Consider the following 72089-nt stretch of genomic DNA (forward strand, 5'->3'; position numbering starts at 1 on the left):
CCCCACTTGCCTCTTCTACAGCCCCTATTATTCCATACCCCCACTAAAGCACCCTGCACCCACTACAACTCCTACCCTCAGACGCCCTATAGATGCTCTATACCCCCTGCACCCACTACAGCCCCTGTACTTATTACATCCCCTTCACCCATTACAGCCCCTACCCCCTGCATCCATTACAGCCCCTACCCCCAAGCACCATCTAGATCCCTATACCCCCTGCACCTGTTACCCCTACCACCCTGCACATACTACAACCAATGCCCCCCTTTCCTCCTCTACAGCCCCTATTATCCCATGCTCCCACTACAGCCCCCTATACCTACTACTGCCCCTAACTCCAGGCACCCTCTTAATTCTTATACCCCTTGCACCCGCTACAGCCCCTACCAACCTGCACATATTACAGCCAATACCTCCTTGCTCCCTGTAAAGCCCCTATTTTCCCATTCCTATACTACATTCCCCTATACCCTCTGCACCCACTACAGCCTCTACCCTCTGCAGCCCATACCCCCCTTACCCGTTAAAGTCATTATTAAACCCTTTCCCCCTCTACAGCCCTTCCCTAGCATCCACTACATCACCTACTGCTCTGCACCCACTACAGCTCCTACCCCCAGGCACCCTCTAGATCCCCTATACCCACTACAGCCAGTGGCGTACACACAACCCATGGGGCCCCGGTGCGAAAACTGATCTGTGGGCCCCCCCCCCCCCCGCTTACTCTGCGCGGGCTGGGGCCGCAACACATGGCGGGCGGGCACCTGGTCGCAGGGCTGCGACCCGTGCGACCGTGGTATGTACGCCAGTGCATGCATAAACACATACACTTAACCCCTTAAGGACACATGACGTGTGTGACATGTCATGATTCCCTTTTATTCCAGAAGTTTGGTCCTTAAGGGGTTAAAGGACCACTACAGACACCCAGATCAAATCAGCTCAATGAAGTGGTCTGGGTGCCAGGTCTCTCTAGTTTTAACCCTGCAGCTGAAAACAGCAGTTTCAGAGAAACTGCTATGTTTCACTGAGGGTTAATCCATCTCTAGTGGCTGTCTCATTGACAGCCGCTAGAGGATTTTCTGCGATTCTCACTGTGAAAATCACAGTGAGAAGACGCTGAACGTCCATAGGAAAGCATTGAGTAATGCTTTCCTATATGGGCGGTTTGAATGCGCGCGTGGCTCTTGCCACGCATGTGCATTCGGAGCTGAGAGGCGGGTCGGGACGGAGAGATCCCCAGCGCCAAGGGAGCCCGGCGCTGGAGAAAGGTAAGTGCTTTAGACACACACACTCTCATGAACAGACGCACACATTTACTGACAGACACACACTCAGTGACAGACGCACACAAACATACTCAGTAACAGACACACACACTAACACTAACACACTCTAAAACTAACACACTCACTAACACTAACACACTCACTAACACACACTCACTAACACACACTCACTAACACACACTCACTCACACTCACTCACTCACACTCACTCACTAACACACTCACTCACTAACACACACACAAACTAACACAAACTAACACTAACACACTCACTAACACTCACTAACACACTCACTAACACTAACACACTCACTAACACACTCACTAACACACTCACTAACACTAACACACTCACTAACACACTCACTAACACACTCACTCACACTAACACACTCACTAACACACTCACTCACACTCTCACTAACACACTCACTAACACACTCACTAACACTAACACACTCACTAACACTAACACACTCCCATTAACACACTCACTAACACTCACTAACACTCTCACTAACACACTCACTAACACACACACACACTCACTAACACACTCACTAACACACACTCACACACACTCACTAAACACACACACACGTTTTTTCTGTTTTTTTTTTTTAATTTAATCCCCCCAGCCTCCTTACCTGTGTGAGAGCTGGGGGGATTCCCTGGGGTCCAGTGGTGTTGCTGGTCACCCGGCTGGCGGGCGCGCGAGGGAGCACTGTCCCCTGGGTGCTCCCTCTTCAGCTCCCTCGCGCGCCGCGTACTGATTTCGGAGCCGGAAGATGACGTCATCTTCCGGCTCCGGTTTCAGTGCGGTGCACGAGGGAGCTGAAGAGGGAGCACCCAGGGGACAGTGCTCCCTTGCGTGCCCGCCAGCCGGGTGACAGCAGGGCCAGCCTCGGGGGGCCCGGAGGTGGCCGGCTCCTGGGCCCCCCAGCAGAAGAGGCTGGCCCTGTGGGTACATACCGGGTCGCAGGGGCGGCCGGGCCCCCTGGTGGGCCGGGCCCGGTCGCAGCCGCGACCACTGCGACCCTGGTATGTACGCCACTGACTACAGCCCCTACCCCAGTTCACCCTTTACAGACCCTACCCCCACACACCCTCTAGATCCCCTATACCCCCTTGCACCCACTACAGCCCCTATTAACCCCTGAACCCACTACAGGTCCTTCCACCAGGCACCCTCTAGATCCCCTATACTCCCTGCACCCACTACAGCCCATACCCACTCTACAGTCCATATTAACCCCAGCCCCCTATACCCACTACAGCCTTAGTGGTGGTTATTATTATTGTATTAATTCACAATAACCCCTGCATTCAAGCACATTCACTCTCCATACAAATACACCACTGCATTTACAGACTGTGCACACACATGACCCAGCATTCATAAACATATATCCATATGTTCACGTACTCTGACCCTGCACACATACAAATTATTGATTCAATGCATCTCTATGAGGAGATGCCGATTGGCGCAGCATGGCATTTTACTTCTCATGTGCAATTTCCTTCCAATGCTTTCCTATGGGTTGTCTGAGATCTAATTCGATGATCTCAGCCAAGGAGAACACCCAGGCTGCACCTTTTTAACGGGGGAGAGAGGAGGGGCTGGGACCTAAACGTCTATTTTTAAACCTATAGTTTCAGGAATACACGTTTCTGTTTTTTGACACTATAGTGTTCCTCGTAACAGTTAACACCTGATTTGTAATTTAAGACGCAAAATTTTGAGGCCTGCATACCCTTTTATACATATTGCCATGCTACGTAAACACACATAAAAGATACTACCCTACTTAACAAAAAAAAGGAAATTTAACTATACTCTGAAGACTTACACCAGAGCTCACAATGAATATGCACACATAAACATTCATTCACTTTACATGCACATACAATCAAATACACGGTACATCTACACCAACATTTATATTGGTCTACAGGGGGCCCAGGTCCTAATTTTGCCCAGGGGCCCTGACCACTGTCAGCATAGGCGTGCGCAGCCTATTGCATTAGGGTATGCACCCTAAAGCACAAACACACGCCGAATGTGTATGTGTGTGTATATATATATATATATATATATACACACACACACACACACTGCTGTGTGTGCTGTTAGTGTGCTGTGTGTAAGGGTGCTGCTGTGTGTGTGTATGTGTGAGGGTGCTGTTAGTGAGATATGTGTGTGAGGGTGCTGGTAGTGTGCTATGTGGGTGAGGGTGTTTGTGTGTGTGTGTTTGTGAGGGTGCTGTTTGGGTGTGAGGGTGTGCTGTGTGTGTGAGGGTGCTGTTTGTGTGATGTGTCTGTGATGGTGCTGTTTGTTTGATGTGTGTGGGTGTCGTGTATTTGTGAGGGTGCTGTTAGTGTGCTGTGTGTGAGGGTGTTGTGTGTTTGTGAGAGTGTGGTTAGTGTACTGTGTGTGTGAGTGTGCTGTGTGTGGGTGCTGTATGTGTACTATATGTGTGTGGGTGCTGTGTGTGTGCTGTTTGTGTGAGGGTGCTGTATTTCTGTAGGTGCTGTTTGTGTGGGGGTGCTGTATGTGTGTGTGTTCTGTATGTTTGGAGGGATTGGGAGGTGGGGGAAGATTAGTAAATATCCCCCCTCCCTTCGTACCTTATGTAGGGAGGGGGGATCCTTGCTGCCATGTGCCATCCCTGGTGGTCCAGTGGAGAGTTAACTCTAGCCTGCGGGGCTAGAGTTAACTCTCGCGAGATCTGAGCGTTGCCACGATATCGCGAGAGGAACCTGGCGGAGCTGCTGTCTGGAGTTCCCCGGGTCCTCTCCTGCCTCCCTCCATGCTGCTGTGGGCCGGTGAGGTAGATCTTTTATCTCCCCGCCGGCCCATGGAGGCTTAGAGCAGAGCCGGCACTCAGATAGCGCCGGTTCTGTGAGAGCCGACAGGGGAGAATAAAGTGTGGGAACTCTCCCAAGATTCCCCCCCCCAAAAAAATAACATACACTCCAGTATGTGTGTGTGTGTGTGTGTGTGTGTGTGTGTGTATATATATATATATATATATATATATATATATATATATATACACGCACACACACACAATGTGTGTGTATGAGTGTGTGTGTCTGAATGTGTGTGTTTCTGAGTATGCATGCCAGTGTGTGTGTGTGCATTCACATTCACAGACACACATTCACATACACTGACACACACTCATACATTCACAGACACCCATACATACATTCACAGACACACATATACACACACATTCAGACACACACATACACACACATACACTGACACATATACACACACATACACATTCACAGACATACACACACACATTCACAGACACACAAATTAATTTTTTTTAATTAAAAAATGTCCACCCAGCCTCCCTACCTGGAGTGCTGGCGTGGACTTGTCCCTGGGGTCCAGTGGGTCGGGCGCTTGTCTTTATTTCAGCCGCGGCGAGGGAGCTGTGTGCTCTCTGCTCCCTCTCACCGCGCGGGCTGTCTGCTGTAGCTGGGAGCCGGAATATGACGTAATATTCCGGCTCCGGCATCAGCAAACGGCGCGCGGCGAGAGGAAGCAGACAGCACACAGCTCCCTCGCCGCGGCTGAGATGAAGACAGGCGCCCGACCGGGGGGGGTTTGGGGTCCATCACCTCTTGCCCCCCCATGACAGGGGGAGGAAGGGGGGCATTTGGGGGCGCTGAGTGCCTGCAGGAACGGTGTTCCTGCTCATAAAAAGTTCCTGCAGGACTTAATCCATAGGCGTGACGCGGGGATTAGGGTGTGCCCAGGCACACCCGGCACACCCCGTGCGCACGCCTATGACTGTCAGTCCGTCCCTGTGCACTTCAGATAACATTTGCTCGTTTTATTTAATTTCAGTAAAGTAATTGTGAAACTTTGTAATAGAAATTCCATACTGCTTTTTCAACATCCACTGCTAATTTCAGTTGTCACTTTATTAAGTGCATAATTCATGATCCATAAAAAAAAAAAAAAATCAATCACACTTGAGGGACCAAGTCGCTGCGTGCAATCATTTTAGACCCATATTACCATCCAAATTATATTAGTAACAGTAAAGGTTTTGTTATACATAATTCACAATTTCCCAACTACAACACATCCTTTCCAAAAAGTTTAAATAAATATTGTATGCAATAATGCTATATAGAAGAGGAAAATAATGAACATGTTATGCAGGCCACGAAAACATTTAGCACATTTCTTTTTTCTTTTTTTTTAATATAAATTCATTTGCACATTTCTGGAAATCTGAATTTAATATAAAGACACCTTTAAAGTTTGCACTACTGTGCAAATATTTAGGTAGAAATGCTGGAAAGTAAAAAATGCAAATATGGAAATGTTATTAGTTTATTTTTATAAACTAACAAAATGCGAAGTGAATAAACAGATGAAAAAATTAGGAATGGTCCCGCTGAAGTTGCTGAAGATAGTTAAATGTAAAGACATACACCACATAGTGATGTCGCGAACATAAAATTTTCTGTTTGTGAACGCCGAACGCGAACTTCCGCAAATGTTCGCGAACGGTCGAACCCGGCGAACTGCCTTAGACTTCAAAAGGCAGGCAAATTTAAAAGCCCACAGGGACTCTTTCTGGCCACAATAGTGATGGAAAAGTTGTTTCAAGGGGACTATCACCTGGACTGTGGCATGCCGGAGGGGGATCCATGGCAAAACTCCCATGGAAAATTACATAGTTGATGCAGAGTCTGGTTTTAATCGATAAAGGGCATAAATCACCTAACATTCCTAAATTGTTTGGAATAACGTGCTTTAAAACATCAGGTATGATGTTGTATCGATCAGGTAGTGTAAGGGTTACGCCCGCTTCACAGTGACAGACCAAACTCCCCGTTTAACGCACCGCAAACAACCGCAAACAGTCCATTTGCACAACCGCAAACTCCCCATTTGCACAAGGTTGGATACCAAGCTAGTCATGTCCCGTTCCTTGTCCTCACTGATGTCATTGAAGGTCTCTTCCTCCACCCAGCCACGTACAACACCAAGGGTCCCCGAAAGGTGACAACAAGCCCCCTGTATTTTTTTTTAAATGTACACTACTGTTACACCAGATATGAGTTGCACTGGTGTGACACTGTGCCCTGGCAGGCCCTGAAACGCACACGTGTGAAGGAAACTGACTGCTATTATTTCACAGTCAAATTTCTAGTTTTTTTTTTTTATGTACACTACTGTTACACCAGATATGAGTTGCACTGGTGTGACACTGTGCCCTGGCAGGCCCTGAAATGCACACGTGTGAAGGAAACTGACTGCTATTATATTACAGTCAAAAAAGTTTTTTTTTTTTAAATGCAAGCTATTGTGACACCAGATATGAGTGGTGGCACTGGGACCACCTTAAAAATATTGGATATCGCTAAAAATCATGATCACTATATACTTTCTCTACAAACCTCTAAAACGAACCAAACTACTCATCCATCCGCTATACCACTTTATCCCACCTAGAACTAGTGCCCAGTTAAAATACTTGACTCTTACCTACCCACACTCAGTCATGCCACACACATTTCACCACTACTCTCACTGAATCCCTCTGACAAAGGCTAAATTCATCTTCTACATCAGAACACTACTCCTAAGATTGGGTTGTATCCATGTCTCGGGTCTTTCATTTAGAATAGGGGCAGCTTCGGTCTCCTTCAACACTGACACTCCAGTTCATATTATTAAAAGATTGGGCAGATGGAAATCCTCAGTCTACAACCGATGGGAGGGATAATGTATAATAAACACAGGTTACTGGCTATTGGGGGATAATGTATAATAAACACAGGTTACTGGCTATGGGAGGATAATGTATAATAAACACAGGTTACTGGCTATGGGAGGATAATGTATAATAAACACAGGTTACTGGCTATGGGGGGATAATGTATAATAAACACAGGTTACTGGCTATGGGGGGATAATGTATAATAAACACAGGTTACTGGCTATGGGAGGATAATGTATAATAAACACAGGTTACTGGCTATGGGAGGATAATGTATAATATTATACATTATCCCCCCATAGCCAGTAACCAGCCAGTATGTCTGGTCACCTCTGACCTCGGAGAGACGTTCTTCAAAGAGATATCACATGCCTCCCACCTGTCCCAATTTAGATGGGACAGTCCCAATTTTCATGCTCTATCCCCCTGTGTTAGCTGTCTGTCCTGCTTTGAACTGCCTCAAAACATCAGTCTGTGTTCAGGGCCGGCGCTACCATAAGGCGGCCCAGGCGGCCGCACCAGCCCTGGGGGCGCAATATCAGGCTGACCGGAAGGAGGGAAGCGCACTGCGCTCCCCTCCAGATGGTTACAATTTGTAGCGTGGCCGAGCGCAGAGATTCCCGCCCGCGGAGCCCAGCCTCTTACCGCCCGCCCACTACCTACCCTGGTGTCTGCCGACTGCCGCAGGCTGTCTGGAGGGGCGGGGATATGAATGACATCATATCCCTGCTCCCTGTGTACCGCACAGCGCGGCTGGCGCCCAGTGATGAGCCGGACTCCATGCACCCCAGGAAATTATGCATGTATGTATGTATGTCTCTGTCTGTATGTATGTCTCTGTCTGTATGTATGTATGTATGTCTCTGTATTCATGCATGTATGTATCTGTATGCATGTGTGTAACTCTGTGCCTTTATGTCTCTGTATGTACGGATGTATATATGTGTCTGTGTGTCTCTGTATGTCTTTGTATGCATGTTTCTGTATGTATGTGTCTGTATGACGGTTTGCCTCTGTATGTATGTATGTTTGTATGTGTCTGTATGTCTTGTATGTATGTTTATGTATGCCTGTATGTATGTTTATGTATGCTTGTATGTCTCTGTATGTGTATGTATGCCTGTATGTCTTTGTATGTATGTTTCTGTATGCCTGTATGTCTCTGTATGCCTGTATATATGTATGTGTCTGTAAGGCGGTATGTCTCTGTATGCATGCATGTCTTTGTATACCTGTATGTATGTATACCTGTATGTTTCTGTATGCCTGTATGTCTCTGTATGTATGTATGTCTATATCTGTATGTATGTGTGTAACTCTGTGCCTTTATGTCTCTGTATGTACAAATGTATGTATGTGTCTGTGTGTCTCTGTATGTCTTTGTATGCATGTTTCTGTATGTATGTGTCTGTATGACGGTTTGCCTATGTATGTATGTATGTTTGTATGTGTCTGTATGTCTTGTATGTATGTTTATGTATGCCTGTATGTATGTTTATGTATGCCTGTATGTCTCTGTATGTGTATGTATGCCTGTATGTCTTTGTATGTATGTTTCTGTATGCCTGTATGTGTCTGTATGATTGTATGCCTCTGTATGTATGCATGTCTTTATATACCTTCATGTCTCTGTATGCATGTATGTCTTTGCCTGTATGTCTCTGACTGTATGTGTCTGTGTCTGTATGTCTCTGTATGATTATTTCTGTGTTTGTATGACAGTGTCTGTCATGATTGAAAAATGATGTCTGTGGCCTGGGAGGAAATACACACAGGTGAAGATGCATTTTTTTTTTTAAAGGAGGGTGAGGGGCGCCAAAATGCATCTTCGTCTGTGTAACTAAAAATCCTAGCACATGTTAAAAAGCAAGTTCGCCTGGAGCCATGTTCAGTGCTGCTATCAGGTTACAGCTTGTGCACTTCCTCTCTCTCTGCTTTGGACACTGCACATGGGAGGGAGGGGGATGAGTGATGACATCACTGCTCTGTGTGAGTACGGAGTGCAGCAGGGCTCAACGAGGAAGAAGCCTGGACGCAGTCTGCTCAGGAGACAGTGGGGGATGTAGCAGCCTGGGTTTAAGGTACATCACTACAGTTATCTTCTATTCTGTGTACAAGAGTTTTTCAGTTATGTGCACCTGGGAAAACTATTATTTTGTGGCTTAGGATCCTGTATTTGCTGTTTGTGGGCTGCAAAGGAAGGTTAAAGGGACACTCCAGGCACCCAGACCACTTCTACTCATTGGAGTGGTCTGGGTGCCAACTCCCACTACCCTTAACCCTGCAAGTGTAATTATTGCAGTTTTTCATAAACTGCAATATTTACATTGCAGGGTTAACTCCACCTCTAGTGGCTGTCTATTAGACAGCCACTAGAGGTCACTTCCTTGTTTCTAGCACAGGTTTCCTGTGCTAGAGCGTCGCTGGACGTCCTCACGCTGTGTGAGGACCTCCAGCGTCGCTCAAAACCCCATAGGAAAGCATTGAAATGATTTTTCAATGCTTTCCTATGGGGAGACGTAATGCGCATGCGCGGCATTTCCGCGCATGCGCATTAGGTCTCCTCGGCCGGTGAGCGAGATTAGTCTCGCCCACCGGCCGACGTAATCACTAGGAGGAGTGTCGCGGAGGCGGAGACAGCGGCGAGGGACATCGCCGCTGTCCCAGGTAAGTGACTGAAGGGGTTTTTACCCCTTCAGTAACCGGGGATTGGTGGGTGGGAGGGAGAGGGACCCTCCAGTGCCAGAAAAACTGATCGTTTTTCTGGCACTGGAGTTTCCCTTTAAGCACAGAGTAGCCCAAATTGTAATGCTCAGTAACAAATATATTATTTCTTTCACACACTATGTTTCCCTCGCACAAACAGTATCCCTCTTTCACACACTGTCATCACATAGGGGCAGAATGGCTACAATTAAAAGTCATCTTATCTGCAGGTAACAGGATAGTTAAGGGGACTCACCACTGCACAAATACAAAATAAATAAAATCACTGTTACATTTAATTAAGCATTTTTTTTTTCATTGGAGTTATATCTAAAACCACATCTCTTGTCTGCTGCCTTTACAAGCCCTCCTCCTCTAACCCCGCCAAGACTTTCTGTGTTTGTCCAATCACAGACTTCCCCTCAATGCCACTCAATGAGAAGTCTCTGCAAGGCAGGTGCTCTAGACAATTGCTGCCTCTTGAGTTCAGTGCAAATTTTATGGCAAGACAGGAGGTGAATATTTGCTTTTCTCCCAGCATCAAAGAAATAGTTAACAGATTGGTTGTTTCTTTTTTCAATCAGTACACATCTAGTGATATGTGGCCGTGAGACTCCTCCCAATTCCTCTTTCTTTGCTGCTTGCTTCCCAGGTGAGTCAATTCTGATTACACAGGCCTTTTTACTGAGTGTTTTATATATATATAAATATATATATATATATTTATACACATTTTATTCATTACTTTTTCATAGACTGTATAAGTCTCCTTTTATTATATTCAGATTTTGCCTTTGGTAATATTTAATTAACTTCTCTTTGCCTTTTCTACTCCTGGGGCCGACCTTTGTCGGCCCACTGGATCTCTGCCCCTCATTTGGGGCACTCAGTATCTCACCGAGGGTTTATTTTCCCCTCCTCTGCCGACCGCGATCTACTGCGGCTTTGTTTACCTTTTTTTCTCCATTGGTATTACAGCCGCGACCTGTCAGCGGCTCTCTTGCGTTTTTCCCGTGCTTTTCTCTGACGCGCGCGGTCTCTGCCTCCAAATTAGCCGGCGGACATTTTAGTGTGCGGCAGTTTAACTTGACGGTTAAAGGGAAACTCCAGTGCCAGGAAAACAATCCGTTTTCCTGGCACTGGAGGGTCCCTCTCCCTCCCACCCCCCAATCCCCAGTTGCTGAAGGGGTGAAAACCCCTTCAGTCACTTACCTCAGGCAGCGACATGTCCCACGTCGCTGCCTGCTCCTCCCCCGCCGCTCCACCTTCTTTCTCCATCGGCCGGTGGGCGAGACTGAACCCGCCCACCGGCCGAGGAGACCTAATGCGCATGCGCGGCAATGCCGCGCATGCGCATTTGCGCACCCCATGGGAAAGCATTGAAAATGAATTTCAATGCTTCCCTATGGGGAATAGAGCGACGCTGGAGGTCCTCACACAGCGTGAGGACGTCCAGCGACGCTCTAGCACAGATAATCTGTGCTATGATGCAGTAAGTGACCTCTAGTGGCTGTCTAGTAGACAGCCACTAGGGGAGGACTTAACCCTGCAAGGTAATTATTGCAGTTTATAAAAAACTGCAATAATTACACTTGCAGGGTTAAGGGTAGTGGGAGTTGGCACCCAGACCACTCCAATGAGCAGAAGTGGTCTGGGTGTCTGGAGTGTCCCTTTAACTCCTGTCACAGTTTCCCTTACTGCTGCCCAGTTTGACAGTTACATTCATTTCTTCTATCACTGTTTTTTTGCAAACCAGCTCAAAGCTAAGTCGTTTTTCTATGTCCAGTCTATACATTATTATTTCCCTTTATGCTCTAAAAGATTACTCAAAACCCACTCTGTTTTACCTCATGACAGGTTCACTCAACTGGCATACTAAGTGCCTTTCCTGCAATCAGCCAGCCTTATTTAAACCAAACATTATATCTGCCACATGGGTGAACCCCTTGATTATAACAGGTGACCCCTGTTTTTTGCTACAGCGGTACTTTGGTCTCCGTTGTTTAGCTCATAGCTTTCCAATAACTAAGGGTGACCACCTTTTGTACCTAATTATCCAAGTTGGTGACCCCCACCTTTCTCTGCATTTTGGGTAACGCTTATTTGCCTGTTTGGGTGACCCCCCAAATTTAAATATAAGGGTGACTCTCTTTATATTCATGGGTGACCCCCTCTCGTTATCAGGGTGACCCACTTCCACGTCATCACAGGGTGACTCCCTATTTTTCTAATAAATTGAATTTATTATTTTTGTCAAACTTGTTCATTTTGCAACACAGCACAATGTCTGAGGAACCAGACTTTGCTGTTTTAGCTGAACTGAAATCCTGGCTGTTTTCAGCAATAGCAGAATCCATGCCTAAAGCTATTGCAGCTTATCATGAACAGGCCTCAACCTGTTTCCAAGCCAAATGTTGCCTTAAATATTTCCGACACGGATGAGTCTCACAATGATTCCGACCACGACGGGGCTCCGCGCAACCGTCCCTGGAAGGGAAACAGTGCCTCCGCCGGTAAAGGTAAGTCACCTGCCAAAAACTCTAGACTGTCTCTTTCCCCCTCGACGGCCAACGGCCTATTGTTTGGGGATCAGTTCATGCGGGATCTCAACAGACAAGTATCGGTGTTCACCTCGTTGAACAAGGCTCAGACTTACCTTCGCAGGGTGTTTCGCTCTAACCGTTTTTCTGGCAGAGCCGGTCGCCATAGAGGCCAAGCTACCGGCAGGTCTGCCTTCAGCGGCTACAGGCCTCGACCAAGTGAACCTATCCCTATCACAGACAACTGTTTACCAACAGAGGATCGATCTGAGGACGTGACTCTGCTCAAAGTAATACCTACCTTATTCTCTAGTACATATTGCAGGCCATTTAATTGTTGACAGTTGTCTCTTCTCACTCAGGATCCTTGGATCCTTCAGACTTTCTCAGGGATTTCACCACCGACCCTATACAAGAATTCCTTCCCCCCCTCTACGTATGTCCCAGCCAGACACCGCTACTCTACATGCAGAACTCTGCAAACTCAGAGACAAGGGCGCAATCAAACCCTCCTCATCCCCCTTCAGATTTGTCAGCAACATCTTTCTGGTTCGGAAAAAGTCAAATGACTTTCGCCCCATCATCAATCTGAGAGGTTTAAATCAATTAATTGTGTACCGGCACATAAAAATGGAGGGCATATGTAGCGAAAGCCACTTCGCCACTGTGTTTTGGAGGGGGCTGCTTGCCCGTCTCTTACCCTGTGACTACGGTCCCTGGGCGATTTGGCCCTTTATGCACGGTATTTGGGCATACTGTAGGTTATTGGGCTGCCCCAGGATTATGGGCCCTCTCATCAGCCCATACGAAACTTAAACCCCATGGCGTTTGAACTGTGTTTGTGGCATCTGAGCGCTGTTTGGATATGTTGAGTGCTCAGATCCAAGCCATCTGGGGATGGGTTGAATGTGAGGGTTCTGTTTAGTATAACAGGAGTTATGTATTTTTATGTCTTTTGGTGGTTGCTGGTAACATGTGCTTAATGGAGGCTGTGTTTGTCCCTGGATATAATTAAATCAGCTTCTCCATTGTCTCCAGGATAGAGGATTCTGGGGAACTAGTTTGAGCTGGAAAAACTATGCTTCCAGAAGGTCAAATGCACATTTGTACTAACTTTTGAACCCCTGGTCCAATTCGTATGATTTTTGAGTATGTTGTTCCCCCGAATGGATTGATTGTGTATATGTATTTTTATGCGAATGTGATGTATATTTTGGGAGTTATGAATGTTGTGTAAAAACTGTATTTTCCCTACCTATGATAATTGTATTTTCCTGTGTGTACAGATAATTAGTTTACAGGTAGAGGGGAGGGCTATGTGTGGGATGTAACTATTGTGTGATTGGTTAATGTACGTTACTGTGTGTGTCCCTCCCCTTCATGGGAGCACCTAATAAAAAGGGCTGCAAGCTAGCAGCCAGAGAGTTCTATTTTTACCCTCAACTTGAGTCCTGTCTCTTATTGGGGGAATCTGCTACAAGGGATTGCTATGCTAGGCATATTCCCTTGCTATAATCACTGAGCTCTTGTAAGAGCTTGTTCCTGCTTCGTTCTGAAGGGAGATAGCTGCAGCCTGCGGTGCTTATGGTGTCTGGTGGAGTGCTTGGAGTCCTCTGGAAGCGCTAGGAGCATCTTTCAACGGAGGTACTCAGTCGGGGTGCCAGTGGATCCGTTACAGCATACACCTACTACCAGGATCTGCTTTGCGAGGGAGATTGGTTCTTCCGTTTCGATCTCAGGGATGCCTACCTTATGGTACTGGTTGCACCCTGTCACCACCCTTTCCTTCAATTCATATGGCTTCAAGAGCTTTGGCAGTTTACTTGCCTCCCTTTTGGTCTCTCATCCGCCCCTTGGTGCTTCACCAAGTTAAGGAAGCCAGTTATGGCCCTTCTCCAGTCCCAATTTATCCGGTCCATCGTCTATCTAGACGACATATTAATCATGGCACAGGACCCCCATACCCCTCGGAAACATACGACTATGACCAAATGTCTCCTACAAAACCTCGGCTTTGTGATTAATTTCGAAAAATCTTCTCTAATAGACTCACAGTCCATAATTTTCCTGGGTTTCCAGATCGACTCCGTTCGGTCGATCCTTCAACTCCCGATGGCAAAGACAAAGGCCATCAAGAAGGACATTCAAAAGCTACTGTCCTCTCATCATGTAACTCTTTGCGACTTCGCGCGGATAATAGGGCTCCTGTCCGCTTCCATTCAGGCTATTTTCCCCGGCCCCTTACATTACAGAGCGATGTAACGTCTCAAGACGAGGTATCTGTGCAGATTCCATTCCTACGACCAACCGGTCTTCCTTACAGAAGAGGTCCGTCTGGAGTTAGATTGGTGGCTCCAAAATATGGAAGCCTGGAATGGGAAAGCTATTTTCGGACGCCAACCAGATTTTGTCCTAGAGTCCGATGCCAGCCTCCTAGGTTGGGGAGCCACCTGCTCCGGCCTTTCTACGAGGGGTCTCTGGACCCAGTCAGAACGCTCAATGCACATCAATTGCTTGGAGCTGATGGTGGGCACCTTTGTGATTCGCAGTTTCGCCAAGGACGTTTATGACTGTTCGTTGATTCTCGGAATGGACAATGTTTCCGCTGTCCGTTATGTCAATCGTCTTGGAGGCTCCCACTCCAAGCTCCTATCAGACCTTACCAAGGAACTCTACCAGTTCTGTCTAGGGGGGAATATCTCCCTTTGAGCGGAATACCTTCCCGGGTCGGACAACTTTGTGGCGGACTGGTTCTCCTGTCACTGGAGGGACGCCAGTGATTGGCAGCTGGACCCGAGTGTCTTCTTCCAAATACACCACCTTTGCAGGCCCATCATGTTGGACCTCTTTGCGTCCAGTCTAAACCGTCAGACAGACGCTTTCTTCAGTTGGTTACCGGACCCGTTGGCACAAGCCGTCGACGCCTTTCTACAACCTTGGCCGTCGACCGGAGCATATGGATTTCTATCTTTCTCCATGACTCCTCGCGCTCTCCATCGCCTCAAGCTTCTGGGAGTCAGGATCCTGTTAATAACTCCTCTCTGGAGAGTCCAACCTTCGTACCCCAACCTCTTAGAGATGTCCGCAGACTATCCCCTGCTTCTGCCTCTCCGGACCTCGTCCGAGACCCTTCCGGAGCGTGCCATCCCCTCGCCATCCCCTCGCCATCCAGGGACATCTCCAACTGGTGGTCTGGACCATTTCAGGGGATCCTGGATCGTCTCGGGCCTTTCAGGCTCGGCTCGAAACCTCCTCTGGGATTCATGGGCCCCAGGAACCCGCAGATCCTACCTTTCAGCATGGAAATCCTGTGTTCGCTGGTGTTTGGAAAGGGATATTGATATTGATCCCTTTTCAGCGACTCTGGTGAATATCATGAATTTCCTGTCCTCTCTCTTTGACAGTTGCAAATCTTATTGTACAATAAACCTTTTTCGCTCTGCCATTTCGGCAGCTCATTGTCAAATTGATACAGTCCCTGTCAGACAACATCCATCCGTGTGGAGGCTCCTACACCAGGAATAGGCAACCTTCGGCTCTCCAGATGTTGTGGACTACATCCCCCATAATGATCTTACACACATAATGCTGGCAAAGCATCATGGGAGATGTAGTCCAAAAAATCTGCAGAGCTGAAGGTTGCCTATCCCTGTCCTACACCCATTTTTGGGATGTGGCACAAGTCCTATCCTCTCTGGAAGCTTGGCCTCTGAACTATCTCTGCTGCAACTCTCTGCCAAATTAGCCCTACTACTTTTGCTTGGTCTCTCTTTGGCTGTTTCCAACATCAAAGAGTTCGACCTTCATGCTTTTGCCTTTACTCCTGACGGAGTAAGTTTTTCCATTGTCCGACGCACTAAGGTCCCATCATCCTCAGTTTTTTACCCATACTTCCCTGATAGACCATCACTGTGTGTTACCTATTGTTTACAACGGTATGTCACCTTTACCACGCCCCATCGGGGCCGCTTTTTGTGTCCTATGTCCGTCCCCACCATCCGCTGTCTTGCCCCACGGTTGCTTAGTTGATCAGGTGGCTTCTCCGCCTCCCGGGCCTGGAGCCCCCCTTTGGTGCCCATTCGGAACAGGGCGCGGACGCGTCCTCCGCCTCCGTCACTGGGAGTTCCCTTTCGGACATTTTGACCTCGGCGAATTAGTCAAGGGAATCCACCTTCCGTACCTTTTTATTTCCGGCCCCAGTCTCATCTGGGCTTCCACTTGCTCTCTGGGCGTTAAAACAGCAAATATGAAGCCTCCTGTCTTGCCATAAAATTAGAGATTATTCTAGCATCAGTGACCTAATAATCTAAATGTTATTAAAGACAGGAAGCAAATTTTCCCACCCTACGTCCGCTCGGATACTTCGCACGTCGCCCTCCCTTATTTCTCCCACGATGGGATATCCAGGTAAGGTGTTCGTGCTAATGTTGGTTTGTTCATAGGTTCCATAACATTCGTATAAATATGTGTATCACACTACAAGTGATTATGTATATGTGTTTTACACCACAAGTTATTGTCATCAGTTTAGTTAATACTAGGCATTTGTATGTGGGCAAACAGCCAATAACACCATACTTTCACAAATTTCTATTGAAATCTGCACTTTTTGCAAAATGAAAAAAGAAGACACTCTTCATACATAAACCTTTTCACCAAGCTAATGTGCTTTAGAGGTCTGGACTATTCATTAGATATACTCCTCCAAAACCATGCATTTTCTTCTGCATGCTTCTTTTCGGAGTAAATGAATAAATAGCTTTTCCAGGCAGCTCAGCCCTTTTCCAAACAAGACCACCAATTATGTTCGTTCATTTACATGGTTGATCACGTTTATTTGAAGATTGTTCGTTCCAGTGTACATGGTTGATATCACTCTGGCTGCATCAAGAAAGAGGAATTGGTAGGAGTCTCACAGCCACATATCACTGACTAAATGTGTTCTGATTGTTTTTTTTTCTTTTTTCAATCTGTTAACTATTTCTTTGCTGCTGGGAGGAACAGTAAAGGAAGTAAAGCAAATATTCACCTCCTGTCTGTAATAAAATTTAGATTATTAGGTCACTGACACTAGAATAATCTCTAATTAGATCACAAACCAGGAAGTAACATTACCTGTTGTCTGCTTGAAAGTCAGAGGGTGTAACCAGTGTAATTTATAAGGGTGTCAATTTCTATTGAAATCTGCACTTTTTGCAAAATGAAAAAAGAAGAATCTCTTCATACATAACCTTTTCACCAAGCTAATGTGCTTTAGAGGTCTGGATTATTCATTAGATATACTCCTCCAAAAACATGCATTTTCTTCTGCATGCTTCTTTTAGGAGTATATGCATAAAAAGCTTTTCCAGGCAGCTCAGCCCTTTTCTTTAAAACATAAGACAAAGTAGGAAACTATTTGTCTTATGGAGGTTTCCTACCCCTGACCATCTCTGACCAGCGGAGGAGCAAAGTGTGCTTCATTTCCGGTGTTCAGAGAAATTTTACCCACAATTCTCAATTTCCTCCGTGTTCTCGCGAAACCTCCTTTCACTTTTCCCAAACGTCATGTCATTTAGACAGAACGCCAGCAAAACTACTGAATTGAGTCCTAACAGAATGAGAACAGTTTCTCCATTTGTGTTAGGACACAATTCGGGACTTTGTTCGGATCGGAATTTCATTCTAATGAATGAAACTCCGATCCTATTCGTGCCGCGTGCCATCTTGCAGCTGCTTAATAGATAACTCCCTAATTCCCACGGTATTAGGGAGCTATTTTAGCCAAATTTACTAATACCAAGTAAAGATGACTCGGTATTAGTAAATTCTGCCCCTACTTGCTATACCGCGAGTAGGGGCATGGCTATTAAACAGTGAGCAGCCTGTGAAAAACAAAAGATTATAGGTAGCACCACAATAAAATTATATAGTGTAATAAAACCAATAGTATACTCACATACAAAAAAAGTCATAAATAAGAAATAGAATAGTCATGGTTATAAGGCATATGGGTAAAACAGTCCAAATTGATTGAAGAATTTAAGTGAGATATGTTGGTCGAAGAGGTTCTGAGGTATTTTATTAACACAGCATGTACCACTTCACTACATAAACCATACAGTATATTGTTCAAGAGTCCTGGGGTGGTCTGTAGGGGGGTGATGTTCTTGTAAAAATTGGATCCACCTTCTTTTGATGCAATGCTTGCAAAAGTATCCACAGTACCTTCAAAAAGATACAAGAAGATCCAAATAGTGTAACACTATTATTATGAATAAAAAAAAAAAACCTCTCCCCTAAAAGGAACCCTTACATTAAAATGTTGTGGTACTCGTTTCAAAGAAACCACACAATAAGCATCGGTGTACAGTAGTTTTGAAACTTTGCCCCTTGGTCATGGGCCGAGGCCGGCAGGGGAGGTTACAGGATCTCCCTGGCCGGTCCATGCAGGGCCTGCGCTATCCAAGCGCCGGCCCTGCAGTAGTCCATGACAGGCCAGTGGGGAGATCAAAGATCTCCCTCACCGGCCTACTTGCACAGACATGTGGCTGGGGAGGGAGGGAGAGAGGACTCGGCGCAGCCTATCTTGCAGCTCCTCCGGGTTCCTTTCGCGAGATCTGGAGCATTGCCATGGCAACTCCCCCGATCTTGCGAGAGTGAACTCTAGCCCCACAGGCTAGTGTTCACTCACCTCAAGGACCACCAGAGATGGCAGCAGCATGGTCCTCCCACCCAGGCTAAAGGTAAGAAGGGAGGGGGGATACAATGCCATACATAACCCTCACATGCACCACCCTCACACACACAGCACCCTCTCACACATTTCACCCCTCACACTCAATGCACCCCTCTCACACACACATACTGCACCCCTCACACATCCACTGCAACCTTCACTCACACACACTGCACCCCTTACACATACACACAGAACCCCCCAACACAGTGCACCACTCACACACACAATACTTTCAAACATATATAATATAGAATATATATATATATATATATATACACACTACAGCACCCCTCACACAAACACTGCACCCCTCACACACATACTGCATCCCCTATACACACACTTTCTACAGCCCCTAGCCACACATGCATTACATTACACCACAAACACAACACGACTAAATCCGACCTTATTACACAATACCACACCACAATCAGCTTACTCTACACACACGCAATCCCACAAGCAGGCTCCAAACACATGCACAATACTCTTTCCTGGCCCTTTTGTCTCCTGGTATCCCATTTATAGAGTCACCAGAGACAAGTTGCAAGGAAATACAGCGCAAGCATGTTATTAAATTTGCTTGCACTGTGCAGAACAAATACAGGACCTTTTTCTCATGCTAGAGCTCTTCAGCAGAGCTCTGAGCATGGTCTGCCCTGGAAGAGCATTGAACCAACATGCTCACTTTGAGAGGGGGCGTGTTTGTCATTCGTGATGACAAAACACAACCTCTCTGCCCTGCCCCCTTCTTAGTGGGTCGCTGTGATTAAAAAATGCCTGGGCCGAATTTTTTTGCCAGTCCCGCCCTGCACCCCTAAATACCACCTTAGGCTTATCTGGGAAAAAATGAGGCTAAAAGGGGCCCTAAAAGATGTTTTCAAACACTTTTCTTTAAAAACTGTGGCTGCTATAATTAAAAATAAGAGTCTGTAATAGCTTTATCCTTCACTCTTTTGCATGGACTAAGAAGTCCTTTCCTATCCAAAATATTTACCTTTTTAACTGAATTCTCAAGAAGGTTTAACTCGTACTTCTTTTCAACAAACAGTTTTTTTTTTTTTTACTTTTTCCAGTTGTTGTTCACATATTTGAGGGTCAGTACAGTTCTTTTTGATCCTTTGGAATTGTCCATACAGTACATTAGTGAGCCACGGAGGATAGTGGCAACTGGATCTGAAAATAAAGCTTTTTAAGTTTACATCTTTTTTTTTTTTTACGTTTTGGATTTTAACCCCTTAAGGGGACACTCCAGGCACCCAGACCACTTCTGCCCATTGGAGTGGTCTGGGTGCCAACTCCCACTACTCCTAACCCTGCAACTGTAATGATTGCAGTTTTTTATAAACTGCAATAATTTACATTGCAGGGTTAACTCCACCTCTAGTGGCTGTCTACTAGACAGCCACTAGAGGTCACTTCCTGATTTCTAGCAAGGATTTTCCTTGCTAGAGCGTTGCTGGACGTCCTCACGCTGTGTGAGGACCTCCAGCGTCGCTCATTTCCCCATAGGAAAGCATTGACATTTTTCAATGCTTTCCTATGGGGAGACCTAATGCGCATGCGCATTAGGTCTCCTAGGCCGGTGGGCGGGATCAGTCTCAGAAGGAGGAGCGGCGCGGAGAAGGAGACAGCGACGAGGGACATCGTCGCTGCCTCAGGTAAGTGACTGAAGGGGTTTTCACCCCTTCAGTAACCGGGGATTGGGAGGTGGGAGGGAGAGGGTACCTCCAGTGCCAGGAAAACTGATTGGTTTCCTGGCACTGGAGTTTCCCTTTAAGGACCACGGACGTGCTAAGTACGTCCAACAAAAATGGTCCTTAAGGACCGCCAACATACCTAGTACATCCGCGGTATTCTAAGTACTTACCCAATCAGTGTTCCTCTTGGTCTGGGGGGGACTGTCTGACAGCCACTGCATTCACACACTGCATTCACACACACACACTGCACTCATACACACACTGCACACACTGCACTCATACACACACACTGCACTCATACACACACTGCATTCACACACACACACTGCACTCACACTGCATTCATATACACACTGCATTCATATACACACACTGCATTCACAAACACACACACACACTGCACTCATATACACACTGCATTCACACACACACACTGCACTCACACTGCATTCATATACACACACTGCATTCACACACACACACTGCACTCATATACACACTGCATTCACACACACACACTGCACTCATATACACACTGCATTCACACACACACACTGCACTCACACTGCATTCATATACACACTGCATTCATATACATACACTGCACTCATACATACACTGCACACACTGCACTCATACACACACTGCACTCATACACACACTCTGCACTCATACACACACTGCACTCATACACACACTCTGCACTCATACACACACACTGCACCCATACACACTGCACTCATACGCACACACTGCATTCTCATACGCACACACTGCATTCATACACACACACACTGCATTCATTATATACACACACTGTAAATAACAATTAAATTAATATAATTTTTTTAGGATCTAATTTTATTTAGAAATTTACCAGTAGCTGCTGCATTTCCCACCCTAGTCTTATACTCGAGTCAATAAGTTTTCCCAGTTTTTGGGGGTAAAATTAGGGGCCTCGGCTTATATTCGGGTCGGTTTATACTCGAATATATACGGTATATATATATATATATATATATATATATATACACACAATAACTATAAATTGTGTGTATATATATTATTGTAAAAAAAAATTAAAAATGTAAATAATATTTTTTTTTAAATGATATATATGTAATTTTATTTTAAAGCGGCACTGTCATGCCGTAATCTCCTTTTTTTTTTTTTAACCCGACTCCACTACATCTAATTAACCCCCTAGCCACCCCCAAATGCCCTTAAGTTCCCCACATTACCTATTTTTTCATCTTTATTTTGTGCCCGGACCTAGGTTCTGGGCGCCGCCATCTTTGTGTGGGTAGATGAAGTCCCTGTGGGACACGTCATCTGCCCACATTAGATAGTGCTGTGAAATTCCTGCACATGCCCAGTTAAACACCTGGGCATGCGAACGGGAATTTCATCTATTTATTCATTCGTCAGAAAGATGAATGAATAGAAATGTCAGATGAACAAACAAACACTGAATATCAGTGTTCGTTTGTTCGTTGAGTTTATTACAAGGAGGAAGCTACCGGCGTGCAGCTCCCTCCTTGTAAAATTTAAAGATAGAAGCGGCAGGGAGCAGTGCTCCCCGCCACTTTTAAAGCCCCCCAGGTCCTCCCTCACTCTATGGGGGTCAATATGAGCCGAATTGCAGGGCGGGGCTTTATCAGCCTTTCCCCGCCCTGCGGAGCTCAGTCTGCGCCGTGCCCTCGCCGGGTGAAGATGGATTAATTTTTAGCGTTGGGTTTTCGTCTGATTTTTTTTTTTTTTTTCGCTCAGATTTTTTATTTTATTTTTTACAAGTGAGATGGGTATTACGGTTTCTATTTGGCCTTTTTGGGGGCTGAAAAATTAAGATTTTAGAAAAAATACATTAATGGTAAGTTTTATATTTTTTTTACAGGTAGTTCGTTCTTTTATTCCCCGTCACTCTTTTCAGGGTAAGGGGAGTAGGTAGGGGATTATTTTCTATTTGGGTGGGGGGGGTGACTAGGGGCTTGGGGACCCCTAGTCACCTTGGAAGGGGGGGCATTTTCATTTAGGGCCCCCACCCGCCGCTCAGGGATGGGGGCCGGATAATAGGTCCCCCCCATTTTCCTTTATGGCCCCACCCACCGCTCAGGGGTGGGGGCCAGGGGAAGGACAATAGGCCTCCCCCCATTATCCTTTATGGCCCCCACCCACCGCTCAGGGGTGGGGGCCAGGGGGAGGACAATAGGTCCCCTCCTTCATTTTGTTATTTATGGCCCCCACCCACTGCTCAGGGGTGGGGGCGAGGACAATAGGTCCCCTCCCTCATTTTCCTTTTTGGCCCCCACCCACCGTTTAGGGGTGGGGGCGAGGACAATAGGTCCCCCCCTCATAATCCCTTGGGGCCACACCCGCTGCTCACAAGGTTTTTTTTTTATTTACTACTCACTGTTTAGTAGACATGCCCCTACTTGCGGTATAGCGAGTAGAGGCAGCATTTACTAATACTAAGTAATCTTTACTTAGTATTAGTAAATGTGGCTGAAAGACCAGTTTTGGTGTTTCAGCCTTTTGGTAGATAGTGTCACGTATTCATCAGCACATAAAAATGTGATTAATGGAATTTACTGTTCTGACAGGAAAAGTTGCGCCGAGCAGCAATCAATCCACAGGAGGGTTTGTGCTGAGCAACAATCATGCAAATAGGAACTTGGTAACTGCCTTTGGGGTCAAAGGCCAGTTACAACCAATCTGATCCACAGGCGGGGTATTTAGGCCCAGTTCTCCTTTTGCTCAGTGCCATGTCGTGGTTTCCCTTGTGGTTGTCCGAGAGCGCGTTATTGATTCTGGTTATTCTGGTTATTTGACTTTGGCATTGATTTTGATTTCCCTGTTTTCTGGCATCCTTGACCCCTGGCTTTTCCTTATCATTGTGTCTCTTTCTGTGTCCCTTGACCTCGGCTATTCCTGACTATTCTTTGGTACGTTAGTCCGGCCATTCTGAGGTCCGGTATACGTTACCTATCAGTCCTCTGTGTTACACAATTCTACGTGCTGGATCATACTGTAATCCTGACAGCTCCCTAATACCGTGGGAAGTAGGGAGTTATCTACCAAGCTGCGGCAAGATGCAGCCGCTACACGAATAGGATCGGAGTTTCATTCATTAGAATGAAATTCCGATACGAACAAAGTCCCAAATTGTGTCCTAACACCAATGAACAAACTGTTCTCATTCTGTTAGGACGCAATTCGGTAGTTTTGCCGGTGTTCTGTCTAAGTGACAGGACATTTGGGAATACTGACAGGAAGCATCGTGGGAACAGGGAGGAAAGCTTAGAATTGTGGAAAAATTTCTCTGCCCACTGGAAATTAAGCACACTTTGCTCCTCCGCTGGTCAGAGATGGTCAGGCGTAGGAAACCTCCATAAGACAAAGAATCCCTACTTTGTCATATGTTTTAAAGAAAACTAGAGCAGACAGGAAGAAATGAAGAACAGATCCTGACAGAGGGAGAGAAGAGGAATTGATTAAAGAAAGGTAGGTTCAGCATGACAATGCCGTTTTAACTGTATTTTTAATACTTTATTTTTGTTCGTGTATGAGAAAAGAACATTCAGGTCTACTACGCCACAACAGCTGTGGGAGACCCGGCAACAACAATTATGAACATGGCGTTTAGATTACATTACACAGTTTTTAAGTATAATATATGTTAAGACCAAGCTTGTCCTATAGTGGGAATCACATGTGGAGAGTTGATGGCTTGCTTAAGCTCAAAAAACGGTCTATTATATCGTATTAGGTTACATGCATTAAGCATGTGAGTAGCGGTCTGACCATCGAAACTACGCATGTGAAGGATAACCATGTAAATATTATGCCTATTAAGCTGCGTTAATTGGTGTGCTTGGCTCTAGGGATTCAAGTAGAGGCACCGTATATGATGAGAGATCCGTGTAGTGTGCACAGGCTTGAGCTAGGCTATACAGGGATCTGTTTAGCTACTGGGCTTGTAATCTCAGGTGGTGCTATAGAGGCTGTGATAACTTATAATAGCCTGCAGGGGGGGCTTGTAAGGTCGCTTGCATGCATATAGTCATCGTTCGGCAGTATAACGTGAAAATTAAACAAATTCAGGTAAAAAGCATAAAATACAGTAAGCAATATGGTACCACTAGGGGGACAGAGGTTACTTTGTGTCCTAACGTTAGGCAGGGTGGTATTAAGGCATGAATGGTGGGGTCCGATAGTCCAACATCAGGATGGCTGTCAGTAAGGTCGGCATTGTACACAGCATCATGTTCCAACTTTTAACGAGTTAAGTGTTTGAAAAGATAAGAAAAAAAAAGTATAACGAAGGCTGTGACGTTCCCTGGGTCCCAGTTATGCTGTGTGGTCGACGTTTGGTGCCTGACTTCGGGGATGGAGTCGGGTGGCAGGCCCAGGTTCTCTAGAAGTGCAGCCGCGTCCTCCATTTTGTGGACCGGGTATGAGTTCCCCTCGTGGGTGACCATTAAAGTTTGAGCTGCTCGCCACCGGTAAGTGATGTTGCGTGAGCGGAGTAGCATTGTAAGGGGTTGCAAAGTCTTACGCCACTTTAATGTTTCCCCGGTTAAGTCCGCGTAAAAAGTGAGAGCAGAAGCTTCAAATGTGTAAGGAGAGTGTCCCCGTACGGCAGCCATTACCGCCGCTTTGTCCTGTTTAGTCTGGAAGCAGATTATCAGATCCCTGGGAGCTTCTTTAGGAGCTTTCTGGGGTTTGGGTATTCGGAATATGCTCTCCAGAGTTATTAGTTTTGCTTGTTTCGGGGGTAATAGAGAGCACAGGAGGCGTCTCACGGAATGCGGTAATTCCGCGTCCGGCACTGTCTCCACCACTCCTCTGATCTTGAGGTTCTTGGATCTCTTTGCGTCCTCCATGGATGTGACTTTCCGTTCCAGGGCGGTATGTTGATCCCGCAAGGACTTTAACTCAGATTGCAAGTGAGTTGTCTGTTGTTTGACGTTACGGGAGTCTGTTTCCAGAACTCCCATGCGGCCTGTCAAGCCTTGAAGGTCGGCACGGAGTGCGGCCACGTCCGCATGTATGTCTCGCCGAAGGCCCGCCAGCAGTTCTTGCATGTCGGCCTTGGTTACCGGCGATGAGTCGTTTCTAATCAGGGATGACGCTGGGGTCACTGTTGGTCGTGGAGGGTCTCGTAGGAGGTAGTCTCCGGACTCCGGGGTGTGTTCTTCCGAGAAGTCGGAGCTATCGTCGGGGTAAGACGCCATCTTGGCTGATGCGGCTCCATGTGCCTGCCGCCATAAATCCCCAATGTTCATACCAAAGTTAGGTTTTTCGGCTTTTTGTGTCTTTGTTTTGCGCCCCATGATGTCGTGTGTGATCAGGGGTCCCGCAGGGCTGTTTTCACAAATTTCTGCCGGGTTTATTGCTTGATTTAGGCCGAGTTTGTCGGAGCTCATGGAAGATGCGACCGCTCAGGTTGGATGCTAGGCTCCGCCTCGTATTTTGATATTAATATATATATATATATATATATATATATATATATTTACATCAAAATAAACTTAAAATGAAATGATACATTTATCTATGTAAATATAAATAAAAATAATATGAAATATATATATACATAATTACATAAATAATTTCATAAATAGACACGTAGACTTCAAATATATAAATATGTATATATATTTAAATTCTATGTGCATATTTATGTAATATTTTTACATAATTAAGTAATTTTATTGATTGCAATTTGATGGACCTACCTGACAACCCAGGCCAAAAGTCCAGATAATTTAATTTGCTAGCACTGTATTTAACCCTGTAACTTTCCATGACACCCTAAAACCTGTACATGAGGGGTACTGTTTTACTCGGGTGACTTCGCTGAACACAAATATTAGTGTTTCAAAACAGTAAAACATATCACAGCAATGATGTTGTCAGTGAAAGTGAAGTTTTTTGCATTTTTCACAAACAAATGGCACTTTCACTGATGATATCATTGTTGTGATACATTTTACCCCCCATGTACAGGTTTTTCTAGTGTTTTTTAAAGTTACAGGGTCAAATATAAGGCTTGATTTTCCGTTTGAAATTTGCCAGATTGGCTATGTTGCCTTTGAGAGCATATGGAAGAGAATCACCGCCATGATAGCATACCATTTGCAAAAGAAGACAACCCAAGGTATTGAAAAAGGGGTATGTTCAGTCTTTTTTAGTAGCCACAAACACTGGCCAAAGTTAGCGTTCATAATAGTTTTTTCATTTCTAACACACAAACAAATATAAATACTATCTTTGCCCAGTGTTTGTGACTAAGTGGCTACTAAAAAAGACTGGACATACCCCATATTGAATACCCTGGGTTGTCTACTTTAAAAAAAAAAAAATATGTACATATGTGTGGTGTGATTCAGAGATTTCTGACAGATAACAGTGTTACAATATTTTGAAACAGCAATGTCCTACTTCTACTTATAGCCCTATAACTTGCAAAAAAAAAAGCTAACAACATGTTAACATTGGGTATTTATAAACTCAGGACAAAATTTAGAAACTATTTAGCATGGGCGTTTTATGGGGGTTGTAGATGCGTAACAGATTTTGGGGGTCAAAGTTAGAAAAAGTGTGTTTTAAAAAAATATTTTCTTCATATTTTATAATTTTTTTATAGTAAATTATATTATTTGATGAAAATAATGGTATCTTTAGAAAGCCATTTAATAGCGAGAAAAACTGTTTATAATATGTGTGGGTACAGTAAATGAGTAAGCGGAAAAGTACAGCTAAACACAAACATCGCAGAAATTTAAAAACAGCCCTGGTCCTTAACGGTAAGAAGATTGAAAAACGGTCTGGTCACTAAGGGGTTAAAATATTCTCCTCCACATATAAAAACAGATCTAAAAGCTTAATGCTAGTTTCACTATGTTGTGATGCAAAGGATAAATTAAAACGTTTATCATTCATATATTGTAGAAATTTGGACAATTCATTTTCCTCCCCCTCCCAGATAAAAAAACAATCCTCAATATAAATATAACGTCTATAGAGAAATAGTTTCGCCACCCATGGATGTCCCTTCCATATGAAGGAATTTTCCCAGTGGGACATGAAGATGTTCTCATAGCTGGGTGCGAACCTAGTCACCATAGCTGTACCAGTAATCTGTAAAAAGACTTACTCCTTATACCAGAAAAAAAATTAGTAAGAATAAAATAAATACATTCTGTCAGAAATTCAACTTCTTCCATATGTTTATCAGGATCTGTATACAGAATTTGTCTGATTGTTCTTAATCCCAAATCATGTTGGATTACTGTATATAGTGACTTAACGTCACAAGTCACCAGCCAGTAATTGTCTTTCCAAGTCATCCCTTCTACTAATCTTAGTAGGTCACTACAATCTCTCAGATAATATTTCGAACATTTTACAAACGGTTGCAATAATGCATCTATATATTGAGATAGATTTGAGGTTAAAGATCCAATCCCTGAGATAATAGGTCTACCTGGGGGTTCTGTTAGATTCTTATGGATTTTAGGGAGAAAATAAAATACTGGGATACATGGTCAATACAAAACCATATTCTTTTTTGTTAAAACTCCTAATATTCTTCCTTTATCCAAAAAGGTAGTTAAAATCGTGTTATCTCAGGTAGGATCTTTATTAAGTGAAACATAAGTGCTCTTATCCTGTTGGATTCTGAGGCATTCTTTTTCATAATACTCTATACCAGGCTTCCCCAAACTTCAGCCCTCCAGATGTTGCTGAATTACAACTCTCATGATTCTAAGCCTGTCTATTTTATTCATAGAATCATGGGAGTTGTAGTTCAGCAACATCTGGAGGGCCGGAGTTTGGGGAAGCCTGCTCTATACTCATAATAACAGTTCCCCCGCCCTTATCGGCGGGTTTGATAACTATATTTTTTATTATTGCTGAATTCACATAATGCCTTCTTTTCCTGTATAGTTAGGTTCTGACATCTATTTGAAATTTTAGTAGGAATCTTTTCCAGATCATTTAAAACCGCTAAATTAAAAGCATTCATGTTGGCGCTCATTTGATTAGGAGGTTAGAAATTGGACTTCTTTTTCAATGATGTATGTTTAAAAGGATCATCATGATTACTATTCTTAAGTTCAAATGGGTTATTCATAAAAAAAAAAAAATTCAATTTAGTGTTCTCATGAATTTCTGAACGTCTAAAAAATTTAAAAAAAGGGATCAGTCTTAACAGCAGGGGCATATTTTAAACCTTTATTGAGGACTCTTAAATTGTTCAGGAGTTAAAGTAATGTCTGTTAAGTTAAAAATCCCCACTGGTTTTATCATTTGATTCTTTTTTTTCTTTACTGGATTCCTCTACCTTCTCTACATCCCCTCTGAATGATCTCTTGTGTTGCCCTTTGAATATTGTAATTGGTAAATAGTGAATTTAAAAAGGTCCTAAAAAAATGGTCCTTAAAAAATCATTCTCAACTTCTAAATTAACCCAAACTTTTGATTGTTTAGGTGTTAAATCCTCACTTGGATTTAATACAGCAAACTTGATACCGGAGAAACTGACGGAAGCCAAGCACAGAGAGATGGACACAGGTTTCTTCAGGAAGGAAGAGATTCTTTATTGGATCACCGATCGGGACTCAGAGGGACTAGCGTCACCAAAATACAGCAAAGTCTGAGTACTGAATACATAGAGTACATTCCTTATATAGCACTGTAGCTCCTCCCACAATTAACTACACCCACACATACCCTTAACCTATTTAATGAATAGAGTCTAAACTCATCCATCCGGTCTAACCACGTGGCTCATCTGATACAAAGGAGAGGGACGCGTAATTCCAGTTCTTACATTCCTGCACCTGGTCAGTACAGTGATGACAGTATCTTAGCTACGTGTAATTAACTAGATACTACAAACACATATACATACATATGCCTTGTGGCAATCTTAGCCTGCTAAACTTGTATTTTACTGGAATTACATCACATTCCCCCCTTTGATGCCTCTGATATTTCACAATTACTTGAGGCATCACTTAACCTTGGTTTGCATATACCTCAGGTTACCATGAACCAGACCAGACTTATCTTATGATGTGAATCTTCAACACTCATCTTCCTGCATTGGTTCTCCCTGATCTAGAGCCTTATACTTATATATCGCCATTATCTGTGCAGCAGCCTTCCTCTCTGCTATACTTCCTATCAGGCTTTGCACAGACCTAACTACTAAGGGTATAAGACACGGTAGGAGTAGACACAACAGTAAAATCAGTAGGACTCCACCTACCACTGCCTTAAGCCCTCCAAACCACTCATACCAGCTACCAAACCAACTACTTGGATTGTACCCTTTCCATACCTGAGTAGGCACATGCACTAGTTTAACCATATGGCTAGTAAGCTCAGCTATTGCTTGCCCTTCGTCATCTATTTGAAGACAGCAATTGCTCAGGTTAAACTTCCCACATACACCTCCCTCTACTGCCAAAAGGTAATCCAAGGCTAATCTATTTTGGTAGACTGCTGTCCTCATCCTGGTGTTATGCTTCGCTAGAAGATTGAGCGCTTGTGATGTCTCATTTGTGATAATCTCAACCACCGCCTGTAATCTTATAATACGGTTGAGCATATAAATAGGGGTTCTATAACCAAAGGTACCATCTTCCGCCCACGTGGCTGGCCCATAATAATCTATGATACGCTGGGGAGGCCATTCATTATCTTCCCAGGTGCCTATCTCTAAGGGTCCCCTTTTCTTCCTATGATTCACATCATACACTTTAACACCTAAAGTCTCACCTGTTTCAATCGGTAACAAGAAGAAGGATGGTTTGAGCATACCCAACACACATGCCCCTTCCCAGTCCTGTGGCAACTCCGAATAGGCTTTCTTACCACAGATCCAGTACAAATTTGCTGGGGCTCTCCAGGTAGATGTGATGGATAAATCAAACCACACATCCTTTAAACTGGCATATCTAGCAAACGGGTTAGATGGTTCTGAGACATTTGAAGCCGACCACCAAGTTGTATTTTTAGTATCATCATCATAAGCTTTTTGCCCTAGACAAGTTAATTCTCCTACAGAAGTATTATACATTATTCCTTTCCTTGCTATGCAAACATAACCTATGATGGAGGTCTTTAATCTCCACTCAGATTTACCTCTAACACTCATATGATAATCGGCTTGTGTAGATATTAATTGGTCAACTGCCTCAGAACCGGACATTACCTCCTTTGCTTCCCAAGGCCATTGGTCTCCCATGTTAGTACCTCCACACACATAGCAGTTGGTAACATTAAGACTACCGGCAATACTTTCAGCTAAATCGATGAACAGGTTTTTAGCATTATGGGGGATCTTATTATCTATACTCATCTCTTCGTAAAAGGAATGGTATACTTGATGAGTCTGGGAGGATACCGTATCAGTCTCTATTCCTATAAACAATAATGTCCCAGGATCTAAACCCGTCCCGTATATCTGAAACCCAAATAAATTTCCATACTTATCTAGGAACTTGTCGGGGTTATTAATAAGTATATGGACTGGGTTGCATTCCATAGACTTACAATAAGGGCCAGTCGGCAACTTAGTCACTATCATGTCTTTATCTACTGTCTGTCCCCAAGTCGCCCACCCCACACAAGACCAATATGGACAAAAGTTATAGTCTTTATTTGGGCATCTAGGACTCACATATTTATTTTTACTACTGGGACAAATATATTTATCATTAGACCCATACGTCCTCTCCCATCTAAGATCCCCACATACATTCCACGGTTTTCTACCACTTGATATCGCCTTACATGCATCAAATAGCAGAACACCCGAAGAATGTACGGATTCTAACACCGTCTTATTAATTAGGGTCCCCTGAGGATCTCCATTCCTGAGAGTCAACCAAATTGTACGAGGTTGATACTCTGGACTGAAGCACTTAGGTTCTCCTACTCCTAAATGGCACACACTATAGTCTATATTTAGGTATCTACATCTTGATACCTCTCCTTTACATTCGTATTGTGAATGCCAAATTAGGGTTTGGGAAATATGGTTACCTGTTCTCGTAGTCTTAATGCATACCTCACAGCTAGGAGTGTCGGTACCTCTACCTTCCTGAATATAAAAACACATATAAATAAACACAATCAAAAGCACATCTTTCGCCGTCATCCTCAGTCTTCGTCCGTGCGATGGAACCTCAGCTTCCAGGATGTGAGGGCTGCAGGGAATGGAGTTCTGCTCGTCTTCACAGGTGTCCCTTCGAGACTTTCCTGGCTTATACACTATGTGATGGTAAGCGGACAGGCTTTATTATGGCCTTCTCACTCACACCTGTAACAATAAAATTTGTAATCCACAATAATTCCTCGTTACTCCGACTGAGTAGTGCGTTTCAACCGGATCTTGCAGGGATTCTCTGGATCTGCTGTAATTTGCCAAGAATCGACTGCTGCTGGTTTAACCCTGGAGTGATGTATCCACGGAGTTACTTCGGCTACTTTTATCGCTGTAGGGGTAGACAAAAGAACAACATAAGGACCTCTCCACTTGGGCCCTAACGGTACATTATTCCACTCTTTAATCCACACTTGGTCTCCTGGATGATAACTATGAACAGGGGGATAAATATTCACAGGTAATCTATCTTGTACCCATTTCTGTACCTCCTCCATAGTCTTACCCAACTCTACAACCTGCTGCCGGGTAATTCCTTCTCCCAACTGACTCAAGTCCCCCCTTAAGTTACCAAGTACGGGAGGTGGTCGCCCATACATGATTTCAAAAGGAGAGAGGCCCATCCTTCTGGTAGGGGTACTGCGGATTCGCAATAAAGCTATGGGTAAGAGAACGTTCCACTTAAGTTGGGTTTCCTGACACATTTTAGCCAACTGGTTCTTTATAGTTCTATTCATTCTCTCTACCTTACCAGAACTCTGGGGTCTATATGCAGTATGAAGCCTCCACTTTATACCAAGCATATGAGTCAGTTGTTGTAGGCACTGATGAACAAAAGCTGGACCATTGTCCGATCCTATAGAACAGGGTAGTCCATATCGGGGTATTATTTCTCGTAGCAGGAATCTTACAACTTCTCCTGCTTTCTCTGTACGAGTAGGACATGCTTCTACCCAGCCTGAATAGGTGCACACAATTACCAACAGGTAACGATGTCCACCCGATTTAGGCATTACTGTAAAGTCTATTTGTAGATCGGACATGGGGAGTCCCCCCATAAACTGGACTCCTGGTGGCTTTACTGGTCCTTGTCTTGCATTATTCTTAGCACACGTTACACATCTGCGTACAATGGCCTGAGTCAAGTTGGACAATCTTGGTATGTAGAAATGTTTCCTGAGAGATTCTTCAGTACTGTCTCTCCCAGAATGTGTCCCGTTGTGATAATTTTGGACAATTTCTACCGCTAGTGATGCTGGTATGACTATTCTTCCATCTTCTAGCTGATACCACTTGTTCTCCAAATACTTTCCCGGTTCAGTCTTTAACCACTCCTCTTCTTGAGCTGTATAAACTGGAGTCCATTGAGACAGTGGGGTTGGTATTAGAGCAGCTATATGCCCCACATACTCCTGTCTTCCTGATTCAGCAGCACGCTTAGCTGCACTATCTGCCATCCGATTTCCCTTGGTTACATCACCATCTCCTCTCAGATGCGCTCGACAATGTATGATACCGACTTCTTTCGGCTCCCACACTGCTTCCAATAGTTGTAGGATTTCAGCTGCGTACTTGATTTCTTTGCCTTCTGAATTCAGTAGTCCTCTTTCTTTATACAAAGCTCCGTGGGCATGAGTGGTTAAAAACGCATACTTAGAGTCCGTATAGATATTTACTCTTAAACCTTCAGCCAATTGTAACGCTCGTGTTAGTGCTATTAATTCTGCCTTTTGTGCTGATGTTCCTTTCGCCAGTGGCCGAGCTTCTATCACCTTGTCTATTGTTGTCACTGCATATCCTGCATAGCGGATCCCTTCTTTCACATAACTACTGCCGTCGGTGTAATATTGAACATCGGGGTTCTGGATGGGAAAATCACGAAGATCTGGTCTACTTGAAAATACTTCATCCATTACTTCCAAACAATCATGTTGACTTTCAGTAGGTTGCGGCAAAAGGGTAGCTGGATTTAAGGTGTTTACAGTCTCTAAATGCACTCTTGGGTTTTCACACAACATTGCTTGATACTTGGTCATACGGCTGTTACTAAACCAATGATTTCCTTTGTAATCCAACAACGTCTGTACTGCATGTGGGACTCGTACATAAAGTTCTTGACCCAGAGTGAGTTTATCGGCTTCAGCTACTAGCAGGGCGGCTGCAGCTACGGCTCTTAGACAAGGTGGAAGTCCGCTGGCCACTGCATCCAGTTGCTTAGACATGTAGGCAACAGGTCTTTGCCATGATCCCAAGTACTGTGTCAATACTCCCACAGCCATTCTTCTTTGCTCGTGTACATATAAGTAGAATGGTCGTGTGTGATCAGGTAGACCTAATGCTGGGGCACTCATCAAAGCCTTCTTCACATCTTCAAATGCCGTTTGCTGTTCTTGGGTCCATAAGAAGGGGTCGTGCTCTGTACCTTTGATGGCTGCGTACAGAGGTTTTGCCAGTATCGCATAGCTGGGAATCCATATCCTACAGAAGCCTGCTGCCCCCAAGAATTCTCGCACTTGTCTTCTATTCTTGGGTATTGGTATTTGGCAGACAGCTTCTTTTCTCTCTGGCCCCATAATCCTTTGACCTTCAGAGATATGGAATCCCAGATACTTGACAGTTGGCAAACACAACTGAGCCTTCTTCCTGGACACCTTGTATCCTGCCTTCCAGAGAATATGTAGTAGATCGTGCGTTGCTTGCTGACAGATTTCTTTTGTAACTGCTGCTATCAACAAGTCATCTACATATTGTAACAATACACATTCTCCTGGGATAGACTCGAAATCCAGTAGATCTTGACTTAGAGCTGAACCAAATAGGGTAGGTGAATTTTTAAACCCTTGGGGCAGTCTTGTCCAAGTCATTTGGCGTTTTGAGCCCGTTACAGCGTTCTCCCATTGGAAAGCGAAAATACATTGGCTTTCTGCGGCAATTCGGAGGCAAAAGAAGGCATCTTTGAGATCTAAGACTGTGAAGTAAGTAGCCCCGCCCGGAATTAAAGCAAGCAGGTTATATGGATTGGGTACAACTGGATGTATGCTAACAACCGCATCATTGACTGCTCTTAAGTCCTGTACAGGTCGATACTCATCTGTACCGGGCTTTTGAACAGGCAGCAATGGGGTGTTCCAGGGGGAAGTACAGAATTTTAGGATACCATACCGTATGAACTTATCCAGATAGGATTGGATGTTCTTCTTAGCCTTCTGCGGAATGTGATATTGTCTTAGGCTCACTGGATAAACCCCATGTTTCAGTTCAATTTTTATTGGTGGAATATTGCGGGCCAGTCCTGGTGGGTTGTTCTCTGCCCAAACTCCTGGTATGTTAAACAATGTCTCATCACTCCTAGGGTTTTGGCTAGTCAACACTGTATAAAGTCGCCACTCTTCTTCCTTTGGTATGGATAAAGTCATAATACCTGAAGGTCCATTAAACTTTAAAGATGTTGTTCCATCTGGTAGGAACGTAATCTGCGCTTGTAATTTGGATAGCATATCACGTCCCAGCAATTGGACTGGACATTCAGGCATATAAAGGAATTGGTGTTTTACTACGTGGCCTCCCAATGTACAGAGTCGACTTTTAAGAACCGGTTTTTCAGCACTTCTTCCAGTTGCTCCTATCACAGTAATAGTCCTTCCAGATGGAGGAGCAACTAGATTAGTCACCACTGAATGTTCAGCACCAGTGTCGATCATGAACGCACTCCTTTTCCCCCCTATTGATACATCGACCATAGGCTCCGCTCGACCAAGGGGGATGGAGCCCGGTCGGTATCAATAGTCCTCCATGACCGTGTCAGCCAATCCTACGAAGTCCCTACCTTCTCTATCGCGGGACCTTTGCGCTGCTGGAATATATCTGTCTTCCCTAACACTTCCTCTGTTCCCATTACTCCCTCTATAACCATTACTCCCTCCGGGACCTCCTCTACCTCTCGCTCTGCCTCTAAAGTTTCCGTAGCCTGCCCTGGGTTGGTCTCTCTCGTACTGCTCTCTTTGCGGACATTCGTTCCTCCAATGCCCTTCTTCCTTGCAATACGCACACTGATCCCTACTCAAAGGCTCCCTACTCCATCTATTATTGCCTCTATCTGGGCCCCGTTTATCTACGCCTGCGATCGCTACCGCTAGCATATCAGCCTTTTTACGCATCTTGCGCTCCTCCTCTTTCTTGCTTTCTGTTTCCCTATTCATATACACCTTATTAGCTACCTCCATTAGTTGGGAGATTGACATACCTGCAAACCCTTCTAACTTTTGTAGCTTGCGCTTAATATCTCCGTAAGCTTGGCTGACAAAGGCGGAGTTAACCATTCGGGAATTGTCTGCGTCTTCCGGATTAAAGGGGGTGTACAAGCGGTACGCCTCCAATAATCGGTCATAAAAGACACTGGGCGCTTCATCGCTTTTCTGAATCACCTCAACTGTCTTTGACATATTAATAGCCTTCTTTCCTCCGGCTTTCATGCCAGCAATTATAGCGTCTCTATAGGCTCTGAGTTGAACCATATCAGCACCATTTACGTTCCAATCGGGATCAGTGTTGGGATAATGTGTTGCGGCCCATGCTGCTGGATTAGCTTGGTTCAAAGCACGGGCTCTATCTTCTAATGCTTTAATGGCTGCTTGATTTATTCTTGTCCTTTCCTCATTGTTAAATAAAGTCATTAGTAACTGCTGGCAATCAGCCCATGTCGGATTATGCGTCTGTACTATTGAGGTGAACAGATCAGTCATGGCTTGTGGTTTCTCAGTATACGAGGAATTATGGGTCTTCCAGTTTAAAAGGTCGGTAGTGGTGAAAGGGACATATACGAAGACAGGGTCAGCGTGTGCCATTTGACCTGCGGCATCGATATAAGCTGACCCGGGATTTAAGCGAAGAGGCATCTGATAGTGCTTTAATTGTTGGGCACCAGTCAACTGTCGGGTTTGGATGGGGCTACGTAGGGAAGCGTCAGTCATGGGTTCCGGTCGGGGAGATATAGGGTATGGGGATGTGGGAGGTTGGTTTTGGGAAAAGGTAGTGAATAGAACACTTCGGGCCGAGCTAGATGAAGCTTGACCGGAAGTCTGAAGTGGCGCCAAATCAGGATATTCGTTTCTAATGGAGGTTGGTCTATCTGGTTCCGGAAGGGGGGATTTAGTACGAGGGGGGGTGGATCCTGCACTGGAGGAGGAAGCGGAAGTGGATGAGGGTAATGAGGGAAGGGTTACAGGACTTCCTGTATTTGCGTCACTTCCTCTTACCGGAAAGTAAGGGGGCGGCAAAGGGATCTCGGACTCAGGGGGCGTGTCCAAAATGGGCCTAACACCAGTCCTAGTGGACGAGCAAGTCCTAGCTACCATGAGGCGACACTGCTCCTCGTGGCATGTCTGGAGCCATTTTGGCGAGTCATTTACGGCCTGTCTCCAACAATCAATATAAGGAAACTGGCCGTAAAGTTCAGGCCTACCTGATACAGCCACGTGTAAGCGCTGTACCAGAGTTGGATCCAAACTGCCACGTGGCGGCCATGCCGCAACCAAAGTAGGCCACTCCCTAGTGCACAAAGTGACCAAACGTACAGGGGACATCTTAACCCCAAAATCACAAACTTTGAATCCCCTTTTAAAATTCTTAACCATACATCCTAAGGGATCCGGAATCGTTGACTGCGACGCACCCATATTTAACAGTGGAACGTCGTCGACAACGATTACTATACATGCGTACTATTCAACAGTCACACCCGTTTCCTCTGGCAACAGCACCACGTGGTACGGTTACCAAGTGAAACGTACACAATAACAATAAACACTCAGGGAATTCCCGTACACACACAGCTGCTACACCAGTCACTATATAATCAATATTATGCCCTTTGGCGTAACTACACAGTCACCCACGCTATAATTCTCTATATACGAATTACCCGTCTATAACACACCCCAGTAACATCGTCTTTTACAAATAGCGGTTACAGTACGGTTAGCATAGGTCAAAGCACAAGTTAAGGTCACAATACAATTATTAGTGGTTATGGTGTTAAACATGCAATGGACGACAATGATTAGTACTTATTATATAATGTCAGTAAATATACAGGGTTATGGTACCGTGCACTATAATACAGCAACACACTATTAACACTCTCGCTAGACGGCTGAGCTCGCGCTATCTAACAAGATATACACTTTACTAAAACAATCGTTAACACATTTACAATTCCCAACTAAACTATTGGCCAGTACCTTGAATGGACTACCTAAAACTATATACACCCGTTTTGGTTAGCCACACTGCCCAATCACCACATATACATAGCGAGCTAGAGATCCGAATTTACACAGGCGCCTCTTAGTCGCACTATACAACGAGCTAGAGATCCGAATTTACACAGGCGCCTCTTAGTCGTACTATCAAAAGTCTAGTGGGTTCCAAATTTACACGCCTTCCCACTTAGCCCAGATAGGATGAGAACTAGCGAACCGAATTTACACAGGCGCCGCTTAGTCTCCCGGTCCCTCCGACCTAGCGAACGTAATATACACCCTAGAACGCTAGTCTAGACAAGACACCGGTGTCCGGCTAGGGCTATCTTACACCAGGACCCCGCCTGACTAACCAAATCAAACGGTCTGACTAAAGAGCGTTCGATCGAGCGGTGCGCCTTCGCTCCTTCCCTCCGACAGAGGGGGCAGATACAGATTCAAAAACCCCTTTGGGCCTACCGCACAATCGGTATACCCCTAGCGGGTCCTGCCGTCTAAAACAGCAGTTATCTTACCTCCTCGTTCCTGAACCTGAGTTCACACTCATCGACGGGGACACCCCAGCACTTCTCACGTAGAGGCCGATGATCTCCTGGACAACAGACCAGTGGCGCCGAGACGAAGGGAGGTCCACGCAGAAGTTCAGGGGTGCAGCCGTAGAGAACGTGGGCAAAGATAGACCGTCTCACGCCTCTGCCTCTCAGCTACCGTTGAACGATGAGCTTCCCGGCCAACGCACCAAATGATACCGGAGAAACTGACGGAAGCCAAGCACAGAGAGATGGACACAGGTTTCTTCAGGAAGGAAGAGATTCTTTATTGGATCACCGATCGGGACTCAGAGGGACTAGCGTCACCAAAATACAGCAAAGTCTGAGTACTGAATACATAGAGTACATTCCTTATATAGCACTGTAGCTCCTCCCACAATTAACTACACCCACACATACCCTTAACCTATTTAATGAATAGAGTCTAAACTCATCCATCCGGTCTAACCACGTGGCTCATCTGATACAAAGGAGAGGGACGCGTAATTCCAGTTCTTACATTCCTGCACCTGGTCAGTACAGTGATGACAGTATCTTAGCTACGTGTAATTAACTAGATACTACAAACACATATACATACATATGCCTTGTGGCAATCTTAGCCTGCTAAACTTGTATTTTACTGGAATTACATCACAAACTTATTAGATGTTTGCCATACTAGGGCATGGGTTATTTGTCTTGGGTTTGGAATTCTTTTCTTAATTTGTGGTGTATTTTTACTTTTTCTGTTAGTAGCCATAGTCCATGCCCTTTCTTTAGGTGTTCTGGGTGGATTAAATTGATTGCATTGTATATACTTTCTTGGATAATTATAGGTATTATTCCTACCACGGGTTTCAATATATCTATTTTCTCGATTAATTCCACTATTCCTGTTAGGTATATATGGTTCTGTTTTTCTATTATTTTCATATGGAACATGTATAATAGATTTTTCTTTCCTATGGAAACTTCTAACTCTGTTTTCTTGGAAGTCTTTTTGATCCCTTTTATATTTTTTCTTTTTAATACCAATAGTTCTTTCTAATTTATTTTACATTTTCTCCATTAATTGAATACATTCAGGAAGTTCTAGATAGGGAATTAAAACATCTTTTGAGATTTCCAATCTCCTCATCTAGTTTAATCAACATTCTTTTCCGTTTGCAAATAATATGATTGATAAGTTCAAATGAGCAATGATCCAGAATACGATCCCAAACAATATTACATTCTGGATCATCCTTATCAGCTGCTGAACGGAGCATCAATCTTAGACCTCTCTGTATAATTCGATTATCCCAATATTTCTCTAAGGATGCAATTTCTCATTTAATTTTCATCTCCTTAAAGGACCACTCTAGGCACCCAGACCACTTCAGCTTAATGAAGTGGTCTGGGTGCCAGGTCCTTCTAGGGTTAACCCATTTTTTCATAAACATAGCAGTTTCAGAGAAACTGCTATGTTTGTGAATGGGTTAAGCCTTCCCCTATTTCCTCTAGTGGCTGTCTCACTGACAGCCGCTAGAGGCGCTTGCGTGATTCTCACTGTGAAAATCACAGTGAGAGCACGCAAGCGTCCATAGGAAAGCATTATGAATGCTTTCCTATGTGACCGGCTGAATGCGCGCGCAGCTCTTGCCGCGCGTGCGCATTCAGCCGACGGGGAGGAGAAGAGGAGGATCGGAGGAGGAGAGCAGGAGGAGAGCTCTCCGCCCAGCGCTGGAAAAAGGTAAGATTTAACCCCTTTCCCCTTTCCAGAGCCGGGCGGGAGGGGGTCCCTGAGGGTGGGGGCACCCTCAGGGCACTCTAGTGCCAGGAAAACGAGTGCTTTCCTGGCACTAGAGTGGTCCTTTAACTATACATTTTTCCAACAAAAATACACGTTTTCTCCAGTGATTATGGTCATTATTACTAAACACAGTCGAATCCTGTTTCAAAGTCGAATCTATCTTACACTGATGTCTAAAAGTAAACAAGAACATGATGTCCACAATATGCAGCTATTCTTCAGAAGGAAAAACAAACATGTATATATATCAATAACTAAGAGAGCACAAAGCAAATGATTCAAAATAAAAAGTATATGAAACAAATATATGTAAAAAAGCAGCTATACACATAAGAAACTTCCTTTAAAATGTCAAATAAAACAACATCAATATAAAGTGTCAGCGCTTTAAATTTTCAAAGCTTGGCAGGAAAGTAGCGACTTTCAGCTCCGCGTCCTTCCAGGATAAAGTCATCGTTCCTCGGCTTTCATATCCAGCAAGTATCCGCATGACAGGGGGACCAGGCGGTAAAGTTTCAAAACTACTTTACACCAATGCTTATTGTGTGGTTTCTTGGAAACAAGTATCACATCATTTTAATGTAAGGGTTCCTTTTGGGGGAGAGGTTTTTTTTATTCGTTACACTTTTTTTAATACTTTTGCAAGCATGGCTTCAAAGGAGTGTGGATCCAATTTTTACAAGAACATCACCCCCCCTACAGACCACCCCAGGACTCTTGAACAATAGATTGTATTGTTTTTATAGTGAAGTAATACATGCTGTGTTATATATGCTGCTAATTCTACTTAAGTTGTTTATTTTATTACGAATGTTAAAGGTGCATATGCTGCTTTTCAACTTCACAATTTACATGTGGATTACCCTGACTGTGTAATTAAGGGTTGATTCATTTAACCGCTGACACTTTATATTGAGGTTTGATATTAGACTCTCTTCCACATTGTCAGGACACCAGTCTATACATCAAAACCACTTCATTAAACTAAAGTTGTTTTGTACTTTAGTTATACCTGTAGAGGAACACTATAGTCACCAAGCTTAAGCTTAAAGAAGCAGATTAAATGTATAGATCATGCCTCTGAAGTTCCACTGCTAAATTCACTACCATTTTGTTTCTGTTTATGCAGCCCTAGCCACACCTCCCCTGGTTATTAGTGATACAACCTGCATGAAAACAAAATAGCTTCACTTTCATTTAGATGTAGCTTACCTTTGAAGTTTGTATCTCCTGCTCTGTAAATTAAACTTTAATTACATTCTTGAGGTTCATGCAGGGTCTCACAAGCTATTAGCAGAGCAGGAGATACGAATTTGCAATAAAGGAAGTGAAAACATTAGATGACTCTTTACAGGAAGTGTAAGGATGGATGTTTAAGTCACATGCAGGGAGGTGTGACTAAACCTGCATAAACAAAGTGACTTTTCTCATAAATGCCAGAGAATTAATCAGTGAGACTGCAGGGGTATGATCTATACACCAAACGTGCTTCATTAAACTAAAGTTGTTTTGGTGACCATAGTGTCCCTTTAAGTGCAAGGATGTAGATTTTTGTAACATGTAGTTCCAGTCTCCCGGCTGAAAGTATTTTTTTTTCCTTTTTGTCCTTTGGTGGACAAGTGGTAGGGCTGATGCAGTTGGAGTCCAGACACGGACAGAGAGCTTGTAGCTTTCACCTCCTATGAGTCCAGACCACAATACTGGTTCTGCTCCCTTGCTGTCCTGGCACTCACTAATGAGTCACAGTCCAGCGGCTGGTATTCCCAGACCCAGGATTGCAAGTAATGATTACTGGGGTCTGCACCCAGTTTCAGACCACACAATTCTTTAAAGGACCACAATTGCGTTTTACTCTCACCTGAACCACCATTACACATAGCCAACACACCACTCACATTACACATGTGTCTGCACACACACGCTATATAGAGTATGGACATACACATATACTACAAACAGCCAGTGGGCTTGCACACACATATATCCCATGAGTAACTTATTTCGGGCCCAAATATTTTCTATCCTAATTTCCTTCTATTCTAGGAGCTCCATATTGTTGGTGTGTCTAGGTTTATAACTGCAATAATACAGTAATGTGTCTTTAAATGAATGAATGTGCTTAGAAATAAGCCTGTGCAAATAAGATACATTATTATTTTTCTAAATACACTTTTGTTGCATATATTGGTTTTAGTAAGCCACATAACATTTCTTAGAACAGCTCCCCCTGCCACACCCCTACTCACACTCCCAAAATAAAATGTTGGGAGCTATGCACACACATGACACACAGCCAGAGTGCACAGACACATATGCTACACAGAGCTATCAGACTCCATACCCTTTATACACTGCCAACACACATCAGACTATAGGGCAGAGGGTGAGACACTATGCCAGGGCTCTTGGCAGGGGCCAAAATATTTCTAATTGAAATTATTTTGTGGATCAGGACAAGTAGTGTTATAATGGATAAGTAGATTGGGTTACTGTTATAAACCGTTGGATTACAACAATCATTCTAAGCAAAGATAAATTATCCCATACAGGAAATTATGGGACATGAGTTGTCCCTAGAGACCAGAATGAGATGCTTCTAATTGGAGTGTGTTATCTTAGTGTGGGAGAAATGTCATGCCTCCATACTTAGGGAGGTATGTAAATCAAGATTGGGGGATGGGCCTAAAGCGGTTGCAGTGACTCAACCTGCACTTACACTGCCTAAATGAGTGAACATGTTTGAAAAGGGGAAAGACATGCCCACATAAGAAACATATCATGCCAGAACAAATACCAATCATATTGAGTAGCCCCATTAATTTCCAAGCATGCACAGAGTGCTGTTATTGTGTTCATGGTCCTAATGTCTTTAGCACAGCACAAACTCTGGGGACATTTCCCTCGTATCCACAAAATGGGACACCAGGGAACAAACCTGGGATGGTAGGACTAGTGCACAGAATTGTCAGATTCAGGATAATTGGGAGGCCTGGAATCTCTAAGGTCTACTAAGCAGGGATTTTGCTGTGTATATGTAAGGCAAGTATTTTCTGTTTAATATCCCATTTGTTTAATATTATTTTTAAATGTTGTGTTATCTATATAATATCAAAATAAAGCCCCTTATATTGCCTTTTGTCCATTATGTTAATTTCAAGCTTAAGTATATGCTCAATAAGAAAGCAGAACTTAATATATATATATATATATATATATATATATATATAATATATATATATATATATATATATATATATATATATATATATATATAATATTTTGTGACATAATCTTCCAGTACTGCTCTTTTAGATTAATTGTACAAGTACCTATGTATACCAGTTCACACTGCAGCAATGCCAATCTTGTTCATTTTAATATACTGTCATTTTATTTATTATGTTCATTTTTCCCCTACAGGTACAATTGTGCTTACATAATGCTGAAGTGTGGTTTTTACAGAATGGTTCAATTGGTTTACATATATGACAGCATTTAAAACAACAATGCTAACAAGTGTGATTCCGAGACTGCTGAAATTGCAGAGACAATCTGCCACCAAATATATAGTTCCTTTGTCATATTCCTTTATTTTTGGGACTAGGCAATATTCATCTACCTATTCAGATACAGATGTTGAGCAATTCATCAACGAGAATAAACGAACAGTTGACAGTCTCTATAAACTTTCCATTAATATTAAGAAAATTCGTCAGTTGAAGAGATGGGTGCTATTGAAAGACGTTGCTTTCGTAGAAGAAACTGCGGATTTCCTAAAAGGTTTAGGAGCTAATGAGATTACTGTGGCTAACATTCTAGAACAATGCCCTGAAGCATTTCTCCAGGATCCTGCCGTGATAGATACACAAAGACACTTATGGAGTTTGATCTGTTCCTCTGATGAAGAACTGGTTAAAATAATTGAAAAGTTTCCGGAATCTTTCTTTGTTCATAAATGTCCAGACATTCAAAAAGCCAACATTACTTACTTGAAAGAATTGGGACTTAACAAGAAAATTATCTGCAGGCTTTTAGCAAGTTCTCCACAGATCTTTTGTAATTCGGTTGAAGGTAATAAAGAAATTATTAGTGCTTTGGAAGACATTTACCTTACTATCGGTGGATCAAAAGCAAACTTTAAAACTTGGTTGATGAAGTTATTAAGCCAGGATCCATTTGTATTATTAAAACCTTCTTCAGCCTTAAAGACAAACCTTAATTTTATCCAGAGTTTAGGATTTGATGATACAGAAGTTTTAAAACTTCTGTCCAAGCTTAAAGGATTTATATTTGATCTAAATTGTACTACCATGGAAAATAGCATTTTGTTTACTAGAACGGTTTTTAAATGTAGCGATGATGACCTGAGACAGATGATATTAAAATTTCCTGGTGTATTGTATTACTCTGTTCCAGTTTTGAAGGATCGTCTAACATGTCTGGTGAGGGGAGGCGCTTCATTGGATCAGGTAAAACAATCTCCAAATGTTCTAGAGCTTACAACACAAATTATAGAGTACAGAATTAAAAAAATAAAGTTATTGGGCCATGAAATAAGGAACCAGCATTTAGATATTTTAAACGGTACTAAAAAAGATTTTGAAGTTAGCTATGGAAGATTACAAGTAAAGAAAGAACGGCCTTTGTTTAACCCTGTTGCACCTTTGCAAGTTGATGAGTAACTTTACAATGTACAAAAATTAGTTGGAGCGGTCTCTTTATCCCATCTGAGTAAAGTCAGTAACATGATCAACTCTTTGATATAGTGTGTAGATTGGGTTAAACGCATTGTGTTATTTTACTCTATTTTGTTTGGTTTTATTTGTTGTATTTAATAAACTAGTAAATTTTAATGACCTTTGGACCTTCCTGCTTTATCCTGTGGTAGGTGGGGGGGAAATACCACCTACACACTACAGATTGAGCAAAGCCAATGTTTGCTCTTTATGTGTGAGTATATTTCCTATTATTTTATCACTTTTAAATTATACAATGAGCACTGTTTTTTTTCTCTGTTTTATCCACATATCACCAAGTGAGGATTGCCGCTATATTATACCTTACTCTTCATGCATACAATTCACTCATGACTGGAAAAGGAGAGACTTTGGTTTGGGTTGTCCGAGCTGCTATCAAGAACATAATAAATTGCTAGGTTGTAAAAAAAATACTTTGAAAATGTAAACTTCAAAGTTGATTGCCAAGTGTAGATAATCATTGGATCAGAGTTATGGAAGCATTATACCACTAATCTAAGGCTGTGGGTAGCTCATGACAGGTTAACTTTAAATTACCATCCGGATAGTGCGTACTACAAATATGCATATCTTGGATAAAGGTAATGGTAATAAGAATGCAAGCACAGATCTGACATTTCATGAAAGGGATGAGCTTTGAACTTTTGTTTTTTGCCGTCTATTGTATTTATCTAATTTAAATAGCACTTGAAAAGGTTTTTTATTTTTTTTATTTTTTTATTTTTTTAAAGGTGGGAAAGAAATATATATATATACACACACATACATATATATACATACATATGCTGACTGGGCTTATATAAATTAACAAAAACAGAGTAAAAAACACATTACAGATGGTATTTCCATGAGAAGCCATAGTTCCTCTCTAAACATGCAACAAGGTGAAAATCTGCTCACATCAAAGGGAAAACTGCAAAAATGGTGCTCCCTTAGGTAACAAAAGATGCAAATTTATTCCATCTTCACACTGAAAAGTATTCATTCAGTACTGCCTCCTATGCTCTTCACTGTAAAGATAGAATACATGTGTACTTTTTGTTATCCATTGAAGTGCTTTTTTTTTTTTTTACTTTGATGTCAGCAGTTCTTCAGTATGGTGCACCATAGAAAAGATATCTTTGTTGTTTTTATGAAGCAGGTTAGTGATGGAGAAATTCATAGGTTATGTTTTGGGTGCCATATAAGCAAACATGTCAGTACATGGATTTTTTATTTAATTTTGATATTGATCTATCCTATTAAATTACAAATAGATCTTCGTTAGTCGATTCAACTTCCAGAACATCAGAGACACAATACATATGTTGAAAAGCACTCTGTAATGAAACAACACTATTTTTAAAACCAATACTTTTTAATCTATTTTTTATCTAGTGGGTACAGTTTCTTAACAAATGACTTCCTTACTAAAAGGTACTCACATACAAAAATCACATTGTGTCATTTTATACACACCCATAATGTTATGATAGATTAGTAATAACGTAATACAGTCTGCATAGCAAGTCCTCTTCACCTCATGTATAGACCCTATTATAGCCTTGAACTTCCCATGCACTCTTTTATGCCTTAACCCACACTTACTCATGCAGTTATACTTTTAGCTTCTTGCCCCTTTATTGTGGCCTCTCCCTCCTATATGTCCACATCTCATCATACCCCAGCTTTCTTATTTCCACCTGCAGAAACAATCAGCATTAAATCCCATAACCTCCTGGCCACAGTACGAATGTTCATTCTTGGCAGAGTAGAGTGAAAAGAACAAAGTGAGAATTCACGGTAATTTCAATGTGAATTTCAATTTTAAGGTCAAAATAGCCAAAACAACAAAATATAATTTTATTTTTTTTTTGAATAATTCAATTTCATCTATACATTGTGCTAGCAGAGTTTCTAGTAAATATTTAGATTTCTCTAAAGTCAGAGGTTGAAAAAGGACCCTTTCCCCCTCCTCTCAGTCAGTTCAGTCTGTGCTGATATAAGAAGGCAGTGCTTTGCATGTTTGTTCCCATGGAAGCCCTCCACTGGGTGTCTCTTCTGCATTAATTCATCCTAAGAGAAAGCAATTGATGCACTTCAGGGTGAAGAATGCACAAGCTACTTGCACCCTAAATGTCAGTAAATTATGGATAACACATGAGAAGGATTTGGGAATTGTTATAGACAGCAAACCTGGCACCAATGTCAATGAAATGCTGTGGCGTGACCTTAAGAGAGCAGTGTATGAACAAATGCCAGCAAACCTCAGTGAACTGAAGCAGCGTTGTAAAGTAGAGTGGGCCAAAATTCCTTCACAACAATGTGAGAGACTGATAAAGTCATGCAGAAAACCATTATTTCAAATTATTGCTGCTAAAGGTGATTCTACAATGTATTGGATCATAAGGTGTACTTAGTTTTTCACACATGACATCCATTTTGGCTTTATTTGTGTTAAATATATAATGACACTGTAATATATTGTGTTGTTCATCTGAGGTTGTATTTACCTAAATTGAAGATCTGCTAAGGAACAGATGATATTATCTCCTGATATGTAAAACCATAGAATTCAAAAAGGTTGTACTTTCTTTTTCCCATTACTGTATATATAAATAGTGATGTCGCGAACATAAAATTTTCGGTTCCGCGAACCGCCATAGACTTCAATGGGCAGGCAAATTTTAAAACCCACAGGGACTCTTTCTGGCCACAATAGTGATGGAAAAGTTATTTCAACGGGACTAACACCTGGACTGTGGCATGCCGGAGGGGGATCCATGGCAAAACTCCCATGGAAAATTACATAGTTGATGCAGAGTCTGGTTTTAATCCATAAAGGGCATAAATCACCTAACATTCCTAAATTGTTTGGAATAACCTGCTTTAAAACATCAGGTATGATGTTGTATCGATCAGGTAGTATAAGGGTTACGCCCGCTTCACAGTGACAGACCAAACTCCCCATTTAACGCACCGCAAACAACCGCAATCAGTCCATTTGCACAACCGCAAACTCCCCATTTGCACAAGGTTGGATACCAAGCTAGCCATGTCCCCTTCCTTATCCTCACTGATGTCATTGAACGTCTCTTCCTCAACCCAGCCACGTACAACACCAAGGGTCCCCGAAAGGTGACAACAAGCCCCCTGGGACGCCTGCTGTGTTTGGTCTTCCACCTCCTCAAAGCCACCTTCCTCCTCTGACTCCTCTTCTTCAGACTCCTCTCTCTGCGTTGCCTCTCTCTGCGTTATTATAAGGTATGTTAAGTAGTACTATTCCTATCAGTTTAATCCCTGTTACGTCCCCTATCAGGGGACGTGTATATAAGGCATCGATTTTAGGAAGCGGGAGATGGAAAAACATGCTTGGTCGGTCCTCCTCCTTCAAATTTGGGGCACTGCGCGTGCAATCTAATGTGCCAAGAGATAGGAGTGGTGTGTTAAGTAGTACTATTACTATCAGTTTAATCCCTGTTACGTCCCTTATCAGGGGACGTGTATATAAGGCATCAATTTTAGGAAGTGGGAGATGGAAAAAGATGCTCGGTCGGTCCTCCTACTTCAAATTTGGGGCACTGCGCGTGCAATCTAATGTGCCACCAGATAGGAGTGGTGTGTTAAGTAGTACTATTCCCATCAGTTAATCCCTGTTACGTCCCCTATCAGGGGACGTGTATATAAGGCATCGATTTTAGGAAGCGGGAGATGGAAAAACATGCTTGGTCGGTCCTCCTACTTCAAATTTGGGGCACTGCGCATGCAATCTAATGTGCCACCAGATAGGAGTGGTGTGTTAAGTAGTACTATTCTTATCAGTTTAATCCCTGTTACGTCCCCTATCAGGGGACGTGTATATAAGGCATCGATTTTAGGAAGCGGGAGATGGAAAAAGATGCTTGGTCGGTCCTCCTACTTCAAATTTGGGGCACTGCACATGCAATCTAATGTGCCACCAGATAGGAGTGGTGTGTTAAGTAGTCCCCCTCATCAGGCCTTTTTTAGTAGAATGTATCGCCCACTGTCAGTCCCTTCGGGATCCATCCCTCATTCATCTTAATAAAGGTGAGGTAATCTAGACTTTTTTGACCTAGGCGGCTTCTCTTTTCAGTGACAATACCTCCTGCTGCACTGAAGGTCCTTTCTGACAGGACACTTGAAGCGGGGCAGGCCAGAAGTTCTATAAAAAATTGGGATAGCTCAGGCCACAGGTCAAGCCTGCACACCCAGTAGTCAAGGGGTTCATCGCTCCTCAGAGTGTCGATATCTGCAGTTAAGGCGAGGTAGTCTGCTACCTGTCGGTCGAGTCGTTCTCTGAGGGTGGACCCCGAAGGGCTGTGGCGATGCGTAGGACTTAAAAAGCTCTGCATGTCCTCCATCAACAACACGTCTGTAAAGCGTCCTGTCCTTGCCGGCGTGGTCATGGGAGGAGGAGGATTACTTTCACCTCTTCCCCTGTTAGATTCCCGTTGTGCTGTGACATCACCCTTATACGCTGTGTAAAGCATACTTTTTAATTGATTTTGGAACTGCTGCATCCTTTCCGACTTGCCGTAATTCGGTAACATTTCAGGCACTTTCTGCTTATACCTGGGGTCTAGTAGTGTGGACACCCAGTACAGGTCGTTCTCCTTCAGCCTTTTTATACGAGGGTCTCTCAACAGGCACGACAGTATGAAAGACCCCATTTGCACAAGGTTGGATGCCGAGCTACTTATTCCTGTTCCTCATCCTCAGTGATCTCTCTGAAGGTATGTTCTTCCCCCCAGCCACGTACAACACCACGGGTACCAGATAGGTGACAATGAGCACCCTGGGATGCCTGTTGTGGTTGGTCTTCCTCCTCCTCCTCAAAGCCACATTCCTCCTCTGACTCCTCTTCCTCACAATCCTCTTCCAACGTTGCCGCAGGTCCAGCAAGCGATGCTGATAAGGCTGTTTCTGGTGGTGATGGTGACCACAACTCTTCCTCTTCACGCTCATCTACGGCCTGATCCAGCACTCTTCGCAGGGCACGCTCCAGGAAGAAAACAAATGGTATGATGTTGCTGAGCCTACAGGCATTGCGCATGAGCGTCCAGTAACGTGGCAAAAAAATTCCCAGCTCCGCAGAGGCTGTCCTAGCACCCCGGTCATACAAATACTCGTTAACGACTTTTTCTTGTTGGAGCAGGCGGTCGAACATTAGGAATGTTGAATTCCAACGTGTCGGGCTGTCGCAAATCAAGCGCCTCACTGGCATGTTGTTTCGCTGCTGGATATCGGAAAAGTGCGCCATGGCCGTGTAGGAACGCCTGAAATGGCCACACACCTTCCTGGCCTGCTTAAGGACGTCCTGTAAGCCTGGGTACTTATGCACAAAGCGTTGTACGATCAGATTACACACATGTGCCATGCAAGGCACATGTGTCAACTTGCCCAAATGCAATGCCGCCAACAAATTTCTTCCGTTGTCACAAACCACTTTGCCGATCTCCAGTTGGTGCAGAGTCAGCCACTGATCCACCTGTGCGTTCAGGGCGGACAGGAGTGCTGGTCTGGTGTGACTCTCTGCTTTCAGGCAAGTCAACCCCAAGACGGCGGGACACTGCCGTATCTGGGATGTGGAACAGTACCTGGGGAGCTGGGGGGTGGGCACAGTATACGCTGTGAGCCTGACACACACGCTGGCAGACAACTAACTGCTATTCAATCCATTACAGTAAAAATTTTTTTTTTTTTTAAATGTACACTACTGTTACACCAGATATGAGTTGCACTGGTGTGACACTGTGCCCTGGCAGGCCCTGAAATGCACACTAGTGAAGGAAACTGACTGCTATTATATTACAGTCCAAAAAGTTTTTTGGGGTTAAATGCAAGCTATTGTGACACCAGTGAGTGAGTGGTGGCACTGGGCAGGCCCTGAAACGCACACTAGTGAAGGAAACTGACTGCTATTATATTACAGTCAAAAAAGTTTTGTTTTTGTTAAATGCAAGCTATTGGGACACCAGTGAGTGAGTGGTGGCACTGGGCAAGTGGGCACAGTATGCGCTGTAAGCCTGACACACACGCTGGCAGACAACTAACTGCTATTCAATCCATTACAGTCAAAACATTTTTTTTTAAATGTACACTACTGTTACACCAGATGTGAGTTGCACTGGTGTGACACTGTGCCCTGGCAGGCCCTGAAATGCACACTAGTAAAGGAAACTGACTGCTATTATATTACAGTCCAAAAAGGTTTTTTTGGTTAAATGCAAGCTATTGTGACACCAGATATGAGTGGTGGCACTGAGCAAGTGGGCAAAGTATACGCTGCGAGCCTGACACACACGCTGGCAGACAACTAACTGCTATTCAATCTATTACAGTCAAAATTTAATTTAATTTTTTTAAAAATTTACACTACTGTTACACCAGATATGAGTTGCACTGGTGTGACACTGTGCCCTGGCAGAACCTGAAACGCACACTAGTGAAGGAAACTGACTGCTATTATATTACAGTCCAAAAAGTTTTTTTATTTGTTAAATGCAAGCTATTGTGACACCAGTGAGTGAGTGGTGGCACTGGGCAAGTGGGTACAGTATATGCTGTGAGCCTGACACACAGGCTGGCTGGCAGGCAGGCAACTGCAATTACATTACACAGAAAAAAAAAAAAGAAAAAAAAGCAGACTGATGTTCTAGCCCTAAAAAGGGCTTTTTGGGGTGCTGTCCTTACAGAAGAGATCAGATGAGTCCTTCAGGACTGTAGTGGACACTGAATACACTAGCCTAGCTATCAATTTCCCTATCAAATCAGCAGCAGCTACACTGTCCCTACTCTCACTAAGAATGCAGCTTCACAATGAATGTAAAATGGATGCTGTCCAGGAGGTGGGAGGGTCTGGGAGGGAGGGTCTGCTGCTGAATGGCTGGAATGTGTCTGCTGACTGTGAGGTACAGGCCGGGGTCAAAGTTTACTCAATGATGACGAATAGGGGGCGGACCGAACAGCGTATGTGTTCGCCGTCCGTGGCGAACGCGAACAAGCGATGTTCGCCAGGAACTATTCGCTGGCGAACAGTTCGGGACATCACTATATATAAAGTAATATAGTTATAGTGGGGGAAAAGGTAATTGAAAACCCCTTTCACCTGAAGTCAGTGGGTAGTAAATACATTGTTAAACACAGATTTGTACACACAAGTCAAGCCGTAATACTTGCTTTTTGAAATCTCACATTAGCAGTTTTGTTACTGTTGCAAGAGATTATGGGTGGTCATATACAAATGAGTTCAACAAAAAGCCACTTTTATTCCTCATTTATTCCACTTAATACATGAATTCATTGGAGTATATGTCTGCTGTATACAACAGCTTTTAAACACAACTCAGGAAGAGGCACAAAGCCAGATAACCACTCATGGACAGAAGTTTAATTGTTAATGCAACTCTTCAGCATGAGGTTGGTTTCTGGCTTTCTATTGAGGCTTGGCGTTACTTGTGGAGCACAGCCATTACAGTTACGGTGGGGAAAAAAATGATAAATCCCTTCCCGAAAAGCCCTTCCCTTCCCAGAAATCCCTTCAACCTGAAGTCAGTGGATAGTAAATACATTGTTATAAACATAGATCTGCACACATCAGTCAAGCCATAATCCACAGAAATCTCACATTTGCAGTGAAAATATCACCATCTTCTAAGCTGACCACGAAGCTGTGAGAGCACTTAGAAACATCTGCAATGACTTCAGCAGAGCTTCAGGAGGAAAGGTCAACTGCAGGAAGTCAGACTGCTTTTTGGGCAGTGGGAGATAACCACAGATTCCCTCCCTTTTTCCATCAAAACTGAAATCATCAAGACTGGCAAAAGTGAACCAGAAGTTTAGATTGTGGAGCCTCAGACACTTAACCATCGAAAGAAAGAAAAACTGCTGCAGAATGTGATTCCTTCCTTTTTTGTAGTACACGGCCCAGGCGTGGCCCCTTATGGTGACCGTTTGCTGAGCCATCACAAGAGTACTTTTTAACTTCTTCTGGGGATCCAGGATGGTCATAGTGAAGTGCATAGTGATAAACAAGAAATCACACAAGGGAGGCAGGAGAGTTCTGGACATTCCCACCTTGCCTCGGGCCTTCTTTGTATGCAATGGAATGCGCAGGACAGTAAGAGACAACGTCTCTGCTGGGAGCTTCAGGTCACGTTTATTTCCTCCAGCCCACCTGGAGAGGGCTAGGATGGAACAAGTGGGACAGCTCCATCCCTTACAAAAGGGACACACTGTGATTTTACTTGGATGTGAGAAAGTTTGTGAGGGAACACCATCTGCAAGGAGTTAAACCTGAAATGTGGGCCCCTAGGGTGATCTACAAACTCATCAGAGCTCTGGATATTCCGGAGCCTATTTCAGGGCTACCTGATGCCTAATGTCAGAGACTGTAGGAGGTAAGTGGCATCTGGCTGGCTAGTCAATAGACACAAGGACTTGGAATGAATGGCCATTCAGGGAGGCCTCCCTGAAGGACATTTATGCATGCAAGGGGCTGTGCAGATACAGACATTGACCACAGTGTATTGTGGAAGAGGAAACTTCTCTACACCTCTTCTGGCAGTGTCCATTTGTACAGGCTTTGCTAGGAGCCCTAAAAAGGGAACTCAGAGACTCAGTCGACCTTCGATATCTGTTGCATCACTCTGTCTTGTATGGACTATTTTCTGGAACAGACACAGTATACGCCATTAAGGAAGCGTGGCACTTAATGTGCTGTGTTGAAAATGAATTATGGGTCACCAAAAATCATCTGGTGTAGAGGAGATAACAGGTCACCATCCGAGACTGCCGCAGGCTGATACACAGCATGCTCAAAGACTATAACACCATAGACAGACTCCTTGAGACTTTCTGGTTCTTTGTTGAACTTATCTGCATATGACCAACCAGAATCCCGTACAGTAGTAACAGCACTGCAAATGTGTGAAAAGCAAGTGTGTGTGTGTGTGTGTGTGTGTGTGTATATATATATATATATATATACACACACACACAATGTATCTCACAAAAGTGAGTACACTACTCAAATTTTTGTAAATATTTTATTATATCTTTTCATGTGAGAACACTGAAGTAATGACACTGCTACAATGTAAAGTAGTATGTGCCTGTATAACAGTGTGAATTTGCTGTCCCCTCAAAATAACTGAACACACAGCCATTAATGTCTAAACCGTTGGCTACAAAAGTGAGTACACCTCTAAGTGGAAATGTCCACATTGGGCCCAATTAGCCTTTTTCCCTCCCTGGTGTCATGTGACTCGTTAGTCATACAAGGTCTCAGGTGTGAATGGGGAGCAGGTGTGTTAAATTTGGTGTTATCGTTCTCACACTCTCTCATACTGGTCACTGGAAGTTCAACATGGCACCTCATGGCAAAGAACTGTCTGAGGATCTGAAAAAAATAATTGTTGCTCTACATAAAGATGGCCTAGGCCAGGGCTTCCCAAACTTTTATGGGCCGAGACCCACTTTGAAAACTGTAATTTTTCGAGGCCCACTTTCTTTTAATGGATATTTGAATATATAAACTTGGCACATCATGGCAGCTTTAGAGGCAGAAAAATAGCACACCATGGCACTCCGTTTTAGATGCATAAAATTGCCACATCTTGGCAGCATTAGATGCATACAATTGGCACAACATGACAATCAGTTTTAGAGGCATACAATTGGCACATTATGGCAATCAGATTTAGATACATAAAATTGCCACATCTTGGCAGCTTTAGATCCAAAAATTGGCACACAGGGCCGGCGTCACAGTTAGGCGAACTAGGCATTTGCCTAGGGCGCCAGCCTGCTGGGGACGCACACCGGTATGTTTCCTGGTGTGAGGCATGGGGGGGGGGGGAGCATATATAGCCTACAGATCAGGGAAGTGAGGCATGGGGGGGGCAGGTATAGCCTACAGATTAGGGAAGTGAGGCATGGGAGTGGGCAGCTATATCGCCCACAGATCAGGGAAGTGAGGCATGGGGGGGCAGATATAGCCTACAGATCAGGGAAGTGAGGCATGGGAGGGCAGATATAGCCTACAGATCAGGGAAGTGAGGCATGGGGGGGGCAGAGATAGATAGCCTACAGATCAGGGAAGTGAGAGATGGGGGGGGGATCAGCCTACAGATCAGGGAAGTGAGAGATGGGGGGGATCAGCCTACAGATCAGGGAAGTGAGAGATGGGGGGGAATCAGCCTACAGATCAGGGAAGTGAGAGATGGGGGGGGATCAGCCTACAGATCAGGGAAGTGAGAGATGGGGGGGGATCAGCCTACAGATCAGGGAAGTGAGAGATGGGGGGGATCAGCCTACAGATCAGGGAAGTGAGAGATGGGGGGATCAGCCTACAGATCAGGGAAGTGAGAGATGGGGGGGATCAGCCTACAGATCAGGGAAGTGAGAGATGGGGGGATCAGCCTACAGATCAGGGAAGTGAGAGATGGGGGGATCAGCCTACAGATCAGGGAAGTGAGAGATGGGGGGGGACAGCCTATAGATCAGGTAAGTAAAGGATGGGGGAGACAGCCTACAGGGAGGGTCAGCAAGGAGCAGGAAGGTAAAGTAAGAGAAGGATAAGGAATAGAAATAAGCAGAAAGGGGCAGCAAGGAGTTGGAAGGGACAGCAAGGAGCACAGCAGGTAAAGTAGGAGAAGTAGCACATAGGAACAGAAATGAGAAGGAAGGAGCAGGAAGGGTCTGCAAGGAGCATGAATGGTCAACAAGGAGAAGGAAGGGTCTGCAAGGAGAAGGAAGGGTCTGCAAGGAGCACGAAGGGTCAACAAGAAGAAGGAAGGGTCTGCAAGGAGCAGGAAGGGTCAGCAAGGAACAAGAAGGGTCAGCAAGGAGCTGGAAGGTAAAGCAGCACAAAGGTAAAGTAGACGGAGCAGAAAGGGGCAGCAAGGAGCTGGAAATGGCAGCAAGGAGCAGGAAGGGACAGAAGGAGCACAAAGGTGAAGTAGAAGAAGGAACAGAAATGAGCAGAAAGGGTCTGCAAGGAGGAGGAAGGGGCAGCAAGTAGCAGGAAGGGTCTGCAAGGGGCAGCAAGGAGTAGGAAGGGTTTGCAAGGAGAAGGAAGGGTCTGCAAAGAGCAGAACGGGACAGAAGGAGCACAAAGGTAAAGGAGCAGAAAGAATCAGAAGGAGCACAAAGGTAAAGTAGGAGAAGGAGCAGAAAAGGGTAGCAAGGGGCAGAAAGGGAAAGCAAGGAGCACAAAGGTAAAGTAGGAGAAGGAGCAGAAAGGGTCTGCAAGGAGCAGAAAGGGATCAGAAAGAGAATGGAGCAGAAGGGGGGGCAAAATAAGCAGAAAGTAGCAGAAGGAGCCAAAGAGGAGAGAAGACAGTGTCAGATGAAAAAGAAGACTGTGTCAAATGAAGGAGAAGAAAAGGAGATTGGAGCAGGAAGGACAAGTGAAGTGAACCCTCCACTTTATTCTGGACACCACATCATAAGGCTTTGGTACCTGGGCCTGGCAGGGAAACTTTGGACCCTCTCATCTCCCCAGGTAAAAAAAAATATCAGTGTTAAAGGGACACTATAGTCACCTGAACAACTTCAGCTTAATGAGGTTGTTCAGGTGAGTGCTACAGCTACACGGAGCCTTTTTCTTGTAAGCACTGTATTTTCTGAGAAAATGCAGTGTTTACATTGGAAGCTTGGAACACCTCTTGTTGCAGTCAATCAGACGGCCACCAGAGGGACTTCCGAGTTCAGAGGCCCTAAAAAGGCCTCACGTCTGATGCATTCTGGGTGAATAATTCAGACGGGCTATCAGCACACAAAGCACTGTGAACGTGCTTTGTGTGCTGAGGCTGTCAGCTCTGCTGTGGGAGTGGCTAGAGCTGACAGCTGAAGCCCGAACCCACAGGGACGCTTTCTGTCCACAAAAGTGGTTGAAGGGCGGGGGGAGGAGACCTACTCTCCTTCCCCCCCCGGCCCCCACCCCTGGGCAGCGGGTGGGGGCCATGAAGAAAATGAGGGGGGACCTACTGTCCTCCGGCCCCCACCCCTGTGCGGCGGGTGGGGGCCCTAGAAATAGCAAAATTGGGGGGGACCTACTGTCCCCCCCCCCCGGCCCCCACCTCTGAGCGGTGGGTGGGGGCCCTAAAATTAAAAATAAGGGGGGGACCTACTGTCCCCCCCCCGGCCCCCACCCCTGAGCGGTGGGTGGGGGCCCTAAAAATAACAATGGGGGGGACCTACTGTCCCCCCCAGCCCCCTCCCCTGAGCGGTGGGTGGGGGCCCTAAAAATAACAATGGGGGGACCTACTGTCCCCCCCGGCCCCCTCCCCTGAGCGGTGGGTGGGGGCCCTAAATACAAAGGGGGGGGACCCACTGTCCCCCCTCGGCCCCCACCCCTGAGCGGTGGGTGGGGGCCCTAAAAATAACAATGGGGGGGACCTACTGTCCCCCCCGGCCCCCACCCCTGAGCGGTGGGTGGGGGCCCTGAAAAATAACAATGGGGGGACCTACTGTCCCCCCCCCCCCGGCCCCCACCCCAGAGCAGTGGGTGGGGGCCCTAAAAATAACAATAGGGGGGGACCTACTGTCTCCCCCGGCCCCCACCCCTGAGCGGTGGGTGGGGGCCCTAAATACAAAGGGGGGGGACCTAGTCACCCCTCCCCGCCCCCACAAAAAATAATATCTCCCTGCCTACCCCCCTCACCCTAAAAATAATGAGGGGGGGACCTTTAACTAAAATCCTGTTAAAAAAAAAGGAGAGATGAAAACAACTTACCATTCGATGTTTTCTTTCTTCTAAAATCTTCTTTCTTCAGCCCCCAAAAAGGCCAAATAAAAATCCATAATAACCGACGCAATTAAAAAAAAAAAATAATAATAATCCATCTTCACCCATGGAGGGCTCCGCGCAGACTGAGCTCTGCAGGGCGGGGGAAGGCTTATAAAGCCTTGCCACGCCCTGCAATTAGGCTAAGAACACTCTGATTGGCTGGTTTAAGCCAATCAGAGTGCTCTTTGTCATTTTACACAGCGTGGGAAAATCCCAAAGAACTTTCCCACGCTTGTAAAATGACACAGAGCACTGTGATTGGATGGCTTGAAATCCATCCAATCACAGTGCTCTGTGTCATTTTACAAGCCTGGGAAAATTCCAAAGAACTTTTATTTACTGAGTGTCAAGAAGCACAGAGTGCCGCTGGGGAGGGGTGTCGCTGATTGGCTAGAGCGGTCAGCTGGCACTCTAAGCCAATCAGTAGCTCCCCATTCATAAAAAAGTTAAACATTTTTATGAACCGGGAACTAGCGATTGGCTTAGAGCGTCAACTGACCACTCTAGCCAATCTGTAGCACCCATACCTGACGTCAATCTGCACTTCCTGACACTTTCAGAAGCCGAATACCACTGAGGGACCTGTAAATCTGGAGCTGGAGGAAGCCTTTGGGGTTAAACCATTTGAGAGCGGTTTAACCCCTTAAAGGAAAGAGAGCACCCAGGGGCTTCCTGGTATCATGGCATTTTCATTTAGATGAAGTTGTTATGGTGACCAGAATGTTCATTTAATTTGCTTAAATTAATACAAACATGTATTCCTGACACCATAGTTGTGAAAACGCTATTCACCCTGGCTTTATGTGATAATGACTATGCTCCTCCCCTTCATGACACTGTCAAAAAGGGACCAAGCACGGATGTCATTACAATTTTGCCCCCTCCCCCCCCCCCCTGGAAAAATTCCTGCGGACGCCCATGCTGAGGGACACCACTTGCCACCTCTGTCCAACTTGAAAAAATTTACCATTAATGACAACTCTTTGTACTCTATTTTTAAGCCAATGTTCTACCCAAGAATAAGAATTTTCATCTAGACCGATTTCTTTGAGTTTGAACACTAATCTATTGTGTGGAACTGTATCAAATGCATCAAATCCAAATAGATCACATCCACTGCAACACCTTGATCTATACTTCTACTTAGTGCCTGATTGCAGGCCGACATATTAAAAGAGGAGTCGTGCATTACAGTATTATTGGCCCAATCAGCATACCAAGTGTTATTTTTAGCAAGACAATAAGCAGTTCTGTGGGGTGGGGCAAGCCTGGCTGATCCAGGGGTCAAGTCCTGGGGAAAAAAGTGGGGAAAAAAGTCAGCAGTTTGTATGTCTGTGTGTGTGTGTGTGTGTATGGACTCAGCAGTCTGTGTGTCTGTGTGTGTGTGTGTGTGTGTATGGAATCAGCAGTCTGTGTGTCTGTGTGTGTATATATGGACTCAGCAGTGTGTGTAGGTGTATGGACTCACCAGTCTCTGTGTGTGTGTGTGTGTGTGTGTGTGTGTGTGTGTGTGTGTGTGTGTGTGTGTGTGTATGGACTCAGCAGTCTGTGTGTCTGTGTGTGTATATATATGGACTCAGCAGTCTCTGTGTGTCTGTGTGTGTGTATGGACTCATCAGTCTGTCTGTGTGTATGGACTCAACAGTCTGTGTGTGTGTGTGTGTGTGTGTATGTACTCAGCAGTCTGTGTGCCTGTGTGTGTATGGACTCAGCAGTCTGTGTGTATGTGTGTGTGTATGGACTCAGCAGTCTGTGTGTGTGTATGGACTCAGCAGTCTGTGTGTTTGTGTGTGTATGGACTCAGCAGTCTGTGTGTCTGTGTGTGTATGGACTCAGCAGTCTGTGTGTGTCTGTGTGTATGGACTCATTAGTCTGTGTGTGTGTGTGTGTGTGTGTGGACTCAGCAGTCTGTGTGTCTGTGTGTGTATGGACTCAGCAGTCTGTGTGTGTCTGTGTGTATGGACTCATTAGTCTGTGTGTGTGTGTGTGTGTGTGGACTCAGCAGTCTATGTATATGTATGGAATCAGCAGTCTGTGTGTGTGTTTGTGTGTATGGACTTAGCAGTCCGTGTGTGTGTGTTTGTGTGTATGGACTCAGCAGTCTGTGTGTCTGTGTGTGTGTATATATGGACTCAGCAGTCTCTGTGTGTCTGTGTGTGTGTGTGTATGACTCAGCAGTCTGTGTGTGTGTATGGACTCAACAGTCTGTGTGTGTGTGTGTGTGTGTGTGTATGGACTCAGCAGTCTGTGTGCCTGTGTGTGTATGGACTCAGCAGTCTCTGTGTCTGTGTGTGTGTATGGACTCAGCAGTCTGTGTGTGTGTGTGTGTGTGTATGGACTCAGCAGTCTGTGTGTTTGTGTGTGTGTGTGTATGGACTCAGCAGTCTGTGTGTCTCTGTGTGTATGGACTCATTAGTCTGTGTGTGTGTGTGTGTGTGTGTGTGTGTGTGTGTGGACTCAGCAGTCTTTGTATGTGAATGGACTCAGCAGTCTGTGTGTGTGTGTGTGTGTGTGTGTGTGTGTGTGTGTAGGGACTCAGCAGTCTGTGTGTGTGTGTGTGTGTATGGACTTAGCAGTACGTGTGTGTGTGTGTATGGACTCAGCAGTCTGTGTGTCTGTGTGTGTGTGTATGGACTCAGCAGTCTGTGTGTGTGTGTGTGTGTGTGTGTGTGTATGGACTTAGCAGTCCGTGTGTGTATGGACTCAGCAGTCTGTGTGTCTTTGTGTCTGTATGGACTCAGCAGTCTGTGTGTCTGTGTATGGACTCAGCAGTCTGTGTGTGTGTATGGACTCAGCAGTCTGTGTGTGTGTGTGTGTGTGTGTGTGTGTGGACTCAGCAATCTGTGTGTCTGTGTGTGTGTATGGACTCAGCAGTCTCTGTGTGTGTGTGTGTGTGTGTGTGTGTGTGTGTGTGTATGGATTTACCCATGCTCACAACAGGTTTTACCATCGGGGGATTTCAATTCTCATTTAAAGAGCTGAGTGTAGCCCTCATTTTGAGAGCTGTATGCAGCTCCTTTGTCATGGTGGGGCCACTAATCAGCCCTTGCTGGTAAAATGCAGCATGATGTAATTATTCCATTATGCATCATTAAGAGGTTAAATTACATTTTAAACACAGACATGTACATTGTTACAAAGGCAAATCAAGCACTTCATTGCTCACCTCAGAAATCATCAGCACCTTAGTGACAAAGTCCAAGGAAGCATGAAGGTGCCTGGCAAACAATTGCTGACCAGCCGCCATGTAATTAACCCCTGTGCTGCTGATGGCTCTTAACTATTTCCCTTCTGGCTACTAGCACTGACAATGGACAAATTGTTCTTAAAATTATCATTCACTTACAAATAACTGACTAAATTCTTACCGCATTTGGATTTAGTAAATATGAGAATTGCCAATGTAGTCGGAATTCAAACCAGGCTGAACACATAAAGCCATTGCTGATAACATCACCACTCTGTGCAGGGAGTCTACCATAATCCGACTAGAGGTGTATGAATATGGCAGAGGGATCTAGTGTTCTGTGAACGTAGAGGCCAGATTTTCAGGTATTTTTACATATACTTCATTTATTTTATATTTTTACAAAAATGTATTTTCATTACATGCTGCAAGGATTCCTATAATAATAATAATAATAATAATAATAATAATAAAAATAAAAATAATAATAATAAAAATGCAGGTGATAGTTGTCATTGTATCATACAACAGCTTCAAACTATCCTAATACTGGTGGGTCCTACACTAATCTTAATATGGGAGACAGACCTTTTAACTGCAGAATTAACTGTGTAATCAGGTATTCCTCATATGTATGCTTTCCCTTTGTTACTTAAACTATTTTTTAAGGCTTAAAGGGACACTATAGTAACCTGAACAACTTCAGCTTAATGAGGTTGTTCAGGTGAGAACTATAGCTCCCTGCAGCCTTTCTCATGTAAACACTGTATTTTCTGAGAAAATACAGTGTTTACATTGAAAGCTAGGAACACCTCCAGTTGCAGTCACTCAGAGTGAACCAGAGGGACTTCTGAGTTGATGGAGGCATAATATGCCTCCATCCACTCAGATCTGCTGTGCACGAGCATTCTGTGATTCAGTATCTCCTCCCACTGCATGCAGACACTGAACTTTCCTCATAGAGATTCATTGATTCAATGAATCTGTATGAGGAGAAGATGCTGATTGGCCAGGGCTGTGTTTGAATCATGTTTGTCAGTCTCAGCCAATCCTATGGGGAAGCACTGTGATTGGATCAGGCTATCACGTCAGCAGACTGCTTGTTTTCCTGAGTCTAACAGCATGCAGATTTACAGCTTCTTGCTTGAATACAGTAAGATTTTTACTATATTTATGGAGGCATGAGGGGCCCAGGGGGGCTAGATGGTTGTGTTAATACTATAGGGTCAGAAATACATGTAGTTGCACTGGTGACTATAGTGTCCCTTTAAACCTGATGTTGATCCCCTGGCACCCATCAGCTCTATCTGGCCACTGTTTACTCCTGTTTAACAAAGCAATGGAAATTATGTGATTTTTATATGAACACTTTATGTGGGATTTGTACGGTTTGTATAATTGTGATATTTGGAGGTGGTCCTTGCAATTGTCTCTTTCACTAATGAATAATAAAACAAAATACAGTATACTACAATATACCCTTTTTTGGTATACATTACATACTTCTACCAGAAGTCTATTATTACTGTCTCAAACTTTTACGTTACATATGTTTCTTATTAGTCTGTCAAACCACTACTTACCGTATATACTCAAGTATAAGACACGTTTTTCAGCACATTTTTTGTGCCGAAAAACCCCCACTCGTCTTATACACGAGTGAGTGTCTGTATTATGGCAACTTACATTGCCATAATACAGACAAGGGGCTGTTGGGGGCTGGCAGAGAGCGCCTTTACTTACCTCTCCTGCAGCTCCTGTCCGCTCCCTTCTCTCTCCTCTGTTCCGGTCAGCTCCCCACTGCAAGTCTCACGAGAGCCACGGGGTCAGAGCTCCGCGCGGCACTCACACCGCGAGACTTGCAGAGGGAGCTGACCGGAACGCAGGAGAGAGAAGGGAGCTGACAGGAGCTGCAGGAGAGGTAAGTAAACGCTCTCTGCCAGCACCCTCCACTGAACTGCCAATGCCACTGGACCACCAGGGAGTGAGAGCACCCTCCCTGGCCATGTATTAAGCAGGGAGGGGGGACGAAAAAAATTAAATAAAAATTAAAATAATATATATAAACAAATATTAATAATAATTATTATAAAAAAAAAATAATAATAATAATATAAAAAAATATTATAATAATATAAAAAAATAATAAAAATGCCCCCCCCCCACCAAGGCTCTGCATCACATACTTATACACACACACTGCATTCATACACACACTGCACTCATTACACACACTGCACTCATTACACACACACACTGCACTCATACACACACTGCACTCATACACACACTGCACTCAATACACACTGCACTCATACACACACTGCACTCACACACACACTGCACTCACACACACACTGTACTCACACACACACTGCATTCATTACATACACACACTGCATTCATTATATACACACATTGTAAATAAATATTCAATTAATGTAATTTTTGGGGAATCTAATTTTATTTAGAAATTTACCAGTAGCTGCTGCATTTCCCACCTAGTCTTATACTCGAGTCAATAAGTTTTCCCATTTTGGGGGGGTAAAATTAGGGGTCTCGACTTATATTCGGGTCGACTTATACTCGAGTATATACGGTAGCTTTCCTTAGTTTTGTTGGTCAATATTACAAACACCTATAAAGAGAGACTATTGACATCAGCAATGTAAGTATTCCATCTCCTAACAGCAATGGGCAGTTGTGATAGGATTAAAGAAGTGAGCTGACAGTTTCAGCCAATCACAACCGCCCATTGCTGCTCAGGCTAATGCTTTGTAGAGGGGATGGGCTCCTGTGGACTCTTGTTTGGCATTAAACTATTAAAAATCGTTTAACACTAAACAGCAAGATGGTACGTGGGAACCTCAAACACTATAACCACTTCAATGAGATGGAGCAGATACAGTGCCTACAGTGTCCATTTCAATCCTTACATCTACATAACAAATTTATGATGCAATCAGTGCCAGAGACCCTAAACAATTTGCAAAAAATGCTCAAATGCCTCCACAACTGTGCTTATAAGAATGGATCAGTTGTTCTCCTGGCACTATAGCTTCCTATATTGCCCCCTCCCATGGTGCAGAAAGAGTAAAAAAAAAAAAAAAAACTCCAGCACTGATATCCCATGGCACTTTTTTGGGCTCTGCCGCCGCTCCTCTGATGTGGCGAAGAGACTTAATGCGCATGGCCACACTCGCATTAGGGGATTACCCATAGGAAAGCATGTATAATGCTTGACCAAAAGTCACCTAACGACCCAGAAGTCACTCTAGTGGTTGTCTGGTAGAAGTGGAGTTAACCTTCAGAGGTAATTATTCCAGTTTATTAAAAACTGTAATAATTACCTTTGCAGGCTGAAGGCACCTGGGACTATTTACCCAGACCACTTCAATGAGCTGAAGTGGTGTGGGTGCCTATAGTGTCCCTTTAACAAAGTGTACATTTTTATTTTACTCTTTTCTCTGTAGAAATTGGCCAGTGGAATAACCTCAACCTTAAACTCAACTTTCAATATGTATCTGAATATCCTTAGCCTTTTATTTTCACTTGTTTTGACATAATGGCTTTCCGAGTGAAAGGGTTTAATTTAAATTATTGAAAATTATTTTAACACAAGCCATTAAATTAATTGAGATTCCTTTACAGTATATCTGCACCTCCTTTTGGTAAACCTTGTAATCTGCTGCATTTTCCAAGTTGTAATGCACATACAGCCTATATTACGAACTCAACACATGATAAAGTATCTTATTAGAATTAGGTCCCATTCAGGCATTCACATCTGCGCCTGTTATTCATCTTCATTTTTGTCATCTAATCTTGAAGAGGAGTCATTTAATTACAGAACACTGTAAGGATAACATAAGTTGAGAACAAAGCATGTTTTGTTTATCACAATATTTTAATATGATATTTGCACAGCTCTGGAAAAAAAACTAAAAAACAATGCCTACTGCAAAAGCAATAAAATATAATTAAAACCATGGGAATGTATTTGTAAGAGTAAAATTGTGCCTTTTAAATTGTTACTGCAAATCGTAAAAAATGGCTTTAAAGAAAAATACTAAATCAGCAAATATTCCAGTCTCTGGGAGAATATGTGACAGTTCATTTATTACAATGAGTTTTGTCAAACTTAGTTAAAATATTGGTAAATGGTCTCCAAAGGCATATTTTCCAACCCATAACACAACAAAAAATTCATGATATTGTGATCAAATAGTGTAGTAGGAGTCAGTACTTTGTAAATATTATTTTTTAAGAAATCTATTGCTTGGTCTGCCTGCCTGTCCCTCTGTCTGTCTATATGGCTATCTATCTATACAGGTACCATAAAACAATATATGTTTTTAAAGAAAAAAATATATAAAACATTTATAACTGCTGCAAAACTGCAGTTCTCCAGACAGTCCCTTCTCTCTTTATGCTGTCCCTCTTTATTCTCTACCTTTTTATTCTGTCCATTCTTTCTTTCTCTCCCAGCAGGGAGAAGGAACCAAATCCCACAATCGTGCGCACCAAATCCTGCGAATCCCGTGACGTCCAAGAGATCGCGAGAACGCAGACTGAGGTCACTGCATGTCCGTTTGCGTTCTCGCGATCTTCCGCCCCTCAGTGAAACCCTGAGTGGCGCTCTGGGATTTTTTTTTTAAAGTCCGAACGTAGGAAAGTGAGCTGTGAGTCATTGGGGGTGTAAAGAAAAGCGTTAGTAACTAGGATTCCGTTCAGAGTGCCCATCAATATCAGTAAACAGCCTTGTTCATCTGCGTGTTGTTAAGGCCCAATCCGAGTGGAAGGCCCAATCCGAGTGAAAGAAGATCGAAAGTCTCTTTAATTTGTGAGGGGAATATGCATAAAAGGCTAGTGGGTATTTTTTTGTTTGCAGTTTGGGCGGTCTGCGTTTGCAAAAGTGGGTCTCATGAAAACAGACCACTGCAGTGTGGGATCCATGCATCTCTTGTATGGCAAGTCGCCTCTTATGTGGGCTGTTAAGGCCTTTAACGTTAAGTGAGAGAATCATAAATTGTGGGTCACCCATTGTTGTTAATGGTAATGTACATTGGCTACAGTGTTCCCTATATCCCAGATTTGCCACCGTAAGCTGTGGACAACCTAGCTCAGTGAGTGGGCTTAGACAATGGTAGTTGTAGGGATCATGGAACCTGGTAAATACACAGAGGTCCCATTTTGGGTCTGATTTACTTGAGTGACATAAGGGTTAAGGGGCACATTGATGCTGTTGGAAGGGGTGTGGGACTCAGGGGTAACAGAAAATAAAGGGAGAACAGTGAACTAAACAGTAACAGTAACATTCTGATCAGAGGTATACATTGTGCACAGGGCCGGACTGGGGATACAAAGCAGCCCTGGAAAAAAAATATATGCCAGCCCCATAAGTCATTGCGCCACATATTGTCGCATGTAATATGTAAGGATATGTCTCAAATATATATTGCTTTTTCTAATATAAAATATTGGTCCTTTCAGAGTAAAACGCTTAAGTATATAATAAGCATACTCACATGCAGACACCAGCCTATTGCATAAGGGTGTGCACCCTAAAGCACAAACACACACGCCGCATATATATGTATGTGTGTAAAGAGACGGGAAAATATTCTTGCACTCCAACAAAACTAAAAAGTGGTACCTGGTGCTCTGGTAGCAAAAATCATAAATATCCAAAAAATACCGGCACTCCAGGAATTCTCAACGATGCAAATATTCTTTATTCAGTTAAGGACATCAACGTTTCAGCTCCTCATGGAGCTTTCATCAGGACAACTTAAACATTAAAACAAGCAAGCTTATATAGGGAGAATCTCAATTAGTGTACTTACATACTCAGGTGTTTCACCTCCATTCCCGCCAACAAACGGATCACAGCTGCCAGCCGTGTCAACACACTACACTTCCGGGTTCCTGGCCCACGTGACCAGGTTCGAGGTATCTGATTCGCCGACTGACGTTACCGGGCAACCAGGGACGCCAACGTCACTTTGGTCAAACCCTTTACTTTACGGACTGCGGCATGAGTCAAACCTCCCGAGCCCTTCTGTGTAAAAAAGTGTTGCCGTGGCAACCGGATCGCAAGCAGACAGGAGGGGAGGGGAAACAGGAGGATGCGAGCAGTAGCAGAGAGTCAATAGAGTTTAGGAAATACTGGGACAAATACACATGTGGCCTATATCCAAACCAATTAAGTGTTGTATCATATCGTGTCTTAAGTGAACGATCGGATCATAATTACATTAATTACGTGAATGCAATATTGTATAAATATAAAGACAATGTGGTCCATGATCTCGTAAGATCTATGTGTTCTTTGTAATGAAAGGCAAATTATCTGCCTATCTGTGAAGTGTAAAATTGAGTGTAATGAACTATCTCTAGAATAGTTACACTAACCTATTAGTGAGACAAATATCTATATCTAAGTGTGATATGCTATGTCTATGTGAGAAATAATGGTAAACTAGTGAGAAAATGTTAAACACATAACAAAAATAAAAATGCAACAAGTGAAAAATGTATTAAAGTGCTACTGTATGCAATATAAGAAAGCGTTACACCTCGGTCTGGTGAGAAATAAGAGGCATGAACAAATGACCTATATGCAACAGGCCCAAAATTAATATGTAACTGTAGAACAATTGACATCATCTCTGATTCCCGCTCTATCCCCGTGGATTATGCAAGTATCAAAAAAATTCTTTTGTTTTTATAGCCAAGAAATCCTCTTTATATTAAATAGAGGCTAAAATTTCTAGTAAAAAACAGTACTACATAATTATTTAAACTAATGAAGATAGAAAGACTAATCCTAGACCTCAGTTGATCATAAGAGGCTCTGTACTCTAATCAACCCAGTACTGGGATATTATAGAAACATAGTGAAAGAACACTTCTCGTTTAGACCCCTGGGCGAGATAGTGTCCAACCGTGTTATCCAATACGTTTCTCTCTGTAAGAGGAGTCTGCCCCGGTCTCCCCCCCGAAGAGGGGTCGGCACATGGTCGATGGCCACACATCTAAGTGAAGCCAGGGGATGTGACAATTCCAGAAAATGTCGGGCCACAGGTTTGTCCGACTTGCCATCTCGATAGGCAAGTCGGATACTCGATCTGTGGCCCCTAATTCTTTCACAGAGTGCCGTCTCTGTTTTGCCAACATAGTTCAAGCCACAAGGACAAGACAGTTTATAAATTACAAAATCGCTCCTACAATGAATCCGATGTTGGATTCGAAACATCTGTCCCGTGTGTGGATGACTGAAGGTTTTGGCAGGGATAATGTGTCCACAGGTGACACACCCCAAACACCTTACGCATCCCGTGTTTTTGGAGTCTTTAGATGTCGGCTTGTAGCAATGTATAGGGTCTGTGTTCACCAACATGTCCCTTAAATTCCTGTTTCTACGATAACAAAACAGTGGTTTCTGGCGTAGACTCTTGGGGAGAGATGGATCCAGTGTAATAATATTCCAGTTGCTTCGGACAGATGTGGTTAGTTCCGTGCTGGCGGTGTTCAAAAGCATTGGAAAGATTGGTCTAGTATTGATTGGTTTGTCAACATGTATTGCAGGAACAGTGTGGGTACTTTTGGCTCTCTTGAGAGCTTCTTCAAGTATTGGACGCGGATATCCTCTTGTTTGAAATTTTTTATACATAGTCTCAAGTTGGAGATCACATTGACTTGCTTGAGAGTTGTTGCGTAACACTCTCAAAAATTGGGAGAACGGTAGTGACATTTTTAAATGCCTGGGATGAAAGCTCCCGTAATGTAGGATGGTGTTACGGTCGGTTGGTTTAGTAAAGAGTTTATACTCCAGCTTATGGTCGATGACCATGATCTCAACGTCAAGGAACTGAACACTAAGTTCATCTATATGACTGGTCATTTTAACCGGAGTGGGTAACTCATTGAGACCTTCCGTGAATTGAGCCGCCTCCTCCACTGTACCGTTCCATAAAATGAGAATGTCATCGATAAATCTGAAGTATCTGATGACCTTTTCTTCATATCGTTGCAAAATGTATTTCGACTCATATTGATACATGTATGCGTTCGCATACATGGGGGCCATAGCCGCCCCCATAGAGGTCCCTGCTATCTGCAAGTACCATGAGGTCTCGAAGCGAAAGTAATTATTCTGCAACGCTATGTCCAACAGCTCCAAAACGTATTCAATAGTGGGACCATGGTAATTTGATGACTGGGTAAGAAGATCCCGCATTGCCTGTACACCATCATCGTGTGGGATGATGGTGTACAGGCTGCCGACGTCCATGGTGATTAGAACCCCTTGGAAGGTTCCCACCTGCTGCAAACGTTGCAGAAGATCCGGGGTATCCTTAATACATGTTGCTAGTGCCGTCACGGGGCCCTTGAATAAAAAATCCAGGTATTTGGCTATTGGTTCTAACAACCCCTGTACTGCCGAAACAATGGGTCGACCCGGAGGGTGAGTCAGACTTTTGTGGACTTTAGGAAGTGTGTATATGATGGGGGATTTAGGATGTTTCTTGAGTAAAAAATGATATAGGTCCAAATCTATGTGTCCCGCTTGGAGTCCAAAGGAAAGACATTCTTCAATTTTTCTGGCTATTGAACCAGTGGGGTCCTGGTCCAATTTCTTGTAGGTTTTCGTATCGTTCAATTGTGTTCTGATTTCCTCAGCATATTCATCATAATTTAAAACGACAATACCACCCCCCTTATCTGCCGGGCGTATCACTATGGTTGGATCTGTAGCCAGATTCTTAATCAGGGCCAAATTTTCTTTGGATAAGTTGTGATGTTTAGGCTGGTGGCTCTGTAAGATAGAATTCGTTTCTTGCCTCACTGTTCTTAAAAAAGATTTAATGGCCACCTGAGTTGTAGGTGGATCAAACGTACTAGTGGGTTTGAATCTGTAAGGTATTGCGCTATTAGAAGAAATTTGCGATTTTGTGTTATTGAAGAAATCTTTAAGTCTAAGACTCCGACCAAACTTGAAAAGTTCGACCTCCCATTGAAAGTGATTGGGGGGGGTAGTGGGTATGAAAGAAAGGCCTTTAGTCAGAATATCAATTTCAGTCGGGGTAAGTACTCGTTGTGATAAATTGAAGATGGGGATCAATTGCGCCTCGGAGGTTTGCCCTTTGGACCAGTGGACTCGTCCTTTCTGTCCTCGCCTGGTGAGGGTTCTTTTCCTAACCTGTGCATGCTCCTTGTCATCGTACTCGGTAACCTGGTTGAGTCTTGATGTGTTATCTCGTCTAAAAAATGGGCCGATGGTCCTGCCTGGTTCCCTTCACCCTCTGAGGCGGACTCCCCAGACGTTACATCAATAGTCGGAACATTCGGTTTGTTGATCCTCTTGCGGTACCTCCTCGGTCTCCCCCTGTACTCGCCGGACAACCATCTATACACTGCAGATTCTTGGTAGTCCTGGTGGACCCTTTCCATTTTCTGCCGTTTGAACTTAATCAACTGGTTTTTGTATTTAAGGAGTTCCTCACTCAGTTTCAGTGTGATGTTGTTCCCTTCTTGTGTATCAAGCAGTAGTGCGTATTCATTTTCCACTGTCTGGATCTTCCTTCTGATATCTACCAGATCATCCTTAACATCTTGGATTGTCCAAGATGTTAAGGATGATCTGGTAGATATCAGAAGGAAGATCCAGACAGTGGAAAATGAATACGCACTACTGCTTGATACACAAGAAGGGAACAACATCACACTGAAACTGAGTGAGGAACTCCTTAAATACAAAAACCAGTTGATTAAGTTCAAACGGCAGAAAATGGAAAGGGTCCACCAGGACTACCAAGAATCTGCAGTGTATAGATGGTTGTCCGGCGAGTACAGGGGGAGACCGAGGAGGTACCGCAAGAGGATCAACAAACCGAATGTTCCGACTATTGATGTAACGTCTGGGGAGTCCGCCTCAGAGGGTGAAGGGAACCAGGCAGGACCATCGGCCCATTTTTTAGACGAGATAACACATCAAGACTCAACCAGGTTACCGAGTACGATGACAAGGAGCATGCACAGGTTAGGAAAAGAACCCTCACCAGGCGAGGACAGAAAGGACGAGTCCACTGGTCCAAAGGGCAAACCTCCGAGGCGCAATTGATCCCCATCTTCAATTTATCACAACGAGTACTTACCCCGACTGAAATTGATATTCTGACTAAAGGCCTTTCTTTCATACCCACTACCCCCCCCAATCACTTTCAATGGGAGGTCGAACTTTTCAAGTTTGGTCGGAGTCTTAGACTTAAAGATTTCTTCAATAACACAAAATCGCAAATTTCTTCTAATAGCGCAATACCTTACAGATTCAAACCCACTAGTACGTTTGATCCACCTACAACTCAGGTGGCCATTAAATCTTTTTTAAGAACAGTGAGGCAAGAAACGAATTCTATCTTACAGAGCCACCAGCCTAAACATCACAACTTATCCAAAGAAAATTTGGCCCTGATTAAGAATCTGGCTACAGATCCAACCATAGTGATACGCCCGGCAGATAAGGGGGGTGGTATTGTCGTTTTAAATTATGATGAATATGCTGAGGAAATCAGAACACAATTGAACGATACGAAAACCTACAAGAAATTGGACCAGGACCCCACTGGTTCAATAGCCAGAAAAATTGAAGAATGTCTTTCCTTTGGACTCCAAGCGGGACACATAGATTTGGACCTATATCATTTTTTACTCAAGAAACATCCTAAATCCCCCATCATATACACACTTCCTAAAGTCCACAAAAGTCTGACTCACCCTCCGGGTCGACCCATTGTTTCGGCAGTACAGGGGTTGTTAGAACCAATAGCCAAATACCTGGATTTTTTATTCAAGG

General features: G+C 43.9%; 1 protein-coding gene across 1 annotated transcript; it reads left to right on the forward strand.

The window, feature by feature from the left end:
* The first annotated feature begins 9060 nt into the window (after positions 1 to 9060).
* MTERF2 (mitochondrial transcription termination factor 2) lies at positions 9061 to 45199 on the forward strand. The gene is made up of 2 exons (XM_063445369.1): positions 9061 to 9135; positions 43915 to 45199. Exon 2 carries the CDS (start codon positions 43980 to 43982, stop codon positions 45174 to 45176), a length of 1197 nt encoding a protein of 398 aa, XP_063301439.1. The 5' UTR covers positions 9061 to 9135; positions 43915 to 43979; the 3' UTR covers positions 45177 to 45199.
* The last annotated feature ends 26890 nt before the right edge of the window (positions 45200 to 72089 follow it).

This window comes from Pelobates fuscus, chromosome 3 (assembly GCF_036172605.1).
Source record: "Pelobates fuscus isolate aPelFus1 chromosome 3, aPelFus1.pri, whole genome shotgun sequence".
Lineage (NCBI taxonomy): Eukaryota > Metazoa > Chordata > Amphibia > Anura > Pelobatidae > Pelobates > Pelobates fuscus.

Coding starts and splice junctions, on each gene's coding strand:
- MTERF2 (XM_063445369.1), top strand. CDS start 43,980: ATGACAGCATTTAAAACAACAATGCTAACAAGTGTGATTCCGAGACTG.